The sequence below is a fragment of the Diplotaxodon limnothrissa genome, linkage group LG5 (genome assembly GCF_057381915.1).
Source record: "Diplotaxodon limnothrissa isolate DT_005_m linkage group LG5, D_limnothrissa_male_GT1.1, whole genome shotgun sequence".
Lineage (NCBI taxonomy): Eukaryota > Metazoa > Chordata > Actinopteri > Cichliformes > Cichlidae > Diplotaxodon > Diplotaxodon limnothrissa.
In genome coordinates, this window is record NC_140600.1 from 10,191,885 (window position 1) to 10,263,973 (window position 72,089).

Below are 72,089 nucleotides of genomic sequence, written 5' to 3' on the forward strand. Positions count from 1 at the left end.
GCCTTTGTAACGTCAAGGCTAGATTACTGTAATTCACTTTATTGTGGTCTCCACTCTTCCCTTTTACATAGATTACAGACAGTTCAGAATGCTGCAGCACGCATTCTAACTAAAACCAAGAAGTTTGCCCACATTACTCCTGTCCTTGCTGATCTGCACTGGTTGCCTGTCAAATATCGTATTCAATTTAAAATTTTGTTGTTTACTTTTAAAATTACCAATAACACTGCACCAAGCTATCTTAAGGAACTTTTAAACCCATATGCTCCTGCTAGGGCTTTAAGGTCATCCTCACAGTTACTGCTGGTTCAGCCCAGATCTCGACTGAAATCTAGAGGTGATCGATCGTTTGCTCTAGTTGCACCGGAGCTGTGGAACAATCTCCCGATTGGCATCCGGGCGTCTGATTCTATTCATTCTTTTAAATCACAGCTAAAAACATATCTTTTTAAACTTGCCTTTTCTACCAGTTAAATGCTGGCTTGCTTGCAGTGACCTATTGACCTATTGTATTAAATTCTCTGCTATCTTTCCATTATTGGTGTCTTTTATCATGGTGGTACAGTCTTATCTTGCTATAACCTATGTGCTGCAGTTTACTCTTATTGGTGGCTTTTATCTGTGAACATAATTCGTTACCTTTATGTATTTGATGTTAATGTGTGAACTGTTTTATTTTTTATTGTTTTATGTAAAGCACTTTGGTATGCCCAAGGCTTTTAAATGTGCTCTATAAATAAAGATTGTTGTTGTTGTTGTAGATTGTTGTTAACTTGTAACTCCGTTAAATTTAATAAATTCTGTTTTCATGGATGCCTGGATGTTAAACTTAATTGTTACACCTGGTAAAGCAGCAACGCTGATCATTTTATTAAAGATGAAATAATTTAGATCGTTTTTAACTCTCAGTGTTCTTTGACTTTGGGGCCTGAAGTGGACGGAGTTTTGGACCCAGATTACTCCGCGAAGCTCCTCACTATGGCAGCCGTAATGCTCTGACAATCCATCAAGCAGTGCGGCTTACCAAAGTTGTACTAAAACATTTTTTAACAGATTTCTGCACGCCCAAATCGGTTCGAGGTCAGTAAGCACAACCAGAATTCATACATAAGGCACACTCTCGATTTTTGAGAAAATTAAAGGATTTTCAGTGTGCCTTATAGTGTGGAAAATACATTATACAGAAGAAAAGAATATATCGCGATATATATCGTTACTGCACGTGCTTCAAATTACCGTACTTTCTGGACTATAAGCCGCTGCTTTTTTCCTAGGTTTTGAGCCATGAGGCTTATACAAAGGTGCGGCTATTCTGTGGATTTTTCTTCCACCACTAGGGGGACTCTAACCAGAATTAGAATAAAAAACAAGATAGATGAAAAATCAATGCAAAGAAGAATACCCTACTTTTTCTTTAGCAGATAGAACACGCACAACAAATTACCAACTGGTAACCATTTTCAAATCCTCGCCCCTTCATCATGGAAACCACACGAAGAAGTTCGTATGATGCAAGTTTTAAGTTGAAGGCCATCGATCTTGCTATCCAGGAGGGAAACCGCGCTGCTGCACGCAAGCTTAGCGTCAATGAGTCTATGGTGAGACGTTGGAGGCGACAGCGGGAAGAGCTCATGCAATGCTAAAAGTCGAGAAAAGCTTTCAGAGGACATAAAAGCAGGTGGACTGAACTTGAAAATGTCCTGGAGGAATGGGTGAACACACAGAGAGCAGGTGGCCGAGGTGTATCCACTGTACAGATCTGACTGAAAGCCAAAACAATCGCCCGCGAAATGAATATTAAAGATTTCAAAGGTGGGCCGTCATGGTGTTTCAGATTTATGAAACGTAAAAACCTGTCCATCAGGGCACGGACCACTCTCTGTCAGCAACTCCCCCCGGACTATCAGGAAAAAGTAGAAAACTTCCACAAATTCATTGAAAAAAAGATACAAGAAAATTCCATCGGACCAGACGATATAATCTGCCTCTGACTAGGACCGTTAACAAGACAGGTGCATCATCCATGTTGTTGAAAACAACAGGCCATGAGAGGACGCACTTCACCTGCGTTCTGGCATGCACGGCATCCGGACAAAAACTTCCACCAATGGTGATTTTTAAGCGCATAACTATGCCGAAAGAACAACTCCTGAAAGGCATAGTGGTCAAAGTTAACACCAAAGGGTGGATGATAGAAGGTCTAATGAAGGAATGGTTAACGGAGTGCTATGGGAAGCGCCCGGGAGGATTTTTTCACTGGAAAAAAGCACTGCTTGTTTTGGATAGCATGAGGGCCCACATCACAGATTCTGTGAAAGCAGCGATCAAGAAAACAAACTCCATTCCAGCTGTGATTCCTGGAGGTACAACAAAGTTTTTGCAGCCACTTGACATCAGTGTAAATCGGGCATTTAAAGCTGCACTACGGGTTGAGTGGGAGACTTGGATGACAAGCGGTGAAAAGTCATTCACAAAAACTGGCCGCATGCGAAAAGTATCCTTTTCTGATGTCTGTCAGTGGATTCTAACAGCGTGGAGTGCTGTGAAAGAATCCACCATCACCAATGGGTTCCGAAAGGCTGGACTGCTGCGCGAAGAGAGCGGCGCACCTTCAGAGCCAACTTCACCGGAGGATGACAGTGACACGGAGAGCGAGACTGATGGAGACAGATGTGATGAAGCGCTTCTGAGCCTGTTCAACTCCGACACTGAAGAAGACTACTTCATGGGTTTCAGCGAAGATGATTAAAGTGACTTGTGGTTTCAAATACAGGAAAAATGGAGGTAAATAAATAGCGGTTATTTTCTCTTGGTTCTGTTCCGTTTTAATAAGCAAAGTTGCTGCCGTGTTAAAAGGCATTGTTCGGAAAGAATCTGTTCAGGTACATACTAGAGATGGCACGATACCACTTTTTTATGTCCGATACCGATATCATAAATTTGGATATCTGCCGATACCGATATGAATCCGATATAGTGTTTTTTAATCAACAAAACTGTTTTTTTTTTTAAATATCTTGCTGCATTTTGTATAAGTTCATACTCAAGCTTAAAACAACAACTACACTAAAGCTATTCTGTTATACCTATATGCAAAAAAAAAAAAATTTCATAGTTCAGCAATACTGATCAATCTAATAAACTTAAACCTACACCATCCTCCCTATTCTGGTATTTTAAAGAGTACTTAGCGTAAATATTAAGCAACCTAACTAATAGGGTTCCAACTCCCAGCAACAACAAAAATAAATAAATAAAAAATAGGGAACCACCCCTCACACTCCACCTCATGATGCTTAATCGACGTAATCAACCTTAATTTGATGCAGTGTGAAAAAAAAATGCACAGAAATCAATTATTTTTCAAGAAATATTAAATAGATTCAACATCTTTCTTCAACAAAATTGCAGACTGCACAGATGGTACCTTCCCAAAGGAAAAAGTACTATAGCTTACTAGGGTATATATATTAGACTTAATAGTCACTATATACAGTAATTGACTTCTATTCATTTTACATCAGATTAAAACTTTGGGTGTAAGATTCGGATAATTATTTATTAAAAGCTAGACATTTTAAATGAGAATAAGAAAGAAAAGTATGTCTTTGTGCCCCCTTTTCCTTGTTAATGCCCTATCGGCCCCCCTGGCTAAACTTTGCTAGATCCGCCCCTGCACAGTTACCAGCGTCAGCTACGTAGAAAAAGATCCTCGAGTAGAAAGTAATAATAAATAAATTCTAACAACAGCTGATCAAGCTTAAACGTGCTGCTGTTGTTCAGCCGCTGGTTTCCTCTTTCTGGTGCAAAGTGGGCCAAAAACAAACCAGAGAGACGGACTCGCGACAGAAAAGCCGATCAGCTGATCATTAAGCAGTTTCATGATTGAAGTAGCAGCCAGAAGAGGCAGTCGCTCCATATATCGTTTGGTAAGCTTAACGCAGGAATGCTTTACAAACATTCAGAGATGGACTTACACACTTGCTTTACTTCTCTCGGGATAACTTTGTCGGAGATGAAATGCCGGGTTGCTAGCGAAGCTCCACATGCTATCCAGACCACCGACAGGTCCCGCATGCCACAGCCGCTCTATCACGTGATGCATACTGCTCCGACGTGCTAACGTTCTGAGGTGAGTTACGGCGTGTTGCAAGTTTTGTGAGGTGCTTTCGTGATATTTAATGGATCGGATTACATTTTTTATTTTTCTCCGATATCCGATCCAGTAATTTAGGTCAGTATCGGACCGATACCGATACGTAATATCGGATCGGTCCATCTCTAGTACATACATGTACATTTGCAGTGCAAGATTGTTCTGTACATGCAGTAGATATCTATTTTTTCATCATAGATATCTGCGGCTTATAGCCGGGTGCGGCTTGTATATCTTTTTTTTTTTTAAAAATAGAGCAGATGCGGCTTATATACAGGTGCGCTCTATTGTGCAGAAAAAATTAGGGCCAAAAAGAAACAAGCCCTTCAGGCAGACGCTGCCAAATGTGTAAAAATAACTGAAGTGTTTGGCGGTAGCTATGGCATAGCTTCCACAGATTTAGCAACATCAGCAAGTGGTGGAGGCCAGCAGGTGGATAAGGGAAAGGGGAGGCAAGAGGAGGAGAGACCCGAGGCGGCCGCCGGTCATAGTGGCAGAGGAACTGAAGTTATGACCTGCTGTCTATCTGTGTCAGATATAAATAGAGCAGGGCGATATGGCCAAAAATATTTATCACGATATATATTTGAAAATTTGCAATAACGATATAACCGACGATATAATTGATGTGAGACAAAATACAACTCCACAACATTACTAGCGCAAAAAGACAACCTTCCATTTATTTTCACTTAAACAAGAAGCTGGTTTTTATGTACATTAAAGCTTTATAAAAATGTAACAGTGCAAATGCAAATTCCTTGCTGAAAGTTTAACCAAAAGGCATTTCCAGTAGAAATGGGCTGACATATCCTGAGCATAACCATGTATAATATCCACTGAAGTTAAAAAGAGGTGCTTTGCAACATTAAACTGCAGTGTGCAGTACGTATTTTTCGGACCATAAGGTGCACGGGATTATAAGGCACATTAAGCGAAACAAAGCAGTCAGATAAATCAAACTTTATTAAACTCATTCTTCTTGCTTCCTCCACTTCTGTACCATTGATTCATTAATGTTGAATTCTCTGGCAGCTGTTCTATTCCCATGTTGTTGCAGTATAGTAATGACTAACCTTGTATTGTTGATGGATTATCTCAGTTGTTCTCCTGACTGAAGTTTGGTCCGTTTACAGCATCCTGCCATGCGATTGCATTTGTCTCTAACCATTAGGAACCTTCACGTTAACTTTTATAAGTGGAAAAGTGTTAGTGTTCGTCCTCCAGCTTCACTGTTTATGTTATGCTAACATAGCTGTGTCGCTAGCAATCACGTAGCACATCATTATATACCAACTAGCCCAACTTCAGTAACCCTACAAACGTCACTGCTGTTTAGTTTCCTGTCTTCATTTATGTTGGAAGTGATAGCAGAGCTGTACGTTTGAACTTTTTCAGAAATCTCTCAGTCAGAACATGCTTTATCATGTTTAGGTAACTAGCGAAACTAGCGAGCTAACTTCCGCTAGCTTCCTGCTAACTTCTAACTCCGTTAAATGTAATAAATTTTGTTTTCATGGATGCCTGGATGTTAAACTTCATAGTTACACCTGGTTAAGCAGCAATGCTGATCGTTTTATTAAAGATGAAAGAATTTAGACAGTTTTTAACTCTCAGTGATGCTGCAGTGTTTGTTTGACCTGAAGGATACGGAGTTTAGGACCCAGATTACTCCCAGATTTAAGAGCATTTTAGTCTGACAAATACGACGGCCGCTTGCATGTTCTGCAAAAAAATGTTCTTTGTCGTGTATCTGACGGACAAACACCAAACCAGTTCCACATCACTGAAGTTGCACCATTTTTACAAACCAATTCTGGTTCATTTGTTTCACTCAACAATCGGCCATGTGCGTATGAAAACAAAGGCACTGCGCATGAGCGTTTTACTCATATTCTATCGCGATATTTCATTTTCCTATCGTTGCCTAACATTATACCGGTATTACCGTGAACGGTATAATATGGCCCAGCCCTAGATATACACCAAGTTTAGTTGTAGTTTGTTTTCATTGTGCTGACTTTTTACAGTCGCTTAGAATAACTGGTACTGCGTACTAGCTAGCATGACGGAGTTTATATACTGCTGGGTGGGTGCTATGAAGTTACTGATAGTGAATTTTATTTTATGCTTAAGGTTAGTTTCTCAAACTCCTCAAAATCTTAACAAATTGTGCCAATCCTTACATGTTGCACCAGGCTGATTTATCATCAAAAGTGGAGAAGTCTGTGACAGAGGAGACAGAAGAGCAGCAGAGAGAGATGGAGCCAGAGAAAAGAGCAGGAGAGAGAGATGGAGAGATGACTTTATGTCATCCATGAGGGATGCATTTGACATATGTTTCACATATTATAGCCCAACAATTTACTTATAGCAATTTAAATCCGAGCAATCAGTTTTTGGCAAATACCGTAAATCACTTTTTGGCAGACAATCACTTTTTGGCACAACACCGGCTATTGCAGTTAATAATACAACAGCTTCTTGCCATTTTTTGTGTTTCTTTTTATCGCTGTGTAACTGAGTTCAATTGAAAGCCTGCATGCGCTAGTACCTCTTGCCACAAGTTCCCAGAATCCTTTGCGGTTTTACCCCTGAATGACGTCACATTTTTGGTGGGCCGGTCTCTAGTCAAAATGCCCGGGCCGATTTTTTGTCCCAGTCCAGCCCTGACCACGTTGATGTTAAATTGGGGTGTCATCATAGCGGCTTTGACTGGCAGCTGCAGTCACGGAGAAACTTGCGTATCTCTGTTTGGGAATAGCAGTTAGAGCGTAGGCTCTGAGAGGAGGGCCAGCGTTCATGCTACGAAAATACGATCGACTGTTTTAACCTGACAGCCTGAGGTGTTCTTCAGTAAACTGGACTACCCGACAGAAGGACCTGAGGCCCCGCTGCACTTTTTCGGTAAGTTAAACGTGTTTATAAGCTAATCCGTTACTACCGTCCTTAGCTAGGTCCTGAGACCTAGTCTGCAATTACCGTTACTGTACTTTTATTACAAGTATTATACTGTAAAAGCAACAGGCTGCACTCTGCTTCAGCTCCTATGAAGAGCTGATTATTAAATATGTGCAAACAGCAGCATGTTTTCTTTCTCTTGCCACATCTGTAAAGACAGTAACACCACATTTTAAAAAAGAAGAAGCTTGTACTTCAGTAACTCCTCATTAATCAGTAACGATGGATTAAACAGTGGAACTGAAAAAATGTAAGACAAGAACTTCAGATCCTGAGTGTGTGGGACAGAGAAGGATCAGCTTTATTTCAGATTTGAGAAATAAACTTTATATTTCAGTTTGTGATGATTCTGTTCTCTTTGACTTAATTTTGACTTATTAACTCAACATTTTGAGAAAAGTAACTTGAAATTTCGAGTTAACGCTGCCAATCAGTAATCTACGTGAATGATGTCATTTCCTTGTTACCCGGAAGCTGAATTAAGCCCTCAGGTACAAATGCTATAGCTAAGTGATGAAATCACTATAAGCTAAAATGATGAAATCCTTGTGTTATTAGCTGAATCACATGGCGTTACTATCAGCAAACGTACCCACAAAAGCGCCAATTTGTTGCGATCCGGTTTTGAGTGCACGTTACTTTGGGGTAACAAGAAAGTGACTTTATTCATGTAATTACTGATTGGCAGAGGTGACTCGAAATTTTGCCTTTTGAGAAAAGTAACTCAAATTTCGAGTTATTAACTCGAAATTTGGAGAAACAAGTCGAAATTTCATGGAAATAACTTGAAATTTCGAGTTATTGATACTTGGGTTTTTTTGGGTTTTTTTAGTGGCGGAAACGGGCTTCCATACATGAATGAATTGAAGGAAAGTTATGAACTGCTTCTGAGAGACAAATAACACCAGGATCCTTTTCTACGTAGCTGACAGCTGGTATCTGTGCAGGGGCGGGTCTAGCAAAGTTTTGCCAGGGGGGCAGGGAGGGCATTAAGTAACGCGTTAGTGTAACTACATTATTATTGTTGTAATGAGCACGGTAACTAGTTATTATGCCAAAATCAGGAACGCATATATTGTTACTGGGATTTAGATGGGGTCATTATTCGTTACTTCGTGTGTTGCATTCGACTTACCTCGTAAATCTTAACATGGACCTGGGAATGATGTCACACTCTGGTTAGCCTTGTCAGAGAAGTCGGGATTCCAATATGGCGATGCCTTTGAAAACGGTTGTTTTGCTAGCCCTCTACAAGAACAAATTACTACTAAACACATATGCAACTCATCTGCAGTCTGGAGTTACCTACATCTTACTACTCGGATGGCAGAATTTTGCGAGTCCCGAGTACGATCAAAAGCACCACGACTGCAGTTTCCGTGTTGGATGTAAAAAGCGCACATGACGCTGTGACATATGCTAGAATCATCCCGGCCGGAAATGACGGTCCAGGATTGGGGTTTCTCTCGTGGAAATATGCACATTATTTTTCCTTTCTGTTGGTAAAAGACAAGAATATTGTGGTGAACTGTACTCTTTGTGGAGGTTCTATAACTCTTTCAACATCAAAGACCAAGTTAGTTGAAAAAGAACCTGAAGGTAACGTCGGTGACTCTAGCTCTGCTGAGCTATTCCAGCAAAACAACGAAAGCTTGATTTCACACAGCCTGCTGCACAGTCCATCACCCAGCCACAGCTACACAGGCTGATTGGCAGGTATGTTGTGGAAGACATGAAACCCATCTCAATGGTTGAGTCCCATGCTTTCAGACAACTAATTAGTCATATACCTGGGCGAGGGAGAGGTGGGAAGGCACCATGCAGAAAGTCATTTTCCAGTTACCTAGACCAAGAATATGCCAACATGGAGTCAGAGCTCAAAAATACACTTGACAAGGTAGACTATATCCCCACATCAGCAGACATGTGGACTGTGCATGATACTTTTTTTTCTTGGTGTGACCACGCATTGGATAAATGCACAAAACATGAAAAGTGAGAAAGCAGCGCTGGCATGCAGGCGAGTCATAAGTATGACAGTATTGCATCTGAGCTGAACAACATTAATTCATCTCATGGCCTATCATTTAAAATCACATCAACTGTAACGAATAATGGCTCCAATTTTGTCAAGGCTTTTAAAGTGTACCAGCCACCACCTGAGTCGAATGACTCTGAAAATGAGGAGGATGAGGTGACTTCTGTTTCCATTGGGGATGTGCTGCAGAATGGTGCTGATGGTGCAATTTTTTTACCGCCACATCAGAGATGGATATCGCACACAATGAATCTTATCTCTTGCACTGATGTGGAGAAGTGGCTATTGTCTGAAGCTGCAACAAACACGATCTACAGAAGTGCCACCACATAATGTGTAGGGCTGTGGAACAAGGCCAGTCGTTTCACAGTGGCTGCTGAGATTGTGGAAGACATTATTGCAAAGAAGCTACTAGTACCTTGCACAACAATGTGGAACTCGTTCTATTATGCTCTGGAGAGAATTTCAAAGATACCTTTGGTGGAGCTGAACACAATCTCATCCACACTACATTTGAAATGTTTCAATGAGAGGGAGCATCAGTGAGTACAGTGCGGTCATGAAACCACTTACTGTAGCACTGGACATTCTTCAGGGAGAAGACCATTGTTTTTATGGCACACTCCCACCCCCACTGGAATTGCTGATGACCAAGACTCTGGCTATAAAAAATGGTCTGCAAATCCTTGTTGGGCTACCAGATGCAGTTGTCCAGGTAATTGATGATATTTTCATTTTTTTTTATCTTTAATGAAATGTATTACTCAATTGCTTTTTATATTGTTGTTGACTTGGCTGTCTCTGACCACTACTGTGTGTTTTTTAACATCACCGGTTTTATTCAGCGGGAGACCTCGGTGCGAACTGTGAGGAGGCGCTATCTAACCTCTGAAGTGGCTGCAAATTTTACCAGGGTTTTAGACGAATGCCCCCCTGTGATTTTACCTGCACCCTGCGATTTGATTTTTAATCATTTTAACAGCAAACTGAAGAAAAGCATTGACTCCGTTGCTCCACTCACCACCAAAAAGATTAACGTAAAACATGCATCACCCTGGAGAAACGAAGAAGTCAAAAAACTCAAAAGAAATTGCAGGGCAGCAGAAAGGAGATGGAGGAAAAATAAAAATACTATCAACCATCAAATATTTTGCGAGCAACTTAAAATGTACAATAATACATTAAGGAACTCAAGAAATTCATACTTCGCCAAAATAATCAGTAATAACAAAAATAATCCCAAGGTCCTCTTTTCCACTATAGATCATTTATTTAACCCTGATTTTAACAGCTCCCAAAGAACCCCCACAGACTCACTCTGTGAGCAGTTTGCAGACCACTTCAGGGGAAAGATCAGCGCCATCAGATCTGATATTTTATCTAATCGCGATATGTTTGTAAACACATCTGAGGGCTCGATTGTACCTGAGGAGACACTGGACAGCTTTGTCCTGGTTAATGCTGAGAACCTTCAGAAAGTTTTCTCCACAGTGAGACCCACCACATGTCTTTTAGATCCAATCCCTTCTTCACTCTTTAAAACACTTTATGGATTTTTTGAGGCTGAGCTTTTATACATGATGAATTGCTCTCTTCAGTTGGGTGTCTTCCCTGCTGCCTTTAAAACGGCGGTGGTGAGGCCCCTTCTGAAGAAGAGCAATTTGGATTGTAATGATTTTAATAACTACAGACCTGTATCCAACTTACCATTTTTAAGTAAAATCTTAGAAAAACTTGTTTTTACTCAGATTAATGACTTTTTGAATGATAGACAGATCCTGGAGATATTCCAGTCTGGATTTAGGGTGAACCACAGCACAGAGACTGCTCTCCTAAAGGTTTTAAATGATCTTAGATGTAACTGGGACTCCCAAAAGCTCTCAGTCCTGGTGCTACTGGATCTAAGCGCAGCCTTTGATACAGTAGACCACGCTATTCTTTTAAACAGACTGAAACACATGGTGGGCCTCTCTGGTGCTGTACATAACTGGTTCACTTCCTATCTCTCTGACAGAACTTTTATGGTGAGTATGGATACATGCTCCTCTAAGATCCATAAAACGACATGTGGTGTGCCTCAAGGGTCGTTTCTAGGCCCTGTACTTTTTAATTTGTATATGCTCCCTCTCGGCAGTGTCATCAGGAGGCATGGAGTGAACTTCCACAGTTACGCTGATGACACGCAGCTGTACATCTCCGTGTCTCCTGATGACACCAGACCAGAGGTGGGACCAAGTCATTGTTTTGCAAGTCTCAAGTAAGTCTCAAGTCTTTATCCTCAAGTCTCAAGTCAAGTCTCAAGTAATGTCAGGCAAGTCAGAGTCGAGTCTCAAGTAATGTCAGGCAAGTCAGAGTCGAGTCTCAAGTCACTGGTGTAAAAGTCCGAGTCAAGTCACAAGTCTTAAACTTTGAATTTCAAGTCCTTTCGAGTCTTTAAAAAAAAAAAAAATGAAAAAAGAATGTTGCAGTTATGCTAAATGTAAATATTAGACCATGTAATTTTTAAATCTGTGTTTTTCTCAACACATGACAAAATAGTGAACTTAGAAAATATACACAAATTGTGAAATTGCACCTCTATAAAATGCAGCTCAATTAAACCTAGCTCCAAGAATAATTTTCACCGACAGTTCTGAGATAAGCTGCATGTTATTCTTGGATGCGCTTGTAGGACCAGCTTTAAAATCGCATGACAAAAATATCATACATATTAAAAAAAACTGCATCACCAACGTAGCCTGGACAACATTTGCTAGTTAGATGAAGTCAGCTATCTCATCTTAGCATATTTATATGCATATTTATAATTATACGGTTCTTGGAGTGAGTGCATACACTCATGAAGTTTAGTAACTTCAGGTCACTGCAACAAGCCCAGGTACAGTTTACCGACGGATGGGTACAGGACCTTGAAATGCACCGTGTAGAACGAAAGACCATCGTACGTATCATAAGTTTACCAGTCTCACAAATCGTCGTCATAAATACACATTCGTTAACCGTTTATTAATATAACCTTTGAGCTCAACGGTAATTAATTAGTAGTGGAAATAATTTCTGGTTCATTACAGAAATGTAGCAGTGACAATAATACTGTATGCTGTAATCGTACTGGGCAATTAGTGATACAAAACAACTGTTTTATCCTGTGAATAAAAGTATATGTTTTTGTCAATGTACCATAATAACAGAGGCGAAACGCAATATTGTGTCAGGACAATTCACTATTTATGCACAATAAATAAAGGAGCATAGCGCGACAATTTCTGTTCAGCGCCAGACTTGCTTGTAACCTATATCACCAATTGTGTTATGAAAATGACGTATTAACTACTAAAAAACACTGACCTTCGTGTAAATGCTTGGAGCAGACTAACCTGTGAGCTGGAGTGTTCTGGGACGTTATATTTGGTCTTTGAATGGCTGCAATCCAGGCCATCCGTCGCGTCTTTGTTACTTCGGAAACATGGCTCGAACAATTTCTCTTCAACGACGTAATCCGATAACAACCGATCTCTTTACCCGTCGGCTTCCCGTGGCTGTCATGCGACCGGCTATTGCAGTTAATAATACAACGGCTTCTTGGCGTTTTTGTGTTTCTTTTTATCGCTGTGTGACTGATTTCAATTGAAAGCCTGCGTGCGCTAGTACCTCTTGCCACGAGTTCCCAGAATCCTTTGCGGTTTTACCCCTGAATGACGTCACATTTTCAATCTCTATATAATATGCATGTTAAATTTTATATTTGGGGTGAAATGTCAAGTCTTTTCAAGTAAACCGGTTCAAGTCCCAGGTCATTGGTGTAAAAGTCCAAGTCAAGTCACAAGTCTTAGAACATTTTTTCAAGTCAAGTCTAAAGTCATAAAATTAATGACTCGAGTCTGACTCGAGTCCAAGTCATGCGACTCGAGTCCACACCTCTGCACCAGACCAATGGATGCCCTTTTTAACTGTGTCTTAGATATACGATCTTGGATGGCAGAAAACTTTTTACAGCTTAACCAGGACAAAACTGAAGTTTTAATCGTCGGTCCTGAGGCTCAGAGAGAGAAACTCTTGTCTAAATTAGAGGCATTTTCACTATGTCCTTCGCTACAAGTGAAAAACCTGGGTGTTAATTTTGACTCTGAGCTTGGTTTTATCCCACATGTTAAACATGTAACCAAAATTGGATTTTATCATCTAAAAAATATAGCCAGAGTTCGCCCTATTCTCTCTCGGGCCAACACGGAGATGCTGATGCATGCTTTTATTACCAGTCGCATTGATTACTGTAATGCCCTGCTCTCTGGTCTTCCTAAGAAGAATATTTCAACTTTACAACTTTTGCAAAACTCGGCAGCTCGTGTGCTGACGAAGACCAGAGGGCGGGCCCACATTACACCGGTTTTAGAATCGCTGCACTGGCTCCCCCCGTGTGTTTCAGGATCGATTTTAAAGTTCTTTTATTGGTTTTTAAATGTCTTAATGGTCTTGGGCCTTCTTATCTCTCAGATCTGCTTTTACCATACGAACCCTCGCGGACCCTGAGGTCCTCTGGTACTGGCCTTTTGATTGTCCCTAAAGTCAGGACACATACTCACGGAGAGGCAGCTTTTCAGTGGTATGGTCCTCGTCTGTGGAACAGCCTGCCGGAGGAGCTCAGGGCCGCAGAGAACGTACATGTTTTTAAGAACAGGCTCAAGACCCACCTTTTTAATTTAGCTTTCACCTAACGTTTATTTATTTTATGCTTATTTATTCTATCCTGTTATTCTATTATTAATTTAGACTTTACCTAATATTTATTGATTTTATTCTTATTCATTTTTTAATCTTCTTACTCTATTTATATTTATATTGTATCCTGTTCTTATTTATTTTATCATTTTACCCTGTATATATCCTATTGTGTCATATCTCCAGTGTTTCCTTGGAGGGTGCTCTCTGCACCGGGGCTGTGATCGACCGTGGCTGCTGGGTTTCTGGGGGTCCTCTCAGCCTGGCTGGGGGGCTCCTTGGCCTCCCTCCTGCTGTGTGCCCAGCCTGGAGGCTGCGGTCTGTGACCGGCTCCCGGTGCAGACGGCTCCCTGTTATAGTGTTTCCTCACTTGGCTCATGCGAGCCCAGCCCAATTTTTACTCTTTAAGTGTGCGCGTGTGTGTGTATGTGTGTGTGTGTGTGGGGGGGGAATATGTGTATTCACATCATTTATGTTAATGAGAGTGTGGGGAGTGAGTTGGAGGGTGGGGTGGGCTGCTTTTAACTATGTAAAGCACTTTGTGCTACATTTTTTTTTTATGAAAAGTGCTTTATAAATAAAGATTGATTGATTGTGCTATGCTGTTGTGTCACATGCAAGTGAATGCTGTTACAGTTTGAGATTCTTAATCCCAATAACAAAATAAATAAAATAAATAAATACAACATAGTAAAATGCACACTATTTACAAATTAAAATACTTGCTGTGTCATTATTACAGGCAGTCAAAACAAGGTTTGCACATGTCCTTGGAAGTGAAGATGCTTTGCTGACTGCTGTTACACTACCAAAATTCAAGCTTCATTGGTTACATGACCAGGCGCGGACGGACCTCACAAAGGCCGTCCGCGCCTTTGTGAGGCGCTCTACCAGCACATCTGCTGGTAGAGTGTCGAAATTTTTCCCCGAGCAAGATCAGCTACAACCATGTTCCAGTGCCACCAAGACAACACAGCACCCGAGTTGTTCTCCTTTGAAGAGAATTAGGACATATATGCCACTGCTGAAGCTGAGGTAGCCGAGTACCTCAAATCAGAAGCAACAGGGTTGGACTCTCTGAAGCATTTCCCGATGATAAAGAAACTCTCTCTTAAACTTAATGCAGCCACTCCTTCAAGTGCCCCAGTTGAAAATACTTTTTATTTTATTTATATATTATTTATTTTATTTCTCTTTGTCAGGCTGAGGCTGTAGCCCTCTGGGAGGCACTACAGGAGCCTCTGGACTAGACCACCAGGTACCGGAACAGCTTCTTCCCTACAGCTGTCAGATTTCTGAACTCTGCCTCCTGATATCTGACCCACATTAAACTCACAGACTTAACATACACACACCCACAACCACCTATAACTGAACACACAATGGACAAAAACAAACAAATGGACAACTGTACCCTCATACACACAATAATAACATGGACTGAACCACTGCTCACGACCACTAGCACAAATTATCCACATATCTCACTGGTCTAAACTGCACCACTGTAGATGCTGTATAGACAATCATTCTGTACAATACGACAATAACAATTCCACAACTGTTTACAACTGTTTATAACTTGCATAGTTCATATTTCTGTATAGTTTTCATATTTATATCCTGTTCATAGCTTGTACACTCACTACAGCCTGTACATACTTATAGTTATAGCATATTCATAACATACCTTCATACGTGTACATTGCAACATACCAATAATAGACCCATATATTGTACCCACATGCCTATATCAGACCCATTTTTGTAATATATCTATATTATTGCTAATATATATTTTGTAATAATCTCTATTATGGCTAAAGCACTTTCTAAATGGATGCAAACTGCATTTCGTCACCTTGTATTTGTGACATGTGCAATGACAATAAAATTGAATTCTATTCTGTTCTATTCTAAAATACTTTAAGTTTACCCGTCATTACTGAACATGAGGTCTCCAGTTGGTGCAGTTCAGCAGTTAAGTTTACAAAGAATGGACAAACCTCACTGTGTTTATGTTGAACCATTTTTGCACTATTCTGATACCTACAGCTCCTAAATGGTCTGAGGCACAGTTTAATGTTGGCACTGCTAAAAGTATACTTTCTACTCATTTCAGTGGCAAAAATGAATATATCTTTCAAAAGTTTCAACACACTGTAAGTTGTCTTTTGTGATCCAATGCTTCTTCCTAGTGATACTACGTAGAATGATTAGATTTATAACACTGCTGCACCAGCCCCAAAATGATGTGTTTGCATTTGTAGAGGGTTGAAATAGATTAAAACAGACAGATAAAAAAGTGACACATAAAAAAAAACATTGTTAATTTCTAATTTAGTTTCTATCATTTCATCATTAACTTGCACTCACACTACGACACTGCCATTTTAACCATTTTTGGTTCAGGCCATTAGGGGGCAGAGTGCACTTGTGGCAGGTTAGTGCTAACATGTAAGCAAGCTAGAAGACTGGCATCCTTGCTGGGTATCCAGTTAGGGAAACAACACATTAATAAGAGAATTATGGGTAAAACCAAAGTTACTTTCCCTAGTAACTAGTTGCTTTGAAAGTAACGAGTAACTTGAAGCAACTGAGTTACTTTTGATAGAAGTAACTAGTAATGTAACTAAGTTACTAATTTAAAGTAACTTACCCAACACTGGTCATAAGGGCAGTTCTTCAAGAGCCATGTATTCAATGAGGTGGTAGTTATTGTGAAAAGTTTGAGAACCACTGCTATAGACTATAGTGTACACTGTACACCCTACTTACTGGTTTTTGATGTGTCAGTCTGCATCTTTCAATTGTGCGTTTCCGTAACACCTCCGCACCACCCAGGCGGCAAAAATTTGAGTGCAGTCCAGTCTTAGGAGCACCTAACATACTGTACAGGACCCTCAAGCTTCCAGGCATGTGGTAGACAACCCAAGCTTAAAGGATAAACCACCCGCAGTGGCGAGAGGAAACATGACATGTATGATTGTTATTTATGTGTAATATATCTGTACCTTCATGTCTTTCCTTGACTCTTTCACTTTACAGGTACATGAAAAAATTGTAAATTGAGAGTTATTTGTTTGTGTATGGTTTGTGTGTATTTTAATGCCTCATCTTCTGCCATTAAAACTCTGTATACATAAAATATAAAAATTAAGTTTTCTGTAATACCTTAATAGAGTTTTGATTTCCATTTTAATTTTTTTCCCTGTTATTCTCATGTTTGTGTCTAATCATTCTAGTAATGACAAGTCAGTAAGGGCATAACAAAGTTTTAGTTGCTGTTTAGTACTTATGAAATTTTGGATCCCTATCATGTTATAGGTGGGTCCATGGTCTTAATTCAACATCAGTATATACAGTACAGGGAGTGCAGAATTATTAGGCAAGTTGTATTTTTGAGGAATAATTTTATTATTGAACAACAACCATGTTCTCAATGAACCCAACAAACTCATTAATATCAAAGCTGAATGTTTTTGGAAGTAGTTTTTAGTTTGTTTTTAGTTTTAGCTATTTTAGGGGGATATCTGTGTGTCCAGGTGACTATTACTGTGCATAATTATTAGGCAACTTAACAAAAAACAAATATATACCCATTTCAATTATTTATTTTTACCAGTGAAACCAATATAACATCTCCACATTCACAAATATACATTTCTGACATTCAAAAACAAAAAAAACAAAACAAATCAGCGACCAATATAGCCACCTTTCTTTGCAAGGACACTCAAAAGCCTGCCATCCATGGATTCTGTCAGTGTTTTGATCTGTTCACCATCAACATTGCGTGCAGCAGCAACCACAGCCTCCCAGACACTGTTCAGAGAGGTGTACTGTTTTCCCTCCTTGTAAATCTCACATTTGATGATGGACCACAGGTTCTCAATGGGGTTCAGATCAGGTGAACAAGGAGGCCATGTCATTAGTTTTTCTTCTTTTATACCCTTTCTTGCCAGCCACGCTGTGGAGTACTTGGACGCGTGTGATGGAGCATTGTCCTGCATGAAAATCATGTTTTTCTTGAAGGATGCAGACTTCTTCCTGTACCACTGCTTGAAGAAGGTGTCTTCCAGAAACTGGCAGTAGGACTGGGAGTTGAGCTTGACTCCATCCTCAACCTGAAAAGGCCCCACAAGCTCATCTTTGATGATACCAGCCCAAACCAGTACTCCACCTCCACCTTGCTGGCGTCTGACTCGGACTGGAGCTCTCTGCCCTTTACCAATCCAGCCATGGGCCCATCCATCTGGCCCATCAAGACTCACTCTCATTTCATCAGTCCATAAAACCTTAGAAAAATCAGTCTTGAGATATTTCTTGGCCCAGTCTTGACATTTCAGCTTGTGTGTCTTGTTCAGTGGTGGTCGTCTTTCAGCCTTTCTTACCTTGGCCATGTCTCTGAGTATTGCACACCTTGTGCTTTTGGGCACTCCAGTAATGTTGCAGCTCTGAAATATGGCCAAACTGGTGGCAAGTGGCATCTTGGCAGCTGCACACTTGACTTTTCTCAGTTCATGGGCAGTTATTTTGCGCCTTGGTTTTTCCACACGCTTCTTGCGACCCTGTTGACTATTTTGAATGAAACGCTTGATTGTTCGATGATCACGCTTCAGAAGCTTTGCAATTTTGAGACTGCTGCATCCCTCTGCAAGATATCTCACTATTTTTGACTTTTCTGGGCCTGTCAAGTCCTCCTTTTGACCCATTTTACCAAAGGAAAGGACGTTGCCTAATAATTATGCACACCTGATATAGGGTGTTGATGTCATTAGACCACACCCCTTCTCATTACAGAGATGCACATCACCTAATATGCTTAATTGGTAGTAGGCTTTCGAGCCTATACAGCTTGGAGTAAGACAACATGCATGAAGAGGATGATGTGGACAAAATACTCATTTGCCTAATAATTCTGCACTCCCTGTACGTTTTGAGCGCCTGTCATCTCCTCTTTCAGCCTGTTCTCACTCCCGAGGCATAACATCCTGATGATTTGTCCTAAGGAACGCGGAAGGTGACCTTCAGCGTTCTTATGGTACGCGCCGGGTTATGGGTGAAATACAGTAGAATGATGGTCTCGCGGTAAAACACGTTCCAGCCATGTATTCCAGCCCTAACCCTAACCTTATCCTTAACCAGCACTTCAATGATGTTAAATAGCATTTTCCAAAGTGATCTGAGGAAAATGAACGAACATGTGTGGATTGATTTCAAACGGTTCTCATGCTTCCTCATGTATCCGATCTCATCATTCAGGAACGTTTTGGGTGCCCGGAAGCGTAACATGTTGACGATTTGTCACCTAGCATAAAACTCTACGCCTCGGATGTGAGAATGGGTTGCCTCTCCATCTTGTCTTTCTGCCACTTTCCCCCACTGTTGACCTTGTCTCTGGCTATGTCTACACTAGCACGGATAAATTTTAAAACAGCGTATACGCCAGACCACGCTCTGCGTCAACACTATCGTTTTCAGAGTTGTTCATCCACATTGATACGGCCGAAAATGCTTGTGTTCCAGTACTGCACATGTGTGAAACTCGAGACAATTTGACCTGCGTCATTTCTGCCTGCCGATTATTTACTCTGAAACATCACGGCAGAATTTTGAGGAAAAGCACCAAGTTTTTTAAAAATGGACTAACAATGAGGTGGAGTTGTTGCTGCGAGTAACACAAAAGTACAAAGTTGCAGAAGCGAGTGAGAATTAAAGAATTTGAACAAAAGCTATCTGGAGTATGTACAGATAGTAATCTGTAATAGGGCTGTCAAAATTGAGAGCAAACAAAACAACTGCTGTATAATGCCCTTCACTATCTGCATCACATGACAAAATTGTGTCTCCGGGCTTGCTGTCCACACTGCGACACGAAAACAGCGTTTTCAAAATGCTGCGTTTTCCCTTGACCAAAAACACCATCTCAGTGTGGACGGAAGGCCAAAATAGAGAGAAAAAGATGCTAATACATTTTCAAACGAAAACTTATTAGTGTGGACATGGCCTTTGTCTTCATGTTTAGTTTCTGTTCACAGTGAACATTCATTTTGTTTTCCTGCAATGAGGTTGTAGTTAATGTTCTCACCTGATTACTGTAATTACTTACTTAATACGTCTTTAATATATCCTGCGGTTTTACCATTCTCTACTTAGCCCTAAATGCTATTATCTTCTTCTCAGTCCCCCCACAACACTCTGCATTGGGTTTTTGTCTCTCTGACCCTTGCATTTAAGCTTAACCTTGACTGGATTTCATCGGCATGTCTTGAGTTTGACACATGCTTTATATTGTCATTTTAAAGAAGCAAAAGGCAAATCTCAAAGTGTTAAGCGCTTGTACAGCACCAGATGCTTCTCCACTGCTCTCATCAGCATAGAAACCACACACATATAATGTAATTTCAAAAGTTCTATCCAGTAAATGAGTATAATGTTTTTTACTATGTGGCCCTTTTTCTAAAAGATTGCTCTTTCCTCATAATACAACAACCACATAGTGTAAAAATTACTTTAAATAATACACGGATTTCTAATACCAAAACCTTTCTTTCTAAATATTTATTATATGTAGTATTTCCAAATATTACAACATGTGCCAAGTTTTGGAATTTATCAGCAATACATTTTTACATATGCATACTTTTGTCTTTTGGCATTGCCACCAGGTTCACTGTGTATTTAGAAAAGATATGAAAAGTTTGAAATATGACAAAAATAAACAGATTTGCAAGTCCAAAATAAGACTGCAGTCATGTTTCACAGACTGTATATTACATGTCAAGTAATTTTGAGCTGTCTGACCATGTAACACTTAAAACTTCTACACCAGTGTGGACAAAAATAAGAAAAGATTTAAACATACCACGAGTTCTTTAATCCATTCACATTGATATCTTTAATGTAGGCGCCACACTGGTGAGTTGCTACAAATGTAAATGTCAGTGCAGCTCATGCTGTTGGGCTAACATCCATGCTCTTTCTCCTCCAAACTTGAGCTGGAAGTGTGGTGGCTGTCGATGTTGCTGGAAATATCTGGGGACATCGAGGACAGCAGGGGATCACTGGGGGAAATTGGCCCTAGGGTGTTGTCCCTTACCAGCTCCTTCATTTTACACGCACTAGAGCTGCCGTAAGGGCCAGGTTCCCCCGCATCTGCTGGTATATGGTCAAAGGTGATGGTGCCGTTGTTGAGGTCTAATGTGGTTGGAGGGGACATGTCAGGGGCAGAACTATGCTGGTAGAGCTCTGATGGGCAGTCACCAAGGACGGGCTCCTGCTTAATGGCACGAGCCATTAGCTCTGACGTACAGACAGTTGGGGATGACACCACTGTAAGACCATGAGCACGGGCTTGGATTTCCAACTCCTAGATAGAGATAGAAACGGTGGAAATGTTGCAATGTTTTAACACTGGAACAAAAAGTACATCTACGCTAATCAACTTCAAAATCATGTTTTGTGCAAATTTGCTAAGCCAGCATAAGACCTGGAACATAGAGCAAAGAAGAAAATCCAACTAAAGGCATCTTTTGAAACTCACTAATGGTTGTGCTGCATCTTGTTTGTAAAGTGCAAAACAATTGGTGAAAAGTGGGAGGATGCAAATACACTGCCTGGCCAAAAAGTCGCCACCTGGACTTAACTAAGCAAATAGGTATGAGCCTCCTATTGGACAATTACTGCATGGGCGATTATCGTTCAGCTGGCAACAAGTTATTTAACCCCAACTGGGCTCAGTGCTCAGGGTAAGAAGAGAGGCAGATGAAGTGATGGAGAGACAGTAACTGCCTGTGTATATGTACGTGTGTAAAAACTTCAAGTAGTCAGATTAACAGCAACAGTATTTTGTCTATATCCGCCATTGTAGAAATAATCACATATAAACAATAACGTGGCGCACAGCATCACGTCAAAAAAGGGGCACACCTTTGACATTGCATCTCCGTTTTCCTCGTCCACACGTAAATGCAAAAACTGAGTTTTCAAAAGTCTCCACCCTGGCAGGAATTTTAAAAAAATCTCAGTTTTCAGTGATCGAAAACACCGTTTACGTGTGGATGAAAGGTGCAAATGCATAGAAAAATCTGCGTTTTCAAAAATACCCATGTACATGTGGACGTCGCCATAGACTGGCCACCACAGAGTCCAGACCCCATTGAGAATCTGGATGGAAATAAATCTTGTGACATTGCAGAAACACCCCCGTTCTCTGCTGCCTGTTGGAGCAGGGGGGCTAGGAGGAGGAGTTGGCCGTCCGATTAGGGTCTGGAATGTGGGGCCTGCTGCTGCCGAGTCGGGGCAGTCTGCTTCTCTCCACCCCAGGGAAGAGGGTAACACTACCTGGGTCTGGGTACCTAGACCTGGGGCTTAGAGTACACTTGGGGAGTGTGATTGTGTGTACAGCGTCTCTTTATGTCTGTCTCCACGTTGGGTGAGTGTTGAGTAATTGCATATGAGAGCATGAGGGTGGGAATGGATGTTTGTATCTGTGTGTGCCTGTATGTCTGTGTCTATATGTCAGGTTGGGTATCAGACGCCACCCCTCTAGGGACATCTCAGGCCCTCCAAGGTATGGAGGCCTATTCTCCTCCGTGCTGCACAATGATGTTTAATATTTAGTATTTTCTGTTACATTCCCATAGATCATCGTGATGTTGTTTATTATATTGCGCTTTTTTTCCTTCTGATTGTTCTCTCTTTTTTCTTTCTCAACAGGTGATCCAGGTGATTGATACATGTATTTTTTGTCTGCTTATTTTGTTGGTTTTTGTTGTTTGCCCTTTATTACCTTTCCTCTTCTCTGCTGTTTTTCTTTCCCTCTTTCTTTCTCCGCTTTCTTTTCCCCAGTTAAGTCTGTCCCGTATTTAGCAAAGTGAAAATAAAATAAAATAAACAATAAAAGGTGAACCAAATAGACCAATACGGCAAGGCTGGGATGGTCCATTTGGTAAAGTAAATCCGTTGGGCATCTTTCTTCGCCTTTAGACACTAATTCTGATGGCAAAAGAGGCAAGAGGAAAAAAAAAGACATTGCAGAAACTTATTGAAACAATGCCAGAGCGAATGCATGCCGTAAAGGCAATCCAACAAAATATTAGAGTGTGTGACCCTTTTATTTTGGTGGCAACTTTTTTTTTTGGTCAGGCAGTGTATGACCCAAATTACTCAAAATTGGCTGAAACATCTGTTGAACAGAACAATTTTTTTCCAGATAAAACATTCTCTGGTTTTGCACACAGGTTCTTTTGCCACCCTTCATGCTATAGCTGCCAAGCTATACTGGCTGCTGGCTGGACAGGATAATTCCCTTATATATAAGAATGTCAAACACAAGTAGCTTTCTACATATTACCTGTAATTGATGCATTAAAAGAACAAGCATTTGTTAATTTTGTGTTAAATACTGTACATCTGGGATCAAGTAGATTTTTGCTGTACTAATTTTGTGGTTTTACGTAAAAACAAAACAAAACATGACCATAATAATTTAAAAAAACCTACATAACGTCTGCAAAGCCTTAGAGTGACCCACCTGTATACGCAACATGAGATGCCGATTTGCGTGCTCTAGCTTCCTCTGTCTGCACTCAAGCTCCTTGGCTCTCTGCTGCTCGCGCTGTAATTTCCGAATATAGTCCACCGAGGCTTTCAGAATAGTGCCCTTATTCCAGCGCATGTCTCTGGGGTATACATGAGACAAATATCTACAGTCAGACTCAGCTGACCAGAACACCTCAGGGTTCTTTACATCCTGCTGAGCAAAACGGCAATTGCATTTTAAAGAGACTTTGACACATTAGGATGTTGAAACACGGTTAATGCATGAATCACTACAGTAGGCAGACAAGTAGATGGCTGGGCACATGCATCCATTACCTTAAATACATGCAAAAACACTTACGGATCATTTGACTTGGGTATTAAGGTTCCCAGCTCTTTAATGCGATCATTGATGTTGAATCTCCGTCTTCGTTCAACTAGAATGCAAAGTAAGGACATGAACTGTGAACACGGATTATATATTATAGATTATATATATATATTATAGATTTACGAAAAAACTAGCAGTAGAAAATTAAGTATAAAAATAAAAAAACTATTTGCTTTTTAGGATATTTAGGCGATTGTGTAAACCACTACACAATGAAGCTACTAAAATTAAACATAAAAAAATTGAAATTCAGTAATATTTTGATTGCCTTACTTAAGTTGTGGTTGTCCTTCTTCTGTCTCTCTTTTGCCAGAGCACGAACTTCAGCCTCTGTGAAGCAAAAGAAGGCTGAATAGCAATACTTTAGACAAAAGCATTTGATTACAATGTGATTTAATCCAGAGTAAATGATTTCATTTTATAGGTTTGTATTTCACATGCTTTGAGGTTTGTTTAGCATATTTGAAACCTGTTAATCACAAACAATACAAAAAATAACAATCTGAAGGCTAGAACTGGAAAAAAGCTTAAAGTTTGCATCTCAGATTTTGCAATATACAGTAGTATAATGTGTGCAATTTAAAAATACACAAAACACTCAACATACAGTTTCTGAAAGTGAAGTTTTACAGTTTACAAAACATTATGTCTTTTTTTTCTCTTCATTTTGCTTTGCTTACCTACTGGAAAGCTCTCTGGCCTTTGATAGCTTTCATATTGGCCACAGGATCCAGGCTTGTCCAGTACTTGCTTCATGCCAGGAGCTGGAGTAATTATTTGGCACATGATTGACTTAACAGTATTTTGTGCACTTCTAAATTGCACACAATATTGACATCAGCCTAAAGTAACCTATGTATTTAGATGTAAAAGCGTCTGAGTGGACTGGGATTACATCATACAAAACAAGGTTATGCATGTATTTTATCAGCAGTAAATTTTTAGACACAGAAAGGTCACAGAAAAGTGTACTAAACTGAGTGTCCACAAATATACCAGTAGTAAACAACATGTAGTAAAGCCTTATACTTTTTCTAATCCAAACGCTCATAAATTGAGTGTTAGTTTACCAGTGAATTCCCTTTTAATGTTGGGTGGACAACTGTTGATGGCGAGGCCTGGTAGTTGGAGACTTTGGTTGGTGTATACATCCAATAAATTTCCTGACACAGGTAGCTGTTGGTGTTAAAAACCTGTCATTATAGTGTCCTCTTGAAAAGAGCAACTGTCATATATTTTATTTAAACTCAAAGAAGGTGTCAACATTACACACTTTGGTATTTATTGTAGTATTTATTTTATCTTAAAATAAATTACCTGGTTGTTCATTTGGAGTCCTGGATCCATCAATCCAAGAACATCGTCGTTGTAGCTTGACTCCAAGCTAATAATATCATCAATGACATCATCCATCTGTATAACACAAAGGCACAATTCATGAACTCCTCACTCTCTGTCGAGACATCTGCATGTAAGGATACTGAATGTCCTCGAAGTGAGCAGGTGTACCTCTTTCTCACAGTTGGTGCTGAGGGTGAGCAAAGCCATGGGACTATTGGGTGCACTGCTGCCAGGACCGGGTGGCATACTGTGTTCGGGGGGCTGGCTGCCAGCTTTACCACCCAGGGTGGTTGACAGATACTGCCTCACCTGCTGCCGCTGAGCCTGCTGGATGTGGTATTTGGTGGGACTTTCCAGGTGGGTCTGGACCTAAGTGGCAAAGTCGTAAACATTACACCACATTAGTTTTGGATTTATTTTTTGACTAAGCTCGTGTGATACAGTTAAGGGTAAGGAGAAAAATACACTGGCACGTAGAGAAAAAAATAGATTTAAAAATGAATGTTTTCATTATAATAATTCATCTGTCCCGGTGTGGTAAAAGCACAAATTAAAAATGCAAGAACTTAAATGTTCAAATGTTTCCAGCTTCAAAGTGCAACTTACAAATCCAAATTAATCACACTATACTACTCTGTTACATTAAAAGTTCCCCTGAAAACAGCCTTTTAAAAACCAAATAATCTAACGTGCTTGCTTTGCAACATTACGGTGATAAGATGTTGAAATGTCCAAACAACATTTCTTTTACATTTTTTTTCATCAAGCTCTTTTTTTCTAAAAGAGCACTATATAACATTTCAGCACCTGTCCAACTCGTGCAGCAATTTAAATACGACTGTGTGTAAAACAGCTTCCCTGTCTTCATTTAACCAAAGACTTGTGAACTGGGTACACATAATGAAGTATTTAGAACTCAACCCTAATCCTCAACCTTAAGTCCTGTTTTCAAGCGCAGCAAAGATATTTTGACTCTTTTAGTGTAAAAATCGCATCTACTCTTTTTTTTTTTTTCAAAAATTTTAAAATATGTCAGTCCATCTCACCTGATAGTGGCTGTATTCAAGCATCTCCAGCATGGTTTTTAGGTATTTCAGAAGTTGAAAATAATGCACATACAGTACAATCCCTTTGTCTTGTTAGCTTACACTGTGGTCCACAGATAGCTTGTGCAAATCTGACAGCAGTCACTGGTCCTGCTTAATTTATCTGATATTTAAGGCTCATTAGTTATGCAAGTTAAGAAATGGAGGAGGACACCAAGACTCATCCTCCCACTCCTGTGTTGTTCCAGATTAGCTATGAATTTATGTCTTTATACAGCCCATTTGACGTCACAACCTGCAGCTCACAAAGGAGTCTTTCTACTGGTTGGCCAGTAGTCTGCAAACCGAAGCTTGCTTAAGGCCAACTAACATTTAATCTTTAGTTCTGCTCATCCAGTATAAAACATTATTTGTTCTGAACACCCAAAACACAATTGACACCATTGTTTCACTACGATCTAGCCATACGAAAACTCAAACGTATGCTGTTTTCCCTAGCCCCATCCATTTAAAACATTTTTTAGAGGTTAATTACATTTGATCATCAGCAGGTAAAAGTTAAAGTCACATTGATATCATGTATATATCTAAGGTGAATGTCTTGGTTTAGCAGCAAAATATTTTTTCATTCCTGTTTTTCCTATCTGGCTACAGTTTTGTGCTGCCTAGGTCAATTATCTTTGTATTTAGGAGAATTAACTTGGAACTGAGCAAAAGTGAACAGGGATTTGTTGCTTTTCAAATCTTTTATTGAACACGCTTCATTTTTGTGAATTGGTTGTCACCAAGTTCAGTCAATGTCGCACTGCATTGAGCCCAGAGGGTGTGCTGAATGACTTGGAAAAAATGTTTTGGCCAGATATGCATGAAGCGTAACGATGGTGGAAGTCGCGTTGTTTTCTTTCAACTGAAAAATTTACACAGATGGTCCTGATATGAATAAATCTTTTGAACAAAAAAACAACAAGTTGGCTTGTCTTATATAAAGAACCGAGAAGTAGTGACCCCTTATTGGCCCTTAACAAGCATAAAAGATGGAACATGGAGATAATAATACTGAAAGCTGGGAACCAGTGCTATTTTACCCAGCCTTACCAGAAATGGAACTATCAGGAACCATAGATAAGAAACAAAGATGGGGAAACAGCAGAAAGGCATTACCCAGGGTCGAGAATAGTTGCAATGCTTGTCCAACAGGTGGTATAGAGCCACATGTTACACACATATATCAATATTTATTATATGAGTATATTAGGTAAACCGTAGGTGCTGTGTTTATCCAAAAGATTGATGATTAACTTGTGTTACATGTAAAATAATATCTGGGAGCAACAAGGGAACAATGGTGTAAAAAAATAAAACATTGCATTTTTATGCTGGCTGTGCTTTTGTCCTTTAAGCATGAAATACATAAACTGGATGCTTCAAATAAATATGTCTTGCGGCCAAGCTGCAACCCCTGGAACTGGAAAATGAATTCAATGTGGAAGTGACACAAACTGCAGCTCCTCTAGTGGCCTGTGTGGCTGACTTCAAAAGCGAGTCAGCGCGCACAAACGTACATGTTAATTGGCTTTTTAATGCCAGGAACAAAAACAAAATTGCTCTTTATGACTATTTTCCTTTCACCTTAATAACGGGCACCATTTGACCTTCAATTTGACCTTCTTCTGTCAAGAGCGTCCCACAGCGCTACAATAATGTCGAAGTCCAGGGATCAAATCACCTTGTTGGTGCAAACGTATTATTTTAGTTATGTAAAACTGTGTTGTTGTTGGCATTTTTCACAGATTCAACTGGAAAAAATGGGAACAAATTATGTTTGCAGTTTTTTCTTGTGATACAATATTTGAAATTTTAAAACTGTCACGGCTAACAGAGTGAGCCGTGTGGAGAAATAAATGAGGACCCAAGAGCAGGCACTCGCTGAGATGCGAAGGAGGTTTATTGTAGAATAAAACACAAGGAGAGGATGGCAAAACGGAACTAAAGATAATCTATACTGGGTTAAACTAAACGGAAAACCTGAACACAAAGGAAGGTGGGCGAAGGCACATGAAGGTAGACAGCAGGGAGAACACGCACAGGTGGGGAACACAGCTGGAAGTAATTGACAAGACGAGATAGGGCAAGCAAAACTGAATATACTCACATGAGACAAGGACCTTCACAATAAAACAGGAAACAAGAAACAAGGACGCAGACTTAACCCTGAACTAAACCTACACTAAACACGAGGGCACAAGACACAAAACCTGAGAACAAAACTCTAACTAGAATAAACTGAAACAAAGGATTATAATATTCAAAATGAGATAACTAAAGAATCAGAACATAAACCATAATTCAGATAAATACCAAAATACAAGAAACTGAAAATGCTGGAAAAATGACCCAAAACCGTGACAAAAAAACACCCAAACAAACAAAACACTACATTTTCGGAAATATTTGTGGGTGCTTTCTTTTTTGTTTGGTTGTTGTTTTGTACTACTTGAACGCTAAAGTGGCCGTCACATGAGATGACCGTGCCAGCAGTGGCCCATGGGTCATTTAAGTTATAGATGCTTCCACTAGGCAGTATCATTCGAAGGCAAAGCATAGATTTTCATTGCTATGCAGATGATACCTAGCTTTCATATCTATGAAGCCAGGTGACACACGCCCATTAGGAATGTCTTAAAGAAATAAAGATCTTGATGGTCTCCTATTTCCTGCTTCTAAATTCAGATAAAACTGAGGTTATTGTACTACTAGCCTACTAGCCTGATACAATATATTATTAACTCTCCTAAAACCTCCCTGAAAATCATTCAGGGTCGATTCAAAATGCTGACAGGAAATAGAATGAGAGAACACAATTCTCCCATATAGGTTTCTTTACATCAGCTCCTTAAACCAAGATTTGGAAATCTCAGCCCAAGGTCTCAAGCCGCATTTTATCGTAAAGACCCCATAGTAGCATATCACACCAACAGAGCACTTTGCTTTCAGACTGCTTGTTTACTTTTGGTTCCTAGAATGAATCTGCTTTTAAGATCAGGCTTAAAACATTCCTTTTTGATAAATCAAATGACCCTGAAACCTCCCTTAGTTACGCTGCAATAGGTCTAGGCTGCAATAGGTCTAGGCTGCTTCCCATGATGCAACATGTATACACCATCTGCATTTAATCATTAGTTATTATTATTAATCTCTGGCTCGTATTCACAGTGTGGCGTTTGTTCTTTTTCCTTATCCTCAACCCAAATTATTATTGAACATTTTTAATGTCAATGTTGCCAATGTTCACAAAAACAGACTAACCATTTTCACTGTACTGCTACTATTTACAGTTTTTGCAGTTTTAATGAGAAACTTCATCACCACATTTATTACGTTACATTTTATTTAAGAAGGGCAAATAAAGCCCACGTTCACAGACACCTGTCTTTTCTGTTTGTAATAGTTAGGGTTGAGGACATTTCACTCATGATGACAAGCAACATTAGACTAGCTGTGCATGTTCTTGTACCACCGACATGGTGTCAAATTTTCAGGCCATACTTCACAGAGGGGTAACATTGATGTCACGCCAAATTATTTTCCATTTTGGGCTCTGCAGATTAACCATTAAATAAAGTTCCACAGTGCTACCAGTAATTAAATTACTCATTTGAAAGCAGATTCAATGTTTTTGCTAAAAAAAAAACTGCAGCATCAATTATTTACACTATTTCACATTGCATTTTGTGATTGTCAATAATATTTTATGTCTGCTTTTACAAGCAGAAAACAACTGCAAAGCGAGAGGTACTCTGCACTGAAAGCTCTTTGTGTGCTTCTTTTTTCATGATGAAAAATAGTACACTATCTCTATAATCTCACATTTATTCAGAGATCCTCTCGATGACGCTTTTTTGACGAGGGAGCTCTTTAATGCCTATATGAGCTACTGCATCTCGTGTACCGCTGATAGAACACGGAGCGTCACGCCTTTGCCTGAATTAGTGGAAACTCAGTAAAAGCTTGAGAGGTGAGCACAAACAGAGGAGGAGCCCCCTGGCTCGACAGAGGTTTATACAATGAAACAGAGAAAGCATTCTTTGCAAACTCATAGTAGAACGTTTCTTTGTCTCTTCTTCACAGCTTGGCCTTTTCCTTCAGCAAAACCTTTGGGTCCAGAGGGAACTATTAACAAGGGATGTATTTCATCTATCCCTACAGCAAGACGAGCTCTCACTTTATTCACAGACTCTTTGTGAGACAGAGGTTTATTACCTTCTCAAGGAAAGCACATGGGTTCGTGCTTTAAACTAATGCCTTTAGGACCAATAACATTTCGAGATAGTCGTCACTCTTTGACCCCTGAAAAGAAATACATCCATTCATATCACTCCACCAGCCCCACTCCACTGTTTCCAACTTCCTTGGCAACAAGCCACACTCAAAGCATTCAGTCAAAAGGAAGATGCTAATTGTGTGAGCTAACATTTAAGAATATGGCTACAGTAGCGGTCCTGACTACTTAAGATCTTTCCTATCTTAGGCAATGCGAGTCAGTAGCAGAAGTACAGTAGACAGATTGAAAAGTCAAGCATTAAATAAATTATTTTAGAGTTCATATCTTGAGTTTGAGAGAACAATATTAGTGCAGTAAAATTTTCTCTGATTCAGCCATGTGCACACTGAATTTGATCATGGTAGCAGCAAATCGTTTTGTGATATCAGCTCTCAGTGATATTATTGCAAAGTGGCAGCATTTAGGAACTACAACAAGTCAGTGACAAAGTGGCAGACCACGTAAAGGCACCAAAGCTCTGTAGACTCAGTAACTGCAGAGTCCAGCCTTTCACGGATTTATATGTAAAACTACAGAGCCCCATAGTTTACAATAAACACACGCACACGAAAAGATTTGATTTCTCTGGTCCCTAGTCAAGCTAAGCCTGACTGAAAGTAGTATTAGACATATCCAGGACATACACATTTCAGTCCTATCAAAGCACTACACGACTAGTAATAGGGGTCAACAAAACTATATAAAACATATAAACAAAAACGGAGGACCACAAAAGTTAAAATGAGGTCCATAAACAACAAAAAGTCATCTGTAAATTCTTTTTTTCTTTTCTTTTCCAAGTAAACCCACAAAAACAGCACTAGTCATGCTTATATTTTGGATCATTTTGACAATTTTTTTTTTATTGTGTTAATTTAAAAGACAAAAATTAATAACGCCTTATAATGAATTTAAAAATACTATACTAGCAAAAAATACTAACATTTTCTTCTGTGTAATTTTCAGTAGTAGAATAATCGATCTCCAACATAATATCATTTTTGTAAATATAAAGTTTTTGTATTTATGGAAGGAATTCACATAAATACAAACACAAATATGAAAGTTTGTGTTTAAGGTGACAAATTTCCCAAAACATATTTTCCTGACAAATGTAAGACATAAGCTGTGAATATCTTTAGTACAGGTATTAGTACCTTGACTTTTTCTGATAATTCAGTAGAGAAAATGTCAGTGCCCATAAATGATGCACTGCAGGATTTTAGCGTGTTCAGTTAACAAACAATTAAATCTGATATATTAATGCATGGTACCGTCAAATTTGTTATTATTTTTTTTCATGTCCTCTAGCCTGATATTTACACCATGTTCCCTTTTCCTCCGTTTCCCTTTTCCTTCTCTCACAGTGCAGAATTAAATCAAGTTGTGGCCACAGTACTTCAGAGTGTAATTACTGCTCCACAAGGGGAGAACTACAAGCGCAAGGAACATCAGACTACCAGCACAGATCATCTAATCTCTGGACGTTCACAAAGAAAAATCTATGGTGACATACAGAACACATGATGTGACTTGTTTGTAGTTGATTCTTCACTTCACTCTGCAGTGCTGGACTCAATCTTAGGGTTCCTCCACCTGCCAAAACCTATTTGAACTACTCATAACACCGTGAGACATAAAGAAGCAGACAGAACATATCGGTTAAAAAGGTAACTTTCACCTCAACTTACATTTCCCATTTTTTGTTGGTGAATAACTGTTCTTAGCTTAAATTTCAAAGTTACCAAAATGACATGCTGCTAAGCAAAACAATGCTTATTTTGATTTAAATGTCAATGTGGCCATTCATATCAATGAAGAATATCTAAAAATGACATTTTTATTAGTCATAAAATAACTTTTACAACATCTGAACAGACCCTAGTAGAATTATTAAGATGGATTTTTCACATTTCTGCAGTGCATAGTATTGTGTGTATTAAATAACTTTTCTAATAATAATAATTTCGCTTATTATTATTAGATAATAAGCAGAATTATAAGTCACTGAGTGGGCATCAATTCTTATCTGAGAGAGACCGAGACAGACCGAGTCTGTGGCATCCTTGTCAAATGAAGCTGAACTCCCCACTCTATCTCTGAGGGAGAGGCCATTCGGACAAAGCTCATTTTCGCCGCTTGAATCTGCGTTCTCGTACTTTCAGGCACTACCCAAAGCTTGTGATCAGAGGCTCCAGTGCGAGCTGGACGCCACCACTCGATGAAGCCAACAGAACCATATAATCAGCGAAAAGCAGAGATGAAATTCTGAGACCGCCCAAGGTGAAGCCTTCTACCACTTGGTTACGCCTAGAAATTCTGTCCAAAGAATTATGAACAGACTCGGTGACAAAGGGGCAGCCATGGCAGACTCCAACTCCCACTGGGAACAAGTCCAACTTATTGCCGGCTATGCAGATCCACCTCTTGCAATGGTTGTATAAGGATCGAATCGCTTGTAGCAACAGGCCAGACAAATACGTGACCCGGGACATTCATTGCCACAGAGGACAAAATTGGGTTTCTTTCAGTGCTTTTTAATATCAATAAGGACCAAAATCTGTAAGAAACTTCTTGAATAGAGGCTTTATTACATTCCTCACTTGCCATAGTTCACTCATGTTGACATGATTTATGATACCGGGACACCAAAATACCAACATATTTGGCAACATAAGTAGATCACAAGAATATGACAGAATACACTTTCCTGGAAAATGGGAAGTGCTTTTCCACTTTGCTTTAGCTGTTTATTCATTTGCACTGTGAAGACATTGAGGATTCCAATGAAAGCTTCATTCCTCCACATATTTATGTGTTTAATTTCTCATAAGACAGCAAGCTTCCATCTGACAATGAGCCATCTCATTCAATTGTCCTGTTACTTTTACTATGTATGATGGTAATAAATGAACATTTAATGTAATGTGTTGGGTCTGTCTAGCACAGGATAAATGAACATTTAATGTAATGCTTTTGTTAAACCCCTTGAATTAACGCTGACAATCAGCCCTTTAATCAGATTTTACCCTGGGTTAAATTCAAATGGTGCTTTAATCAGGAGAAATCAAGGAAAAACAAAACTATTAAAAAACACTGTATTTGTCTTTGAAGTTCACACAAAGATATAGCATTTAACAAGACAAAGCAGTCACATATTTTTACACAACCGTGACCACTGTTATTCCAGAAAACCCCGAACACAGAACACAATCTGCTTTCTACTGAAGAAATGGCCCCCATTAAAACTTTTAATGTTTTAGTATAGGTCGCTGATGTAGATACAGTTATGAATTCCTTTGCGTACATTGCAACAGAATACATAATAAACATAATAAATAAAATGTTACTGCGAAGCCTCTTTTTGAGAAAATTGTTTCTTTTTCAAGAAGGCAGCAAAAACTCTCATATCCAAAGTGGTCGTAAGAAGGATTTTGAGTTGAACAACCACACTATGTTGTTTTGACATGGCCTGAAGGAGTCAGTTTGCTCTCTTGCCCAATGCCCTCACTAGCACTTCTCTTTAGCAAAGGCAGCTACAGCAGAGACAGGCCAATTCATTAGGAGGAGGAGCTTGGGACAAAGACGTGTTCTTTTTTCTTTCCCTAAGGCTAACGGGTAACATTAGAAAGAATGTAACATCCTCTTCCAAGAATGAGACACGCAGTCCAGTCAGTGTGGGATTAGAAACATGCACTTGCTTAAGTTACAAACAACAGTGCTTAATTTAGCAGCTACATAAACACGCTGTCTGGCTGTCATGTCTGATGTGGGAGCTTTGCACTAGACTAAGCTTTGAGTTTTAAAATTGAAATTTTAACCAAGCAGCGTACATTTCCATCTTGCCATAATGAGAAGGGTCACGCACTTACTCAGTGCCAGCATTTACAGATGAAATGCAGTATTAAAAATATACAAATGCTATATTTTGGGTTTGAAAATTCTTGTCATGGATTTTGAGACTTGTTGAGACATGTCCTACTCTTGGTAAACGTTATCTCGAAGGATCGAAATTGAGAACAGAGCTTTAGGTATACTCTGAAAAATGTAACAAACAAAAGACTCTCTCTTAGGTCGTTTACAGCTCAGTCTGAGCCAAACCCAAAAATCAAATAGTACAAAGATCTCGCATTATTCAGCTTATGTGCCTGAAGTTTGAGGAAAAGGTCAGTGTAAACCACAAAGGGCTGCACGCGGACTTGAATCTGATGGTTTTTTTTATTTAGGGCTACGCAGTGCCATCAAATGACTTTGGAAAATCTTTGATGGCACTGTTGAATAAATTCAATTTTTATGCATGAAGATTTATGAATTTTTAAATTAGTTTACATGTTATTTTAAAAATCTAATATAAAACAGATCATATAAAATAATCTTTTGCAAATAAAATCATACTACCAGTAAACATCCTACTAGAAATAAGAATAATGAAAACATAAATACAAGCTCAGAGTTTAGCACTGAACATTATATTATATAAGCAAAAAAGGTAATAACTGCCACAGGAAAACATGAAAAATGTGACTCACCTGACAGTTTATTAGGAACAACTAGTATAGCATTGGACTGCCTTTTCTGTACAGAATTAATTCTTCGTGGTAGAATAAACAAGGTTCCATCACTCCCTAAAGGTGCTCTGTTGGACTGATATCTGTGGATGGCATTTAAGTAAAGTGAACTTATGGTTATGTTCAAGAAACAAGTTTGAGATAGTTGGAGATTTGTGGCATGGTGTGTACGTGCAAAGGGATGGCCGGCAACAATACTCCTGTAGGATGGGAATGATGTGCATTCAGAGATGCTGCAGAGATGCTATTCTGCGTGCCTTGATTATGGTTATTGTTGCTTTCCAATTGGATTGAAGCAGTCTGCAATTATAGCATCAATAAGGGATTTTCACCATTGTCTAAACCCTAGACATCGTTGTGTGGGAAAATCCCAGTAAACTAACCCGTGGGTTCAACAACCATTCCACATGCACTGAGTTTGTCCCACATGATTGGTTTAGATATTTGCATTAACAAACAGTTAAGCCAGGGAAACCAAACAAAGTCAGGTAGTACTGGTCACAGTACCAGGTAGCAAGGAATTGCCAAAAAACTGTAGTTCCTCTAATAGCCTAAACTTAAGAAAAAATTGTGCAGGGGTTACATATTCATACAACTCGCCCATTTAACTTGGCATGTGGCAACTTTGAGTGGCGATTACCATCTGACTCAGAAAGTAATCTCCAGCAGTTTCAGGTTAAGACCACTTCCTATTTGTACCAGTGTTCCACAGGAATCTATTCTTGGACCTCTTTTATTCACTTTCTATATAACCAATATTATCTTTACCCAACCCAATATCACAGTGTAACATGCCAGTCAACCCTAGCTTGTGCCACTATTGTTTATATACATGCTTCCACATCCACCTTGAAGGCTTGTGTATTACGATTTATCACAGGAGATTTTTTTCTTACTCATCATTTCTTACATAAAGAAGCGGTATGATGCTCCCTGGGAAACTGAAGAGAGCAGCATTTTATGATATTTGTTTACACGGCTCTGCTGAAAAGATTTCCTGCTTCCCTCAGCTTCTTTATGGAATTTAAGCACGCTACTTAGGATGTCACATTACGACCATAGATACTTTGATGCTCATAAATGGACTGAACTACAAAAAATTATGAAGCTGCATTTTCTGATTTCACTGGAACATTTCCACAGATAATATTTTGTGTGATCATGTATAATGTGTCCTTTTATTATGCAGCTGTCTCAGTTTTTGTATAGCCTTTGTGTACACTGGTCTCACCTGAAATATAGAGCTCAATCTCAAAGAGACTACCTGTTAATAATAACCTTCTTAATATGGTCAGTTCAAAATAACTGATCTCTTTTTATGTTCATAGTTTTTATGTTCATTTTTGAATAAAATGACAGAAAACACAAGTCTTATGCATAATGAGCTAGATAAATAAATAAATAAAATTATTATTAATCATTAATCCTTCAAACGATACCATGCAGAATCCTACCACTAACCCAGAAAATAATGGCTTTTGAGCAACTTTGATAGGAGAGAAGCCCGGTGGGACGTCATGTGCGACAGAGCTGTAGAAACAGGTGTAATGCCTTTAAACAAGTTAACTGACACCCTCGGTCCTCTTGCTTCTCATCTTTCTCACACTGTAAGGAATCTCAGAGTGTTTTTAGATAGCTCCTTTAAATTAGAGAAGCAAGTGTCCACAGTTGTGAAAACAAGTTTTTATCAGTTATGTGAAATTGCCAAAGCTAAGCCTTATCTTCCTCCAAGAGACCTAGAAACACTTATTCATGCCTTCATCACCTCTAGACTGGACTACTGCAATTCTCTCTATTTGGGTCTCCAACACTCATCTCTCCATCGCTTGCAGTTAGTCCAAAATGCCGCTGCACGTCTTTTAACAGGTGTTAGATTGTATGAACACATCTCTCCAGTTTTAGCAAATTTACATTGGCTCCCTGTAAAATATTGTATTGATTTTAAGATTCTTTTACTTACTTTTAAAGTTTTAAATAATATGGTGCCTAGTTATTTAAACGAACTCAACATTTATGACCCCGAAAGAGCACTGAGATCATCTAGCCAGATGCTCTTAGCACAACCAAGGTCTCGATTGAAGCATAGAGGAGATCGGGCCTTCGCAGTAACAGCACCCAGACTCTGGAATAATCTGTCAGAGGAGATTCGTACTTCAGTCTATTCAGTCTTTTAAATTGCGTCTTAAAACTCACTTTTTTACTGGCTGTTAATTCGAGTTCAGTATGAGTACCATCAGGCCTGTTTTATGCTTCTATTGTTAATTCACTGTCTTCTTATTTATCTTTATTTGTTTCTCTATTGTTTTCTCTTGTTTTTAACAGATTGTGAAGCACTTTGTTCAACTCTGTTGTTTTTAAATGTGCTATACAAATAAATTTTGAATTGAATTGAATTTGAAATTCCGCCTGCACACATAATAAGGGAATTTTATTCAAGCACAGCTGAAGCAAACAAGACAAAGTTCTGAAACTTAGAAGGTGGACTGGCAGGCAAACTTTAAATAGCTGCTGATGGAGCTTTTTCATGTCCGTATGTTGTTCCATGCAAAGTAAAACAGACGTTTTGTAACAGCTCTGATATGATCTTAGAAGCCACCGTGTACACACAGCACAACCCCAAGAGGAACAGTTCCAGCTCATAGGCACAAATTAAGGAAGCTTTCCTATCAGTGGTGCACCATGGAATCAAAAAGCAGTTATTATTACACACTAAGATGTTAAACTGCAAAAAAAATCACCTTTAAAATGTTTCTCTAACAAGTTTTCAAACTGAGTGAGATTTGGTTTTTAGATGACCTAAATATAATTTTATAAGCAGTGCTGTCAGTCTTAAGTAGTCTGAATTTTAGCTGGTTCTTAAAGCTTGAGAGCAGCGTAAATATCCCAAACATGATATAGATCAAGTGTTTCTTATCTTACGTTTTACCAACAAGTCGAAATGATCTAAACTATTAAAGAAACATTTCACTAAACAATCCATCCTGATATGCCATTGCAGGAAGTCTGGTTACTCAAGTAAGACGTTAGAGTTTTGTGTTGCTACAGGTACTTCCCAAGGATAACATAATAAATGGGCTTTATTTAATTCATCCCACAATTTAGCAAACACTTGGTTGAAGCAGTAGCTCAAAAAATGACAACATTTCTGTAGGGTTACGAGTAGAAACAACATTATCAATTCCAATAGGGGTCCACAACATGCATCAAAAAAATGAAATGGAAAAGGTTAAGGATGTGGGACTACATTATTCTATTTGTTAAAAAAACGTGTAAACATTATCTCAACTCAAGTTATTTTTTATTAATATTATAGTTGGTCTTTTTTCCTATAGGGTCTTTTCTCCAGCCATTAGGTCTGACAAAAAAGAGGCATTTGCATAAATTAAAGTTTTGGTTTTGTTTTAACAACAACATGTCTTCGCTTCATGTTTCGGTGTTTTATGACCCAAATTTCTCTGCAGCTCAAAGCTGTCTCCTTGGTTATGAAACTGTCAAGCATCAAACCCCATATCGTCATCAATTACCAGCCATCTGCACCAAAATTTTGGCCATAACTCAGTCAAATCCAAAAACAAAGTCATATGCAGTTCTGTGAAACCCAATTCTTAACACTGCTGAGTGAGTGCCTTTGTCTCAATCCCTGAACTATTTTACACTCCATTCTCACAGGGGTCAGAGAAAGCTTGACTAATTAAGGGCCCCCCCATCCCCTTTTGGACTTCAACTGAGCTTTATGTTTTCACTTTCATGCTCCAGCAGCTCTGCCTGGTACTTCTAAGCTAATTTTGCACTGAATACATGTCTTAAGGGGGGTCTCTCTGATAATCCAGACAGACAAGGTTCAAACTGTCAGGAAGTGTTTGCCCACATGGCATTTCTGTCTGGGTTGTGTGAAAGTTATGAAGTATAAGAAAAAGATCCTCCAAAAGAATTCCATAAATAATCTGCTTTATTACAGTACCAAGTAACATTATGGCAGGCTTAAACACAATGATATATCAAAGGTGCAACACATCAGCAAAAAGACTGTGAGCAGCAGGAATGAACCCAGTGAAACAGAGCGATGGTAAAGTCATTTTACTTTAACTCAAATACACATCAAATCTATAGAGCCAATCCATCAGCTACACACCAACTATAGTCAAAATTTTCTTTAACAGCTCCTTACTCACTTAAAATGCAGAATGTAAATACTCATACTTTCTCTTCATCTCAAACCTGGAAAAATAACTATATTTGAAGACCTCTTATTTCAGGAAACTAATATTTATAACTAGCGCAGACTGAAAAATGTGTACACTCACACTTTCAGGGTCTATCCGGTCATTCCAGGACTCAGATGAATGAAAATATGTCAGTGTAGTGGAGCAAATAGGATTAAATGCGTTTAATGCCAAATGTCTGGAAACAGGAATTCTGTCAAGAGATAATCCCCTGTATGGAATTAACACAGTCCCCTCTTAAAAAACTGTATTTGTTCATAGTCCATAATAGAGTTGAAATTGTGATTTAAAGAAGAACAAAATCCTTAAGCAGTTTTTGGAAACAAGGATCAACTGGAGAATACCCATTACTGATCATCAGTGACTCAAGCAGGTTTTCCAGAGTCTTGGAAGCCTTACCTTCAGGTCCTTTATGGATGACTGGCTCACAGCAGAAGGGCCAGGTGGAGGCGTCAGGTCGTGGACAGACCTGTGTTGGGCGCCGTGGTGAAAAGGGTGACCGGACTTCTTCTTCCTCGCTTCCCCACACTCTCGAACCTGGTAGGGGGAAAACACTGGCATCTCTTGGAGTTGGACCTGTGACATCACGGCCGGTAGAGGGGGGGAATCCTGGCAGCGCTTGTAGAGGCCATGCTGGTCCAGAGGAGCACTGAAAACACCGGCCCACCCAAGGGCAAAAAACAGAGGGAGGAGTTAAATAAGCCAGGCTAAACAAAACGCTGGTGTGTATGTACTTGGCCAATGGCATTTTTTCCTGAGCCATCCTGAGTCACTGAGCTATATGAGGTATTGTAGTAGAGCACAATGTAATGATTGAGCAAGAGGGAAGCCAGAGATTCTTTTACTGAGAATATGTTATTGTTCTACGAATGAGGGTGAATGATGCATTTATGCTTCATGGACTGTTATACACTATAAGAGGGTGGGTAATTATCTATACAACCCTGAACACGGATGTAATCTAACTGATTAAGTATCCTAAAATAATACAGAAAGCATTACTGTAACGTCCATTTTCTTTTGTAACTCTGCTTTTGGTTTGTAAAAATATCAGGATTTGAGAAATAGCACCTAATGAACATCATGGTGTAACTTTGGTGTAGTGCTACACTGGGCTTTGCAGCTATTCAAATAAACAGTGCTATCTTTAGCACTATAAAAAAAGTGCCAATGCTAAAAACATTTAGACCAAACTATTAAATTACCAGGCAATAAATGTTCCACAAAGCTAAGGGATTTGTGCTATAATTCCTGGTTATGGGTTCACTGCATTATCTAACCTCTACCATGTTACTCATAGTAACTGACCAATGGACCAAAGGTCATTCAATGGAAAATCAGTAATTGGTTCCAACTTGACCCCTGAAAATGGAAAACGTTTTTTCATACAGTAACCCTAACATTTTTAATGAATTATATAAATCAATATGTAAGTCAAAACAAAGTTTGTCAGGGGTCTGTGGCCCAGCATTTATGTGTTTGGACTCTATTATATAAAGGGTTTCCTTTATGCATACATTTCGATGCCAGGAAAAGTACATTTCTAAGCTGAGCTGCTAAGCTGATCAACTGTAGTTTTTCATTCTGATCTTTACCTCAATGTCAATAACAATGGCCAGATAAGATTGGTAATATCACTGGGTCTGCTTGGGTTTCTATCTAAACTCTGCCAAGTCTGACAATGATTTCAAGGAAATCTAATGCTGACTATGAACTGTCAGACTCCAAATAACCAATCAGCTTTGAGGTGTGAGGCAGTGCCTTAGGCCTTTGGAAAACCTTTAATAAGCATCGCAGATTTACTCATGTGCAAAATCTCAGTCTGTCCACTGAGAGTTCATCCATTCGAATCCATGTACATATTTCAGCAGACAGCAGCTGCACATCCCAAACTGAACTGGGTCTGGCATTGCACACGCTGTCAGGATGAGGCATTCCCTCAGAAAATGATCCTTTTGATAAAACCACTTCAAATCCTCTCAGCCTGCGCAGCTGTGTGATAATCGCACTAATTAGCCTGGCATGTCAAATCTAGCCTCTGGTCGACAGCTATTGCTTTTACATCACCAGTGAAAGAGCTTCAGAAGAAACTCTTGTTTTTTCTTTTTTATGCAACCTATTTCACAGAAATTTATATCTTGTTTCATTAAAAGTGATTCTTTGGGGTCTTGCTTATGAAAAATAAGTTCCAGTTCATTAAGTCGTTTTATAATGTTCAGTGTTTGTGTGTCGGATATTGATTTTCCACAGAAAAATACCTTCCATTTGGCCTTTTAGAAGACAGCAGTTTTCATGCACTTGCTATGGTTTAAATCATACTTGTGTTATAACCATATTTTAAAAAGCTGAGTCATGCTTAATTTAGTCTGCAGTTCATTTGTTAAGGTTCAGTGAGACTGGCTGTATTCTCATTGTTGCCTTGCTGAAAATATCAATAAAAAAATCAATTAAAAATCGAAATAATTTGGATTATTTTTCTAATTTCACAAGAAGCTGAGTTACTGCGAAACAATCCAACTTTGTCCTTAAAACACTGTTCACTACAGACAAAAAAATGATTTACCCTGTCAGGGTTTAGGACATATGTACTTATGAGTCAAAAAAAGCAAACACGCAAAGTGAAATATTTTTATACGCACAGATTTTATATCCATATTATGCTCATGAGCTATTGTTTTAAAGTGTAAAATAGTGAGGTATACATTTAATTTCTTTATATTTTGTTTGGAAAATGGGAAAGTCTTCTTGAAGGATATACAAAGCTCTTCTTTGGATGTTGGCTGCCTTTTGTTCTGGTCTCTATCAAGATGAGCCTACACTACATAATGTTGGGGTGCAGGCTCTGGGGAGGCAGTTTGATGACTTCATTGCATGTTTTTTATTCACCTATGCTTTGACTTTTTTGGCAGCATGTTTGTGATCATTGTTATCTCTGAAGAACAAAGCCAGTCCCAATCAGACTGTTTCCAGATGATGTTATATGGTGGATCAAAATGTGAGTTTCTGAGCTCATAATTCCATCAATTTTGAAAAATCTCCATCTGTGAAACAGAGCCTCCACCATGTTTCACAGATGGCTTTAGACACCCACTGTTGTACGTCTTTCCTGGCCTCCTCCGTTGGATTCACCGCTCTATAAGACCTCTTGCCAATGACTTTAAATATGTAAATATGGCTACCTTTGTGAGCAGCCCTTCTCAAGAGACCATTTCTGATGAAACTCCTGCTTCAGAAAATGGATGGATCAACTGAACGGCCTGATATATTTGTGTCAGGAATTTGCTGGATTTTTTTTCCATTTTCTGAAGGACCTGATTCTCAGATACTCTTCATCTGCTGTAGATATTTCAAGGCCTCGCCTAGTTTCCTCAAATGTTTTAAGGACACACGTTGTAAGATGCCAAGTTTTCAGCTTCTTTGGGAATCATCTTGCTGGTGCAAGTACAATTTTATATCTGTCTGTTAAACTGTGTTATCTTTGGCTTTTTCCATAGATACAACAAAAGAAATGAGAAAAAAATCACATGCTTTTGCAATAGACAGTAACAGTAAGTAAGTAAAAGTGGCTAAAAAAATGTCAGGTCTCAGTTCTCAGGAAAAAAGTTGTCAGGTATCAGACAAAAAAATGTCAGGTCTCAGGAAAAAAAATGTCAGGTCTCAGGAAAAAAATGTCAGGTCTCAGGAAAAAAATGTCAGGTCTCAGTTCTCGGGGAAAAAGTCAGGTATCAGACAAAAAAATGTCAGGTCTCAGACAAAAAAAAATGTCAGGTCTCAGACAAAAAAATGTCAGGTCTCAGACAAAAAAAAAAGTCAGGTCTCAGACAAAAAAAAAAGTCAGGTCTCAGACAAAAAAAAAAGTCAGGTCTCAGACAAAAAAAATGTCAGGTCTCAGTTCTCAGGAAAAAAGTCGTCAGGTATCAGACAAAAAAAAATGTCAGGTCTCAGTTCTCAGGAAAAAAGTCGTCAGGTATCAGACAAAAAAAATGTCAGGTCTCAGTTCTCAGACAAAAAAATGTCAGGTCTCAGTTCTCGGGAAAAAAGTCAGGTATCAGACAAAAAAAATGTCAGGTCTCAGTTCTCAGGAAAAAAGTCGTCAGGTATCAGACAAAAAAAAACATCAGGTCTCAGTTCTCAGGAAAAAAGTTGTCAGGTCTCAGAACACGAGCTATCAGACAGAGAGAAAATCTTCCTGCAGGTGGCGCTGTTGTCATGTGCCAGACGAATTGATTTCCAAATACGTCATCAACGTGTGTGACAGTGGAAGAACATAAGGTCATTGACCTCACCGGAATTCTACCACAGTTCATGCTCCGAACGACACAACGGCTGTGTCCCAATTAAGAGACCGCATGCTTGGAGTACGCATTTTGAGACCTATTACATCACCGCCACGCGACTATGGCTGTCACAATTCGAAGTGGGGTTAGGGGTCCCGTATGTCCCACAATTCATATGGATGTGGATAATTTTGCCGAGAAATACGGCAGACGGCAAAAGCGGGGCGACCGAAGACTAAACTTTCAAAAGTAAGTACTGAATATTATGTCACTTATTTATGTGCAAATGTTTAATAACGAAGAACACTGAAACATTACTGTTGGCCACATGTCGGCAAAGTTACAAATATTAGCGATGTTTGTACTAACTTGATTTTAAAGCCTTTACTGTAAAATATATGCAGTTCAATAGTTGTCCTTAATCTGACAGAGAATGTGATGATTTTATGGATAATTAAGTTCAGTCATATATCCACAAACACAAGCTGAAAGTCAGTGATGCTGCTCGGTTTGCAGTCCTGAATATCACGGCACAAGCAGGATTCACTGCACTGTTAATGTTAGCTATGTTATATTGCTGCCTCTGTCCGGTGGTGTCGAGCCAAACGGACTTTAACGTGTGTTTGAACGAGCTGACGGTTCACTCGTTAAGCTGAAAGAAAGATGCTTTAATCACAGGAGTCACACATGTGTCCACTGTACCATCTGGGAACTCTTCTTGTTTAAATCCTCCTTCTCTGGTGCCGTTTTGTAGCAGTGTGTACACCTGAGACTGTCACCTGTCTGTCCTGCACACTCTCTCTTTTTCTTTCTCTCTGATTGTGTAATAAAGGTATGAACATGTATTAATAAGTTACACTTGTGTTTGAATCCTGCAGCTTATCACACATTTGATTTCCATGTGTGACAACTGCAAGTGTCCAGAGTGAGGACAGACTGAGGGACCCACTGCTGCACATCATCTGTGAGGCTTTGCAGCCCTGATCATCCACCAGGACAAACTCAGCAGTGTGTGAGGAAGAGGAGGAGTGTAGCAAAAAAATACACTTCTTTGATATTCAATTCAATTTTATTTATATAGCACCAAATCACAACAACAGTCACCTCAAGGCGCTTTATATTGTAAGGTAGAACCTACAATAATACATACAGAGGTGTATGTATGAAAGAGGTGAACAGTAGTTACTAAATAAGTTGTACTTTTGTCATTTATTTTTAATGCTTGATTAAAAAAAGTATTTTTGGAAGAGTCATAGAAACCAGCCAAAGTCGGATACTCCTTTCATCTTCGTCAGATGACATATTCCAGCAAATCTATAAACAACAACAAAAAACAACATATCGGGATCACAAAATATCTTGACAGTAGCAACAGAAAAAGAGAAATAAAGAAAACAGCGACAGAAAGGATGCAGGCTCCTCGTAAGCTTTCAGCTTGTCCATTCGCTGAAACGTATATAAAACAATTACTAACCAGTTTAAATTTAGATCGCGTTTCAACACCACTGTCGCTAGCTAGAAGGAATTAGTCAGACAAAAATAGTGCTGACTTATTTTATCGTACAAAATTAGCTTTCCTTCTCTGATATGCGTTATGTAACTTTCACAACCTAACCGCAACTTAATATAACACAACTGTCCAACAAGTATGGACAAAAGGGAGAGCAAATTAAACTTACGTTGTGTCGTTAGGAGCATGAACTGTGGTAGAATTCCGGTGAGGTCAATAGACCCTGTGCACAAGAAAATGCTAACTTCTTGGTTTGAGACCGGATGTAGGGTTGCTTTACTTTGCAGTCAATCGCTACTGCGAAGATATACTCCAAAATCAGGTCTAAAACTCAAAAACGGAAAGATTGCGTTAAGTTACAAAGAGCAGAAGGTGGGAACACTCACCACTGTTGTGTCATAAAAAATCTAATGATCAATTTTGACGTTTAAAGAGTTTAGATCGATCAGTTGTTTACATCACTCAACACAAGCAGAACTGCATTACTGCAGCAGAAGACACATCGTCCACATTCAGAAGCACATCTCTGTATAGTGACTGGTCTTATGATTTAAACAGGCAAATGTTCAGCATTCACACTGCAGGTGAAGAATAGTCAAACCAGATGTTTCCCCCATTATGTCGAGATCAGCTAGTCAAGCACACACCCACACAGCATGTTAACAAACCGTGAAAAAAAAGCCACACAAAAAATGAATGATTGCTGGTAAGGGTTTCTATACTTTAGTATTTACGAAGGGTATGTTGTGACTTACCTTCAAAATTACAGTGGTCCCTCGCTATAACGCGGTTCACCTTTCACCTCGCTGTTTCGCAGATTTTTTAGTGCAAGTTTGCATGCTTTTTTTTTTTACGTCACATTGTCCTGCGTCCTGATCGCTGCAGACGATCTCCTCCGTGACGTCTCTCCTGTACAGTACAGAATCGCTGCAGTGTGACTCTGAAGTGCAGTACTGTATGTCCACGATGTCCACGAAACGTTTTTCAGCGTCAAAAAATAAAATTGGCTACTTGATTTCACCTATCGCTGGTTATTTTTAGAACATAACACCCGCGATAAATGAGGGACTGCTGTTTACAGATACTGAGAAATATAAAATTTGAATCCCTTTTTTCTTTTGCTCTGAGGCGCGGGGGGAAAATATTGTCAAGTCAATGAACATCATTTACACATATATTAGGTAAATGCCCAAGACATCTATAGAAATGTAAATCGCCGCTTGATTCATTCATTTGCTTAACTTGTTTTGGACCGTAAACAGGGCGCGAATAGGACACAGGAAACAAAGCTCCCCACAGGAGTTTCCGCACGGGAGGGGACGGGCAAGATGGCGGACTGAGCAGTCGCATCCATCTGAACTCCTCACTAAAGTCCCGATGTTTTAATCTTGAAGTTATAAAATCCACTCCTTTGAGCTATATTGACGACGTTTCAGCCCGAACATGAAGAAAACCAACAACACGAAACCTCCGGCAGTGAAAAACCTCCCTTTTACAACCCAGAGAAACAGCGAGCATGACTACCCAGCTCCGATGGAAACTGCTAATTCCAGCAGCAACAAGAGGGACAGACTGTTAACAACCCCTGATAATACTCCTGAGAAACCACATATGGAGAAAAAAGCAAAAGGTACGGCTAGTGATAATGACTCCAACACATCCACTGACACTATACTGAAAGCTATTGAGAGTCTTGGAAAACGTGTTGATGACCGCATGGACGAAGTTAGCAAACAAATTCAACAACATAGCGCCATGCTGGCTTCCATCGCTAAATCGGTGCAATTTAATTCAGAGGAGCTGCAAGAATGCAAAAAGAAAATAAAACACCTGGAAAAAGAGATGGAATCAATCAAAAAAGATAATGACGATATTAAGGATCGTGTATTGAGCCAGGAAAGATACAAAAGAAGATGGTGTCTTCGTATCAAAGGGAAAAAGGAGAAAACAAATGAAAATATCAGAGAAGAAGTGGTGGAACTTCTAGGAAGGATTGCTCCGGACCTAAAGATAAAGATGAAGATGGAAGAAGCAGTTGATGTTGTCCACAGAGTGGGAAGAGCGGTGGAGAATAAGCATCGACAAATCATTATTCTGTTTGTGAGACGTGCCGTGAGAGATGACATCTGGAGGCGAACAAAGGCTTCTCCCGTGTGCAAAGAAGAAGGCATCCGCTTTGCTGAAGACCTGACCCCAGAGGACTGGAGATCCAGACAAGCGTTGTGGCCAAAAATCGACCAGGCACGGAAGGAAGGCAAGGCTGCAGGCTTCAGGGGTCCTTTTGGTTTCATAGAAGGCAAACGTATCAGGGTAGAGACTCCAGGTACGGGCTGACATCTGACTACGAAAGGAATATACAGTGGAACATTTCGGATGATGGGACTTTTACCTCAAGATTTTCCTACTCCATCTCCTAAACTTCCTCTTTAAAGCTGTTCATGTGTTCCGTGTTCCAATTAAAAACTAATATTTCTTTTTTTCCTTTAACACAAGGGGACTTAAAGACTCAATTAAGCGCAAAGCTGTTTTTCTGTTCTGCAAGGGGCAACAGGCAAATTGTTTTTTTCTCCAGGAAACTCATTCTGAGGAATCTGATGTGAAATTTTGGTCACAACAATGGGGAGATAAAATTTTTTTTAGTCATGGTAAATGGTAAATGGCCTGTATTTATATAGCGCTTTACTAGTCCCTAAGGACCCCAAAGCGCTTTACATATCCAGTCATCCACCCATTCACACACACATTCACACACTGGTGATGGCAAGCTACATTGTAGCCACAGCCACCCTGGGGCGCACTGACAGAGGCGAGGCTGCCGGACACTGGCGCCACCGGGCCCTCTGACCACCACCAGTAGTCATGGTACAAACAGGTCGGCTGGGGTTGCTATTTGTTTCAACAGATGTCCTGGTAGGTTTTTGTGCAACATGGCAGACAAAAATGGACATTGGGTTGCCTGTGTGTTAAATATTGATAATACTCTGATTATTTTGGTTAATGTTTATGGATACAACAATGATCAAGAGAATAAGAACCTGCTGCATCAAATTTCTACAGTTATAAAGGAACTTTATACCAAATTCCCTACTGATTATATAGTAGTTGGAGGTGATTTCAATGTGACTCCTGATGAATGGTTGGATAGATGGCCTTCAAAGTTTTCAAGAGAGCATAAAAACCCAATATTTGAAAAATTCGCTAATGATACTAAATTAATAGATGTATGGAGAGTGTTAAACGAAGATGTAAAACAATTCACCTGGCACAAACCTAATGGTCAAAGCAGGTCACGTATTGATTATTGGTTGGTATCCAACTCAATTTTACAATATGTTAAGGAAACAGTCATCTCTAACAGTCCCTTAAGTGACCATTGCGCCATTATTCTGAGACTACAAAGCAAAGACCAAAACGACACATTTAAGGATTATTGGAAATTTAATTGTCAGATGCTGAGAAATGAGGAGTATTGTAATTCTATTAAAAAATTAATTTTAGATATTCAGAATGATGAAGCCATCAATACACCGATACTCAAATGGGAATATCTTAAATTTAGAATCAGAAAAACCTCAATTGCATTCGGTAAAAAGTTAAACAGACAAAGAAAAGAAGAGGAATCAAATGTAGTAAAAGAACTTATGAATCTGTATGGCAAATTGAATTGGACTGAGGAAGAAAAAGGAAAAATTAATAATTTACAATCTAAATTGGACGAAATGTACCTTTATAGAGCCAAGGCTGCTTATTTGCGATCCAAAGCCAAGTGGATAGAAGAGGGTGAAAAGAACACTGCCTATTTTTGCAATCTAGAAAAACGTAGACAAGAATATAACTCAATATGTAACCTAATAATCGACGGAGAGGAATGTACAGACCCTAAACGCATTTCAAATGAAGTATTTACTTTTTACAGTAACCTTTATAAGTCTTCATACTCAGAACAAAATGTCACCTCCTTCTTTGACAAAATCAGTAATTGGATTCCAGTAATTGATGATAATTTTAGAGAAATTTGTGATGAAGACCTAACTATAGAAGAATTTGATTTTGCTATTAAGAGCATGGCATCTGATCGCTCACCGGGACCAGATGGTATAACAACTAATTTCTATAAGCACTTTTGGGAAGACCTAAAATTACTATTATTCAGTGCGATAAATGAATGTATAAATCAAAAGAAGCTTATGACAACAATGAAACAGGGAGTTATAAAATTAATTCCAAAACCGGGGAAAGATAAGAAAAAACTAAGTAATCTAAGACCTATAACACTTTTAAATACAGACTACAAAGTTTTTACAAAAGTTTTAGCAACAAGACTAAAAACAGGTATTTCTGAAATAATTAGCCCAACACAATCAGGATTTCTCAAAGGACGGTTGATCCAAAATAATATCCGCTTGGTTTTGGACCTCATCGATTACAATTACCTAATTAAGGATGATGGTTTTATGTTGTTCTTGGACTTCCATAAAGCATTTGATTCTATTGAACACACTTTTATTATTAAGACATTTAAACATTTTGGGTTTGGTGATGCATTTCTGGATATGATCACTATGTTATACACTGATATTAATAGTTGTGTTTCTCTTTCAGAAGGCACATGTCCCAGGTTCAGGGTGGAGAGAGGTATCAGGCAGGGCTGCAGCATCTCACCTCTTTTATTCATTGTAGCCACTGAATTACTTGCTATTACTGTCATAAACTCAAACATCAAAGGATTAGACATAAATAATCACAAATTAATAATAAGTCAGCTTGCCGATGATACAACAGTCTTTCTAAAAAATAAAGAACAAATTCCATTGGCCTTAGATACAATAAAGATCTTTTCTGATGCTTCTGGACTACGCCTGAACCTGGACAAATGTGAACTCATGAGTATCCACAATTGTTCTCACTCTTCTTTGTATGATATACCTGTCAAAAATGAAATCAAATATCTTGGAATCTGGATAACTAAATGCATGGCTGATAGTGAAGAAAAGAATATTCAGAATACAATTGACAAATGCAAAAAAACTCTGAACCATTGGCTACAGAGAGATTTAACGTTGTTCGGCAGGATAATGTTGACCAAGGTTGAATCTTTGTCCAGATTAATCTATCCAGCTTATTCCCTAGCCATCCCACCAAGAATTATAAAAGACATCAATAAGGTGAATTTTAATTTCATATGGAAAAATAAACATCATTATGTTAGTAACAGGGACTTGATAAAAGATTATGAAGAGGGGGGTTTAAAAGCAATCGATTTTGAAATAATGAATGGCATTTTAAAGATTAATTGGCTACGATCTTTCTTGAAAAATGATAATGAGATCTGGTTCTTGATACCATCTCTTATTTTCAACAAAGTTGGGGGGATCCAATTCCTTTTAGTATGTGATTTTGAAATTTCTAAACTACCCATAAAACTTTCCAAATTTCATCAACAAGTTTTGTTAAATTGGAAATTAATGTTTAAACATAACTTTAGTCCCCACAATGTTCCATTGTGGAATAATAGGGTGATATTGAATCGGGGGAAATCTATGTTTGTGGAAGAATGGATGACAAAACAAATTTGGTCTGTGACACATATAATGGATGAAAATGGAGATATACTTGAATTAAACAGGCTTAATGAGAAATATGACATGAGTTGCTCGTTTGAGCTCTATAAAAAGGTTTCACAGAATATCCCAACAGTCCTTGTAAATACGGTAAAGAACAATTTTTCAAATATACAGACTCCAAATTTGCATAAAGTTAAACTAGATGGTCTTGAATTGGTTAATGGAAAATGCAATAATCAGTTTTTGAGGAGGTATTTGGTTAACACCTTATATCCAGGTAGGACAAAACATTCACTCGTCTTTAAAGATTATAACAAATCTGAGATCTCGTTGATCAGAACCAAATATTTAACATTTCCAATTCCCCCCAAATTTAAAGAAGTCCATTTTAGAACTACAAAAAATATTTACCCCTCCAATGAATTTATGAGAGAAAGATTTAAATTTGTGTTAGACAACTGTTATATTTGTAAAATAATTTCGGAAACAACAGAGCACATGTTCTATGGATGTGTGACAATCCAGAATTTATGGAAATCTCTCCATGTCCTAATATTGTCCCAGTATGGATATATAGATTTTTGGTCTTTTCAAAATATTCAAATTGGAGTAATCCTTAAGGACAAAAATAGTGAGTTTTTAATTAACAATCTCATTATTATAACAAAGTATTACATACATAAATGCCGATATGCTAAATCCCCCCCTTCATGGCCTGCTCTTAAAAACGACCTCTCCCTGTTCCGTAAATCTCTTAAGCTAATAAATAAGCCCCAAGCAATCAAATTGCATAGATTTTTAGAAGAGTTTGATTTTTCTTAGCCCCTTATTTAAGTTATGAGTCTTGTTTATGGAACCTCACTTTTAGAGATTTTACGATCCCCCTTGTCTTCTTTATTTCTGTTCCTTGTTTTTCATTCTTTTTTTTATTCTTATTTATGTTTGTATTGGTTATTCATCTTTTTATATTATTATTATGTAGATGTGTGAATATGGATGTGTATGTATGCATATGTATATGCATATATATGTATATATATGTGTGTGTATGTATGTATGTTTACTTTCAGTTACTGTCGATTTCATTGTGGTGTATAGGAGATGTGATTCTGTTCTGATTGATTTAATATGTCGCTTGTCTCTTTGAGATTGTCATTGTTATTGTTCTAAATAAAGTTCATATTAAAAAAAAATTAAGAAAAAAATTAAGAAAAAGAAAAAAAAAGTTTCTGCACGGGAAGTAGCATATGCTAACGTGCACATAGTCTATGACTTTTCGTTCTTTCACTGTCACACGTTGATGACGTATTTGGAAATCAATTCGGCTGGCACATGACAACAGCGCCACCTGTAGGAAGATTTTCTCTCCGTCTGATAGCTCGTGTTCTGAGACCTGACGACTTTTTTCCTGAGAACTGAGACCTGACATTTCTTTGTCTGAGACCCAACGACTTGTTTTCCTGATACCTGACGATTTTTTTGCCTGAGACCTGATGACTTTTTTCCTGAGACCTGACGATGTCCTAAAATGTACACCCTACGGGGTCTGGTTGAGCATTTGGAGCCTCAATACGTGCTTCCAAACCAGCACTTAATCTCCGAGAACGTTATCCCAGAGAAGTAAAGCAAGTGTGTAAGTTCATCTCTGAATTTTTGTAAAGCATTCCCAGGCTAAGCTTAACAACCGATATATGGATTGACTGCCTCTCATTCTCTCTCCCCCTCCTGCTGCTACTTCAATCATGAAACTGATCAATGATCAGCTGATCAGCGTTTCTGTCGCGACTCCCGTCTCTCTTGTTTGTTTAGCGCCCACTTTGCGCCAGAAAGAGGAAACCAGCGGATAAACAACAGTAGCACGTTTAAGCTGTTGTTAGAATTTATTTAATATTACTTTCTACACCAGGATCCTTTTCTATTTAGCTGACAGCTGGTAACTGTGCAGGGGCAGGTCTAGCAAAGTTTTGCCGGGGGGGCAGGTAGGGCATTAACAGGGGAAGGGAGGGCACAAAACCATGCTTTTCTTTCAAATTGTCATGTCTAGCTTTTAATAAATAATTATCTGAATCTTACAACCAAAGTTTTTATCTGATGTAAAATGTATCAAAATCCATTACTGTATATAGTAACTATTAAGTCTAATATACCCTAAGCTATAGTACTTTTTCCTTCGGGAAGATACCATCTGTGCAGTCTGCAGTTCTGTTGTAGAGAGATGGTGAATATGTTCAATCATTGTAGAAAAATTATCGATTTCTGTGCATTTTTTTTTTTTTTTTACACGTGCATTAAATTAAAATCAATTACGTCAATTAAGCATTATGAAGCGGGCGGGGGGGGGGGGGGTGTCCCTATTTTTATTTTTTTTTTTTGCTGGGAGTTGGAACCCTATTAGTTAGGTTGCTTAATATTTCCACTAAGTACTCTTTAAAATACCAGAATAGGGAGGATGGAGTATTAGATTGATCAGTTTTGCTGAACTATGAAATATTTTGGGTACACTGTATTTTTTGCATACAGGTATACCAGAATAGCTTTAGTTTTATTTTTTAAACTTGAGTTTGAACTTATACAAAATGCAGCAAGATATTTTAAAAAAAGAGAAGGTTTTATTGATTATAAAATACTCTATACTGGATATTAGATATATATCAGTATCAGCAGGTATCCAAATTTATGATATCGGTATTGGACGTAAAAAAAAGTGGTATCGTGCCATCTCTAGTACTAAGCGAGAAGTAGTCTGAAATTCTGATACATATAATTGTAAAAAAAGCATACATGCTAGGCAGGTTACAGTATGGTCTTTCCTTAAATGTATTTTTTCCCATTTTAAATGGAAGCTCGAGTTTGTTTTCTCAGGCCTGTGTCCTCACGTTCATTTTTCTCCTGCTATAACAGCTGTTATTCCAGCTGCTGTTCTATGTACTAATCCATCAATGAATACAACTACAACCATGTGATGGCATGCCACACATGGTAAGCTCCACACCTCACCACCCGTTGATTCACTTTAGTTTAATTTACAGTCACTACTTTAAAATATTCTACTTATTGTTCAATATTGTTTCTTTATTAAATGTATTTATTTTTCCATCACACCTTCCAATGTTTATATGGTGTGCACACATTAACCTTACAAGGTCAAAGTTCTGTTTTATGTTATATTAATACATCTTTCTTTGTTTGAGTTACCTGGGGGTTTGTCTCCTCCTGTCTGGCAAAGGTGTGGCAAAGGGCTGGGAGACCTGAAGTACCACTGACAGCTTAATTGGATTGCACCACATGCTTCATTGCCTGGGGGGTGTTTCATGTTTGTCTAATTGTTTTGTATTAGTTGGTTATATGGCAGCCATCTTGTTTCCCCCGTGTGTGTCATTTGGTTTAGCTAAACCAGTATTTAAGGTCACCTGTGTGTCATTTCAGCAGGTCAGTTTGTCATTTCAGCAGGTCAGTTTGTCATATGTTTGTTTGAGGTTTTGTTAATTATTATCTTGAGTTTAGTTTATTGAGTTGACCTCTTTTATTGGTCTGCCTGTTTAAGTTTTGGCTTTGTTAAATATATTTTCAGATTTTTGGGTCAATAAAACCCATTTTTTGAATTAAAACCACCTGTGTCCTTTATGCTTTACTGCTTAGTCCCTGACAAACCACAATGTATTTTTTTCAAAGATATGAAATGCTAAAGGATGAGGATATTAAAACACTGTTTACATTGTTTAAGTGTAGACAGGCCAAAAAAAGACTATTGGAAACAAACATGTAGACACCCACATTCTCACCCACTGATAAGATGCACAAGTGGATCTTATCAGTCACTCAATATCCTACGTGTTTTGTCATAATTAAGGAAACAACGATCTTCTTCCCATTTACAAAAACATGCTGATGCACAGTGTACATGGATAGTCATGTGATGTGCATTCATGTGTCATAGTTTGAGGTTTCTGTTTAGTTCCTACTTTATTTTGGAATCTCTGATTTTATTGAATGTTGGTTAGTTTGCTTCCGTCTTTTAGCTTTATTCACACTGTTACACCATATACTGTTGGAAAATTGTCTTTCAGTGTTCCACATCAAACTTTTCTAAGTTTTTGTTTCCATTTTCTTGCTCAGGTATGAGTTTTTGCATTTTACTTAGTTTCCTTATGTTCCTAGTTGAGTTTTTTGGACTGTTTTGCTTTACTTGCCCCTCTGCCACAGTGACTGACCTCCTTCTTGGTGCAAATGTTTCAGACTTCACTCTATAGGTGTGTTGTGTTTGGGTTGTTCTCCTTATTGCAGTATGGAACAAGATGACAGAAAAACAGCTAAAATAAATCTCCCCGAAAATGTTTTGTTAAACATGTTTTGGAACAGCAGAGTTTTGATAAAACTTTAAGGACACATTTTATACATATTTTCACCAGTCATAATGATCCCAGAAAGTGAATATGGCCACTGTGTAACAATACTTAAGCTTAACTGGTTTAAAAAAAGAGAAATGCCATTAGTCATGTTTTGCTTCTCCATTGTGGTTAGTTTGTTCCTTACATCTGCATGTGTTTGTCACTTTTAAATACAGAACCAACTATCTGTCATAACTAAACCTTTAAGAAATGTGACTTGTAATTGCATATATGCATAAACATGCCCTAGCAGATTATCATTTATCTTATTATAATTGCACACCTGTGTTTCCTAAATTGATTGAACACATATTTAGTGCCACCATGGAAATTTGACTAAACAATAATGAACTGATGCATCACAAATATAAATAAATGGATCATGTCTACAGCAAAATTAGTCCCACAGAGTTGTTTGTGAAATTAAGATCTCAAAGTCTCCAAAAACCTTTTGCCTTTTGATTTTGTATAACCACAAGCCATTTCTCTACAATCGGCATTTAAGAAAAAGATTTACATGCATGTGCAGCACAGACACACAGCTGATGTGTTGCCAGTTGTTGGTATGAAGTTCCAATTTAGTTAATGATAAACAAGCTTCAGTTAAATGTAGAAAAAATGGGCACGTGAAACATAATATTAAGGGAAACATAGCTAAATAGCTGAAAATAAAAGAAGATATATTTACAGAGAATCAAGGACGTTTCTTACCTTTTTATTTTCATGACAGTGACTCCAGGATTCACCCTTTACCACTGCTTCAGATTGAGAAATTAGATCCTTTCCTTTTTCTTTTCTTTTTTTAAAGAGCTCTAAAATGTAAGAAGTGACACAACGCTGTCTCACTCATGAGCTGGCCTAAAGACGAGTGACAGATGTCTCCACTTCCGTGATTTAATTGAACATATTGATTTAGGGAAGGAGAATGAGCAATTTTGGAATTTTGCAATAGTACTGTTATCAGGCAACATTTTTTCCATTCAGAGCTGTGATGGTGAACAGTTTTGCACCCCATTTACATCAAGAATGCAGAGGCTGCATAAAATGACAGAATTCAGTAGATCTTATCATTCTGACAATTTAATATGAAAGTAGGTAACAGAAAATGTTGAAACAGAAATTTTGCACGTTTAAAAGGGTCCTTTTTGATGAGCTGGTCCAAGGACCAAGAGTAAAATAAAATTTTATTTATTACAGTAGAAATCAAAAAAGAATAAGAAATAAAACCAGACTAGGTACACTAAGATAAGATAACCTTTATTAGTCCCACACGTGGGAAATTTGTTTTTAAGTATAAGTCAGTAACCCCTTTTTATACGGCACCTTTGAGACACAAGTGTAAAATCAATAAGAAAATTAAGGACTTGCTGCTGATTTTTTTGTTTTTGTTTATTTGTTTGTTTGTTTCTGATGGTTTTCTTTGGTTTTATAGTCACACACGTGCTGTAAAGTACTGATTATTTGGTAAGTTTAGTTTGGAATTTGACCTTTAGTTCTGTGATTTGAGTGTGTTGCTGTTGTAAGAGACTCAAAGCAAGCTGAGCATACCCAGGGTATCTTCCTGCTATCTTGATTCACTAACCCTAACACTGCCAATCAGGATACGGGGTCATACGAAGCCGGTCGGCAGCTTGTTGAGTTCACACAGGCTTTTCTGATCTGGGTATGAGTACACTCACATTAAAGGTGTGAAACTGGCAGCATGTGACAAATTACACTGATTATTTATTATTGAATGGCTGACTTTACAAATGTTCTAATATTAGGAAAAGGTTACTGTTACGTTCTAAGTCTAGGAATGTCTTGAACGCAACAAAACATTGGCCCACCACACTCCACCCAAAACAAGAACCCAAACAATAGTATCTTTTAAAATGCTAAGCAGCCATTTATTTGCTTCAGCAGTGAGCAGTGCCAAAAATAACAAAAAACTCCCTAATGGTCCCTACGCTTCCCTACAAAAAAATGAAAACCAAACAAAAGACAATTCTCTTACCTAACTCACTACATGAAAAACAGGAGAAAACTTAATCAACAAAAATGGCTTCTCACGCCTACTAGGCTGCTGCAGTGAACAATATATACAAGGTGGGGGGGGAAAAAATACTCAATTGCTACTTTACAAATCTATTTACAGCTATATACAAAACCACAATACCAACACCACAATGATCACGACCCATGACAAACTGAAACACAGGGCTTAAATACATAGAGGGAGCAATCAGGGAATGGACAACAGGAGGGGCAAAGAGCAAACAGCTGGGGCAAATCAGAACTGACGAGACAAGGAAGCGTAACCTGAACACACTGAGATAAGACAGACCTTCAAAGTAAAACAGGAAACACATAACAGTCACGCCTAACACAAAACACTGACAACATTGGATCGTAACATTACACACATAATAGAATGCAAGCAACACAGCTGCTGCAGATGTGTGACAGGAAAAGCACTGTACAGTAGTTTAGTGTTAAACATGCTGAGAAACTGCTGAAGAGCGATTTGATAATGAGGAGGCGATACGTAAGAAGTGCTCATCAGTGCACAGGCGTTTTAGGAGCAAATTAAAAATTTAAGTGAAGATCATTATGTCTGTCCTTTACTGTATTTTATATTGATATATACATTGTTTTCATATTTGCTTGCTTATTGATCACTAGTCTTTAAGCAGTGTGTGTTTCTCTGCACTGTGTTATGTAGCAGGATAGCTTATGTAGGTCTTCCTACCATACAGTGTGCAGCACTTGTGCCAAAGGCAAATTGACCATGTTACGTTATGCTATCGCTTCATAAAAATCTGCTGTATCGTTACAAACAGCTTTTCAGTTCTGTGGTGATGGTAGCTCTGAACCACCAAGCGAACCATGACATTTTCTCCACGGGGGTCAGTGTCCTCATTTCCTTCATTATCAATAGAAAGTCTTGTCTCTAGCTTGACATCATGTTGTGTGCTCCAACACTGAACTAAAACTAATGAAAACCAAAGGTGGGAAAAAATGTTGTGTTCTTAGAAATCTAATTTATTCGAAGTATGTCTTTTGGTGCTTTATTACAAGTAAGAAGTATAATTAGATTTCTGACTCTCACTCACATGTGTTAAATGACAGACGCATATGGAACACAATGATATGGCAGGAGGCTATCCTTAGTCTTCCTGTGGAAGCCCAAATTTTCCGAGGTTGTAAACGCTGCAGCGCAGCCGCTGAGAAACAGGAAGCATGAGTTGTGATTCAGCCATTTCCATGTTGTAACTTGGATCTAAAATTGGTGCTTTCCTTCCCTGACTGTTTCATCACCTTCTTGCACTTGGATGATCTGACTGTTGAGTACCTTCACAGAAGATTTTACAACCCAGCATTTGTCTTAATCTGTGTGAGTACAACAATTATCTAGTGAGTTTTTGGAGGCCTGGTATCCTGTGGAGAAAATAACTTGAAATGATTTATGGTTTAGTTTTTGGGATCAATTGTCAGAAGAAAAAAAAACACATCTGGTGCAAACAAAATCCTGCTGTTTTGCCCTTTAGCACATTAAGTTAGCCATAGACTGTAAATATGGTTTGTCAGATGTGTTTTGCTTCTTGCCCCACCACCCCCCATGCGTAACTGAGTTAAGCATACAAATGAATTTTACTTGTTGGTGTGTGAGGATGCAACTTGTTACAAGCTTAGTTGTGTGCACACAAAAGGACAATTCAAAGCTACATCTTGTGTTCTTCCCCAATGATAATGGGTTATTCACAGGATCTATTGTAGAATAGCACAGATAACGCTTCCTTTTCCTAGCCCATCAGTGTGTGGTCTCGTAACACACAATACCACAAGCAAGCACTGTGCTGTAATTCCTTAGGTAGCGCAGAAGTGTCTTCTAAATTTCAAGTCGAATAGAGAAGAATACAGTAAAATGCATCTTTCATTTGTCAGACAGACCCTTCTTTGTCCTCTTTATCTTTAGTTCCTGTGTTAGGATTCCCTAAAGGTTCGGTCACGTTTCAGCAGCAGTTTATGGGAATGTCATGACTCCAAGTACACTCCAAATATCTAATCATTCCATGTGTCAAAGTGAAACAGCAAATAAATTAGAGTGTAAGCTGTACTGTTTGTACTAAAGTGGAAGTACAGTGTATCTGAAGCATGTAATGAGAGTAGAGCTAGAAATTTGATTGATAAAGGGATTTTCTTCTTCTTTTGGTAAAGTAACAAGGTGGTATTAAGAGTTGAAGATGCTAAGATGTTCTTTGGGGGTTACCTGGATGAACCTGGATGGATGAAGATTAGAAATGAGCATATCACAGGGACAGTTCAGGCTGGACACAAAGTTAGAGTAGTGAGGAACAGATGGTTTTGCCCAAGTGCAGAGGAGCAATGGTGAATATATTTGGCAAAGGATGTTGAATATGGAGCTTCCAGGCTGGAGGAAAAGAAAAAGAGCATAGCCGAGATTCATGGATGTGGTGAAGGAGGACATGCAGAGGGTTGGTGTAATAGAGGATAAGGATAGGATGAGATGGGGGTGGCTGTGGTGACCAGAGATGGGTAACGCGTTACTGTAATCTGATTACTTTTTTCAGCTAATGAGTAAAGTAAGGGATTACTATTGCAAAAATGGTAATTAGATTACCGTTACTTTCCCGTAGGAACGCTGCGTTACTGCGTTACTAAAACCGTGATTTTTTTTGCGAGAATGTCTCATGGCAGTGACGTAAGCGAGTGCGACGTTCGTGACAACAGCTGTGTGCAGATCAACAATGGATCACATATCGAGTGTGGGAGAGAGTATGAGCGTGCAGCGTTTAAAGCGTGGAAGTACTGACCTTACTTTAAGTTTGATTCCATAAAAAGTGACAAAAACATTAGTGTCCATTGTGCGTGGGAAGAAAACTTCTTTTTAAAGCGAAAAAACCCCTAAACTTCCAAGCAAACACCGACGTAATGGGAAACTCACAGAGAAACTCACAGAGAAACTCGCGGATTCTTCCACTGACCGCTGCGGCACACCTGCACCAGGGCAAACCTCCGCCTACCGCAGTCCTGCTTTACAGGTGAAAATAGAGCAACAGGACCGCTAGTCTTTGACTTTCTTTATTTTCTGCTGTGTTTTACTTGCATCTATTTGAAAGAGTGAGTGTAAACACACACAAAAAAAAATTTTATGTGCTGGAATGTGCAGAAAATAAGTTTAAATGTTAAACAAACTTCTTCCAGTCAGTGAATGGTGCATATAATTAAATTTTTGCTGGATGCATAAAGTTAAAAGATTAAAACTAATAAAACAAGTTTTAAAAAGAGACTTTTCCCTTTGATTACATTTTGTATGATGGATTATGCAGAAAAAGTAGAATTGGGCTGAAAGATCTATCGCTTTATTACCTATTCAGGTTGTAAATTGTGTTTTTAAAAAGTAACTAAGTAACTAATTAATTACTTTTGAAAATAAGTAATCAGTAAAGTAATGGGATTACTTTTTTGGGGAAGTAATCAGTAATTAGTTACTGATTACTTTTTTCAAGTAACTTGACCAACACTGGTGGTGACCCCCAAAGTGAACAGCCAAAGGAAGAAGAGTGATGTTTTATTAATTAATTAATTATTTACCCATAATTACCATGGTATCAGTTTGAGTTTGTTACCATGGTATCAGTACTCTTACAGGATCACAGTGCAATAGGCTAATTTAACAAATATTTATACCTTGACCAACTACCCAACTGACACCTTTCTTAGTGTTGACTTTTAAGTGTAAGGTAAGACTCGACACTGGGGAAACAAAAGCCCATGACCTTGATGAAGACCAATCGGTGTCTTAGGAACTTCCTGCCAAGAAGGTTGCAGCTGTAGGTGTGTTTTACATGACCGTTGTCACTGCATTTTCTTGCAATGACAGGAACAATATCATGAATACATAACAAGCCAAACTAAATGCTCGCTGGGTTTCAAAGCACATCACATTTTGGCTGTTTTCCCTCCTTGAAGTTGTTGAACTCCTGTAGTCCATTATTTGTAATGCTGCAATCAGTCAGTAAAGCAAAAGAAGGTACCAGTATATATTAGCCAAGAACAAATATATATGTTATCTTTTGCCACTTACTAAATACTCAAAAATAGTATGATGAGGAGCAAAAGAGTTAAACAGTTACGGTATTTTTTTTTAAAATGAGGATTTCTTTGTTGTAACCAATCCACGAAGCCATCAGCTGGTCTGCTGACTTGGTGTCTGGGGCCACGGGCAGTTTCTCAGGGCTTTCCATTTACGCAGTGGTTTTTAAGGCCAAGACATTCAGCAACACCCGCTGGTAAATGTTCACGAATGCAGATATATTTGGAAAAACCAATAAAAAGTGAAATTGTTGTTAAGTGATAGCTTCTGCTTTTATAGACTTTGGACGGATTTATGTTGCCATTGTTGGAGGAGCCGTCAGACTCAGTGCTTCTTTACACTGTCTAAAGTCTTTGTGTTTCTCTGGTGAGAATCTATAATAAATATAAATTCTTACGATATTATTTCTTGATTTTTTCCCCCCAAGTTTTTATTGCAAAATATTTTACAGTTTCATTGTACTGTGAGCATCAATATAGTTTGATATTTTAAGAAAAAACTGAATACACCACACGACTCCGTAGCTTTTGCATCATGAATTTGAAGTAATCATTTTCTGTTTGACTTTTAAAGTCTCACATTATTGTGAAGGAATAATCCCAAGCATGAAAGATATCAGCAATGATCTTGGGGAAGTAAGTTGCAGGCCATCAAACTGGGATGAGTTATGAGGTCATTTGAAGTCCATCATTCCACCGTGAGAAAGATTATCCTCAAGTGGGTCATTGCTGCCAATCTTCCCAGGAGCTGACTTCTCAGCAATCACCTGCTTCTCCAATCACCTGCAGAGTATTTTAAAGCAACTCTTTATCTCCACTCACCTTGATTACTGCGGCTGTTTCCCTTTTGTTGTATTTCTTCATTTCTTTTACAACATGTTGAGAATACTTTAGAAAGGCTGAACCTCTTTAGGCTGTAACACTTCACCATGATTTATATGTTTAAGAACAGTGAGACAGTACATCGATCTCATGTTGCATTAGAAAAAAATGTTCTGCTTTTTGGCATCTTTCAAATAAGCACTGAATTTTAGAACAAATATAAGTTACATTTTGACATGTGATAGCTGAAAAACCTAAAACAGATATGTGGGACATACATTTATAAGCATTCAGGTGCCACTATACAAGCATAGAGCATAATAGCAGTTTTTACTTTTCATTTTTCTTGCATTACCCACTGGCATGTTTTCTTTTTACTGTGTGAAAGGTTGTTGTGTAAGACCGCTGTTGGTATGTCACATAGCTGACTGCAGTGCACATTATCTTGTAGTCAGGAGATAATGTTAAAGGCTGTGTGAGGTTACTCAACTGGTACAGAAGTACTAGAATAAAGCAGCTCTGTGTCAGTGAGTAGGTCAAACAAACAGTTTCAGGTCAATTTTCACTAGAGGGCGACAAAGCCAAAAAAAAGCCGAACAACTTCACTCCTTTTGACCTGGAATGTTGTTTAGTGTCTAGGTTACGTTTTCTTAATATTGTATCTGAATAATATGACCTCTTGGGATTTGGACCTAAAAAAGACTTTGTTTTCAATTAATTGATTAATTGTTTCAAAAGAGAGTAGCAGCAAACAGAGGAAAAAGTGAGAAAATAAACAGAATTGTGTGCTTAGTCATTTAATTACATCAACATTTACCCCCATACCTTCAGAAACGCAGGCTAGTTGAATGTTGATAATAAGCTTCTTTGCATAATGGAACTTTTATCGGCGTTTGTTGATGGCACAAGGAACCGCGTTCACACACAGCGATTTTTGGAAGTGTTCCCAAGCCCATGCAGTGATTTGCATGACTGGATCATGCGTGTTTTTCATAAAGTGTCACCTGAGAACTCAAAGATCCCCAATGTTGATTTTTGGTATTGCACAAAGAGATTTCTCAAGATTAACAGGGAGAGTTGTTGGAATATTATGTACTTCTGCTGATAAGGCATTTTGATTTTATTTAAGTTTTACATTGAGGAACATTATTCTGAAATTGCTCCACAATTTGTTTTGCAGTTTTTTTCTTTGCAGATTTGTGAATCTTTGCCCATCTTTACTTCTGATAACCTCTGCCTCTCTTAGATGCTCTTTTTATATCCAGTGATGTTACTGATCTGTTTCCACTTAACCTGATTAACAGTAAAGTTTTCCTCCAGCTGTTTCTTTAAAAATATAAAATATGAGCTTATAAAATTTGCAGATCATTGGATTCTGTTTTAAGTGAGATTTTGCGCACCATGCCAACGTTTTTGGAAGTGAAAGTGTGTGATAGGAACTGATTTGTGTTTTGTGTTGATAAGCTCCTATCTACATTTAAAGCTTGCATTACACATCTAGTCCACATAGTGGCACTGCAACAGCGTGTGAATGCTGCTTCTCTCAGTACAGCTGTTGGATTGAAGTTAAAATTTATTTTTAAAAAATCTAGTGTTGCACATTAGATAAGAAAACAATTAGAAAAAGAACACATTTGTACATAGGGCTGAACAACATTATAACACACAGCATGTGATTTTGTCCTGTCAGTGTGAGTGCTCTGTCTTTACTTGGCTTCCTGTTGAGTCAGTATCTCTCCAGCTGCGTCCTAATAATCTCAAAAACCTGCAAAAGGTTTCGATTCTCTGCCAGTGTGATCACATGAGATTTTGAAGACAAAGAAAAAGCAAAAAGATGTTTTTCAAGGGGAAATTACCCATCCCATACTGGCTTACCTTTAGTTTTTACTACATGATGATCATCATCATCACCTTTATGTATAAAGCACTTTAAAACAACCACAGCTGACACAAAGTGCTGTACATTGGAACTATAAATAAAATTACATGAGATATAAATAAAAACCAAATAAAAGAAAAGTAAAATAATTAATTAAATAACTAATTCAATTAAAAGAGAAACTAAGTCTCACTGAGCAACTATACAAGATATAAAACATGACTTTCTTGATACAAATACATAGATAGCCTGAAAAACATACACTAGAAGACATTAATAAAGGGGTAGAAATACATTAGGACATCGCTACATAAAGTGGCATCCTCATATCTCAGGGTTTTGTTTTTTATGCACATTTGTCACACTTACATGTTTCAGATCACCAAAGAAATTATAATATTAAACAAAGATAACTTGAGTAAGTAAATATTCAGCGTCTAAGGGATTACTTCATTTGTTAAGGGTAAAACGCTGTCCAAAGCTATTTGACCCTGTGCGAAAAAGTAATTGCCTTTCTTTGTTAAATTATTAAACAACTGTTAATGTTACATAACAAAATTACTCCAAGACTGCACTGACAATTCATCCAGGAGTTCACAAAAGAACAAAAACAAACCAAAAAAAATACGAACTTGCCTTATATTTGCCGGAAAACAAACATCTTGATGATCCGCTAGACTTTTGGGAAAATATTCTGTGGACTGAGAAGACAGAAGCTGACCGTCTTTGAAGGTTTGAGCCCCGTTATGTCTGTTATAAAAACAATACTCCATAAAAAGAACACAATATCAACAGTCAAACACGGTGTTGGTACTGTGATGGACTCACAAGCTAGTGTACTCATAGTACTGGTGCCAAGATTGGATAAATGGAAGCGGTGTGACAGCAAGGACAGAAAATCTGTACCACATCAAACTGGAGATCTGTCAGCTGTGGTGACGCCTCGGGAAATAAGGGAGCAACTCAAATTATCTACCTGTGTGTTGTGCATGAAGATTGCTGGAAGCCTAATTTTACCCTAAAGAGTCATCTCCCCTTCCCTAAAGAAATAATTACACAGCCTATAAACTGCATGTTTGCCATGAACGTTGAACAGCTATCAGAAAGGAACGTGGCAGATGTTGGCAAATCATCAATATGGTTTGAGGAATATAATAAAAACAGCCATAATATTTAAAAATGCAAAAAGGTTTGTTTTTCTTTTTCTTGGCTGGTTTTGATTGTTCTTTAAATTTAAACTTCACTGTCTATACACAGTGTCTGTGTTCTATGATCTTTTTTCCCCCACAACAACGAACTAAAAAGCCCTTCATTTTTACAGAATATGTGGGGGTTGGGTTTCATTTAGTGAAAACCCACTTAATTAATTCACCCTGACCTGGAAAATACTAAAGACACGCTGAAAAGGCCAAGCTGTGAGGAAGAATGATAACTGGTGGCACAGGACCACGGCACAACAGCTTGAAGGTTTAAAAGAGGGGAACGGGAGGGTCAGTGCTCGTTTATTGTTGACTTTACTTATTGTCATCCAGTCTTTGTTCATATCAACCTATTCATGAGCATGTGGAGTTTGCTTGGAGAGGATCTTGGAAGTTGGCCGGAGTTAATGTCTGTCAGAACATAAAGGAAGATGACATTAGCAGCCCATCAAGGTCAAGGTTGGTGTTGGGTGAGTTAAGCTTTACTGGAGGGGGTGGGGGCAAAATGCAACCAAAGACCCAGAGGACAGGATGCACACCAACAATGGGCCAATAACTGTGTGACAGTATGTCAGTCAGAGGCCACTCTCAGGAGGGTAGACTTGTCTACGTGCTAACATCTGTTCCACGAGCACAAAATAATCCCTTTGTGTTTAAAATCCATGGCTTCCTCCCTGTGCACAAACTAAGGCCCTCTTTAGAGAGTTTCCCCATCTTGTCAGTTGTTTAACTTCAGCTTCAAATCAGCTGCTTCGCATTTATTTGGCTTAAACAGATACATTTTCAGTTTTCAGATCTTCAGTTTTCTGTGAGGTAAAAATGAGTTCATGTACTGCAAATAAGGGTTTTCTTATCTTGGTTATTCCATTTTCTTTTTACATGTATCTGCTTTCCCTCTGTACTCCATATAGGACATTTTTTTGTTACTGTTTTTCTTTGTCTTTTTTAAATAACTGGGTAACACAATGGTGCTGTTGTATTACCATAATGAGAGTACAGCTTATTTGAAGTGTCATCAGAACAATAGTGGGCTAATCTCAATGGGAGCCAAGGCCAAGCAGAGATTTGGTGTGCATGTGAGGAGGTTTGGGGGGGTTTGATGCACACATGGCACTGGGGTGAGCCTAATCACAAGCTCACAGAAATCCTCACAATTAGGAGGGGGGTTGGGGATGTCCCTGGGGTTACTCATTTAGGTTTGGTGGGCATTTAGCTCCAGTAGCACAGCACGCCTTCGTTTAAACATGAGGACCTTTTTTTTGTTCTCTCCTCCATGCATATACAAGGCTGAGGTAGCCAAGGGAACGTCACCTTATAGCAACACCAGCACGTACTTCAGCTGGTTCATAATAAAATGGACAGTTTCATCCCTCCCATTTCCTTTCTCCTGGAGTTTCTGTGGATTACTCAGCTTTCCTATTGTTGAGCCAACCCCATGTAGGCACAACAGTGTGGCACTCCTTTCCTTTCCTGTGATCACTGGAAAGTCTATAATACACTGGTGTTCTTACAGGCCTGCAATCTAACCTCAACTCCCTGCACAGTATTGCAAATATATTGTGATGTCAGATGGATAAACATGATGTGATGAATGAGAGTGAACCAAAGCATTAAAGCAGCCTGTCAGAAAAGCAAAACGGTGAGTAAAAACATGCTAAAAGGCTCCAAGGAGAGGAGCTGTGGGAAACTGGGGTTTGGATAGGGTTTCCCTTTGAATTTGGCACTGCAGGTGCTCCATTTGACATGAGCAACTAACATGAGCAAACATGAGCAAAATAAAAATGAATGATTGGTTATATCAGAAGTTGTTGCACCTGGCCGTCCCCAAAATCTACTGAAAACCTGGTGCTGTGGAGCTTTTTCAGCTCTCACCGCCAAAGTATTGTTGTTGTTGTCATTGTTTTATTGATTTGTCATGTGGTGTTTTGTACAGCAACCTGTTTGGATCGGTTGGAGAAGACATTTAGCTGGTCGTGGGCCATTTTGCATCCCTGATCCTTTTCTAAAACTCACATTCATTTTTCCGTCGTGTAAAAACTGAGCTGTGGGAAATATATAACACTTTATTCCACTTCGACAAAACGCTTCTCTGACTTCTGGTAAAACTCTCATATGATCGCCATAAAAGCTGCTTGCTATTTGTGTGTCTATTGTGCACAGTTAACAACAACATAAATATATTGGGGAGGTACAACCGCCAGTGCGAAGGGATTAACTATGCCTAATGGACTAAAACTGGCTAAGTCTGGTGCAATAGGGAATACATTTAAAATTACAGCGGTCTTACGAACATAAATTGCTGAATCGCTTTTTAAATCTCCATTACTGAAAGTAGTTAATCTTGGGCTTACTCTGATACAGTGTTTTGTTTTTAATTGTCTCTTCCGCTGAGCAATGGTGGATTTGGGCAGCAGAGAGCGCCTCTCTATTGGCTCCCAACAGCAGCAGTGGGAAATTCATCTGCCCCATCAGGGCATCAGTGGAAGGTAGCGAAGAGGAGGAGGAAGCCGGCAGGAGGCGGGGAGTGTGAATGGATGGGACTCGCCGTGTGCGTGGAGTGTGGTACAGAAGGTTACTATGCCGAGCAGGCAGCAGCCTCTTCTCCTCCTGGACTTTTCAGCACGACTTCCTCTGAAGCGGCTCCTCATTTTAGCAAGAAGTCTCATTGTGAAGAAGCACCCGCTTTTAATAAGGAGCGCGGTTTTTTTTGTCCTTTCAAACTGACCGGTGTGCGCTCAGACGCTCTGCGGACAGACAATAAGTAGGAGCGATCACATCACAACAAAAGAAATACGGTAAGAATGGTTTCATTCGTACGGGAACATACCGCTTAGAACCGTTTGTTTTTTTTCTGGAATAATCTAATGTAAACACAGTGTGAGGGGACCTGTAACAGGCTTTCTGGCAGCCACACCGTTTGTTTTGTTTGTCTTGGATTATCAGTATGTGCTCATGTGACACCTGACAAGATGTTTGCTCTTCACCATACTCCAAGCTTGTAAATTAAACACTTCATCAACTCTTTGAAAAACTATATTGTGTGGCAAAAGTTTAAAAACACAAATCTTATGACTGTGACTATGACTGGATCCTATGACTGTGCAACCCGCCTGCGTTTTCCGTGACTACTACTGACCCAGTGTCAGCTGGGTGCTGAACTGTTGACATGTCAACGTGAGTGACTTGCTGGTGTGTTTATGACGTTGTCAATGATTAGTGTGTCCCAGTCAGTAACAATTGTGGTGCGCCGTCAGGTCAGCATAAAACTGAACTCGTGAACATTTTTTTTTAAAATGCAAAAGTCTTAAAGTACTCTGTGGTCAGCCGGTCATTCTCCTGTGTGTGAATATCCTGTTTCCTGGCCAAAACAAACAATGGTTATCCAAGCACGTGATATCCTGTATGGGTCTCATATGAGTGTATTGTGTAAGTGTGTGGATGGTGAAAAACAAAAATACTTTAAACTGAGCCTCTCTATATAAGAAAAGAAGTCAAGGCAAGAGTTTCTCTTCTCTTAAAGTGGAATTCATTTGTGATGATACAGCTCTGGCATGAGGAAACCCAGTGACAGGAAGTGTGTGAGTGATACAGAACAAAGGCACGGGGCTGCTTTGTATAGGTGACTATATTGAAATTGTGCCTCATGAGTGCAACATGTGCTGCCTGTCTTTCTCTTTTGACTCACATACAGAGGCAAACTGCAAAGGCAGCGCTGCTTTGTGTTGACTTTTAGTCTAGGATGTTCAGCTGCTTTTAATGGGGTCAGCACTTCTGATTCAATAAAGCTATTAACTGTCGCAGAATATTCCAACGCTTGCCTCGGCACATAGGAGTCATTTGCCCATTAGAGTCCATTAACAGCCTTAACCACAGGGCCGGTTTTTTAAAGGGTAAACAGTAATAAACACCACGTCAAGTCCACCTGTGCAGTGTGACCTAAGCTGCACAGGTGCACGTCATTGAAGAGACGTGTTCTCACCTCTCCTCAATGAACCTGCTTTGTGTTAAAAGTTGCTCATCAGCATTTTTTTCTTTCCCACGCATCTAATCATGCATAGGTATGAATGATAACATTTGTCAGTTAGACTATGTGATACAGTCACCATGCAGGTTCATGCAACCCAGCACTTTCAGCAAGCAGAAATCCTGCCAGACTGGTCTGAGAGATGTCTTCCACTCTGGGAGATCAAACTTACTATCAAAGAGTGCCATGTGACATGATGATGTAAACAGCAATTCTTCCAAATTTTATACAGAAGTATAAAGTTTGCTTGCTCCTTTAGCAAGCTTGTGAAAACTTTTAAAAGCGGACATCAGGTATTTCAAGGGCACGAGATTCAGACAAAATATCATAAAACTAACGTAAAGTATATTTAACAGAGCAGGTGCCATCTTAATCTTAACTAGTATCGTTTGAGCACCAACAAAAATCTGCATTAGTGCATTAGTACTGTATTGACATGACATTTTTTAACACTTCAGAGGTACAGAATGCATTCTTCACTCATTGTAACTAAACGTGTGTAAATCCAATGCTTAGATAGCATTAGCTAACATAGTTTTACTGAAATGTTTAGATGCTGCCGGCCATTTACGATTTGTATCTACCAATTTGTGGTAGGTAGCATCAGTCTACAGAAACTCTAGCAGAATCTCTGTGTTTATGCTAACTTTGTTTTCTCCCTCTGTTAAAAGCAACAAATCACAGAAGAGTCTCTTGTGTGACTTGTGTTCAGATATTTCTTTTAAATTTAAGGAAGCTTGAACTCGTGGCCTTAAAATGCATTGTTTTTGTGCATCTCCTCATTTCCTTTAATTGCTACTGCATGAGGGACTTCTGGAGTCTCAATGACTGCATTAACGGGAAATGAGTGAAACTGAATTCTTCATTTGTAAAACGAGAGTTAGCTTTGCAGAAATTCCAAACATAAAATAGATGTTGCCCTTTGATCATCTGACAGTATTCAAGTGTTGGGTCAAAAAGATTTCTCATAACTAAAGCAAAAAATGTGTGTTGATTAGACCTCTCGGAGTGCTTGAGGCCTAATTAAAAGGTCAGACGCTGGAGTGTTTTTCAGTTCAGTGTTTGTGGGTCATCAGTAATCTATATTCACAGTGGAAATCTATTCAGATCACCAGACCTCAGGACATCTGAATGAAGAGGTCATGCGGACGTTTAGTGAAAATATTTAGTCCTAAATGTTTTATCACTAATGTGTCAGTCCTCCAGTGTTTGCAGTAAATGACTCTAGTTCTTTCCATAACATAATCACTGAAAAGTTGTGTCAACAGGAATCTGTTCCTCATTGGTAGTGAAACAGCTACGCAGTGTGCAGACATCTCTTTTCCTTTCAGAAAGGACATCCTGAGTAAAACAAAGAGTCTGGACCACAGTTTCGCATTCAAAGCACAGACACTGGGAAATTTCCCACTTTAATTGCCAGTTTCAAAATTTGCAGTACCAAAAATGCCACATGTGTACAGTGATAGTTTTCGCTTGGTTGCTGAGGGATGCGGTCCTTTAATGCGGTGTGCTCAGACTCTGTTTGTGTGTTTATTTCCCTTCAGAATAAAGCAGAAAACACTTGCATCAACCTTGGAGAGTGGATCTGAGCTGGGTTTGGTATTCCTCTGGGAGTCTGTTTCCATATCATTTAGATAAAAGAGACTGCATTAAAACAAGCTCCAATCTGTTTAAGGGCAGGCCCTTCCCAGTTTGTGGACAAATTCCCCCTCAAAATGCATCATTCAAGACCACCTCCTTATGAATTATTTAAAGGATGGACACAAGGTTATATTCACGGGTTACCCACGCGTATCAGTGGCTACTGAACCAGGGACAGGCACAGAATAAAAGGGTAACATTTGTGGTAAAATAAATCACAGTTTCAACTGTGCATGGCTATACCAACATAAGTGTGTTCAAATTGGGCGAAACAGGCAGTTGGCGACCGTCTTGATAAGAAAGCTGGTCCACTTCAGAAGACTTTTGCACAGTATAGCACAGCCCACCTTTTTTTTTAAAAATCTTTATTAGATATTGCTATATAATGTTGTTGTTTTGTTTTTTTACACACAGCTAATGTATATACACTCCAGTCCCAGTTCAAACTCCCAGTTAAGTCCAAAAACTAGCTGTGATGCATTACATTCAAACTCCTGCTTTCTGGGTGACACCGCTGTCCTGTCAGTTTTTCTACTTCCTCATTTGACAAGATGTTTATCTGGAGCATAACCCTGCAGGCTGTACGGGAGCCCAGTGAGTTAACAAATGACAACAAGGGGTCCCAACAGTATCTAAAGAGATAGGGTGACAAGGTGCTGCTAATTAGGCATCTGAAATGTTGCAGTATCACTAAAGTGTCAGTGAATACAAGCCAAAAATCCCATCTTGCAATTTGTCTACTTGTATCACCAAAAGTGTTATTAATTCATTTTTATGGTTATATTTCTGCACCTTTAAGGGTCATGAAAGGATTCTGTTCAGGATCTAAGGTTGTCCACTCCACTGTTTGGTGTCACAGTCCAGTGCTTTATTCATCCACCGTCAGCCTCATCCTCTTCCCTCTAACGTTTCTTTGGTACATGCTTTGTTTATCCAAAGAAAGTCATTGCCTGTGACCATAATCCAGCCAGCGATAATGTTTGCCAACCTTGTGTAATTCGGAGAATAACTGAGGGTGTACAGATAACAGAAGAAGCAGTTTCAGTGATACTTGTTTCTATTGCTGCAAAACCCTGTCGTGGAATTATTATTATTATTATTATTTTTACTATGATTCCAACAGCAAGCGGGTCAGTAATGTTCCCATTTATTCCAGAGGATAAACAGTAAAACCCACATAAATGTGTTCGGGAATAACCGGTGTCCTTAATAAAGCTTCCGGGGAGATGCATAAGCTAGAGCGGACTCACTCATTTTATGACAAATGTGGAAATTATGAAGCAGTGGATACCAGTTTTTTGGCATCATCTGATTATTTTTAAAGAAAAAGCGGTGCTGTTAATTTGAGCCAGATACAAACACATAAACTCAAAGTA

At 38.8% G+C, this 72,089-nt stretch overlaps 1 protein-coding gene across 1 annotated transcript; it reads right to left on the reverse strand.

Annotated features, from left to right (window-relative positions):
- Positions 1 to 20,790: 20,790 nt before the first annotated feature.
- On the reverse strand, positions 20,791 to 55,881 carry mitfa (melanocyte inducing transcription factor a). Its single transcript, XM_085353782.1, is given in 9 exon segments — positions 20,791 to 21,246; positions 23,413 to 23,560; positions 23,782 to 23,857; positions 24,085 to 24,141; positions 24,492 to 24,575; positions 24,882 to 24,987; positions 25,129 to 25,521; positions 39,710 to 39,959; positions 55,761 to 55,881. Coding segments are annotated over 9 exon segments (1,533 nt in total). The 5' UTR covers positions 55,775 to 55,881; the 3' UTR covers positions 20,791 to 20,841.
- Between the last annotated feature and the right edge of the window lie 16,208 nt (positions 55,882 to 72,089).